At 37.9% G+C, this 72,089-nt stretch overlaps 1 protein-coding gene across 1 annotated transcript; it reads left to right on the top strand.

Annotated features, from left to right (window-relative positions):
- Positions 1–15,381: 15,381 nt before the first annotated feature.
- On the top strand, positions 15,382–61,653 carry LOC145785206 (calcineurin-binding protein cabin-1-like). The gene is made up of 45 exons (XM_082596895.1): positions 15,382–15,454; positions 16,264–16,347; positions 16,723–16,836; positions 17,119–17,271; positions 18,035–18,215; positions 18,546–18,675; positions 18,961–19,009; positions 19,910–20,011; positions 20,358–20,481; positions 20,730–20,870; positions 20,993–21,394; positions 21,538–21,649; positions 21,789–21,852; positions 22,339–22,450; positions 22,846–22,997; positions 23,457–23,563; positions 23,847–23,932; positions 24,624–24,848; positions 25,194–25,344; positions 25,760–26,009; positions 26,120–26,222; positions 26,433–26,601; positions 27,409–27,515; positions 27,704–27,773; positions 28,483–28,599; positions 28,813–28,969; positions 29,177–29,385; positions 29,969–30,059; positions 30,473–30,612; positions 31,653–31,755; positions 32,060–32,196; positions 32,582–32,730; positions 32,977–33,062; positions 34,303–34,405; positions 34,788–34,937; positions 35,538–35,713; positions 36,665–36,813; positions 37,347–37,475; positions 45,558–45,742; positions 46,039–46,073; positions 58,110–58,292; positions 58,925–59,269; positions 59,464–59,620; positions 60,279–60,479; positions 60,913–61,653. Exons 1-45 carry the CDS (start codon positions 15,452–15,454, stop codon positions 61,125–61,127), a joined length of 6,408 nt encoding a protein of 2,135 aa, XP_082453021.1. The 5' UTR covers positions 15,382–15,451; the 3' UTR covers positions 61,128–61,653.
- Positions 61,654–72,089: the final 10,436 nt, after the last annotated feature.

Raw genomic sequence — 72,089 nt, 5'->3', positions numbered from 1 at the left:
GGAATCGAATGCTTTCTGGAGGCAGACTTCCCTCGATGACCAACACGATATCGAGCAGATACTTTTGATCGCCGCTAATATCCATCACCTCATCGACTTCTGTCAGGTTGGATTTTATCTTCTCGAACTCGACGACTGCAAATTCTCCCATTTTGTACTTATCATTAGCGACGACACGGCCGATAAATCCTTTGAAGGTTTGCGGTCCTGATGATTTCCCGTCCAACTCGCCGAAGAGATGCCGAAGCGGGAGTTCGTTGAGGTGAAACTGGCAAATCGACCATTGTACCGCACTCCCGATATGTTGCTCAATGCTGGTGATGGCTCCTGTGTGCTTACCTGTATTGACGGCAGTTCCGTCGCAGCCAACGACCTGAATGCCTTTCACGTCAATTCCCTTGACTTCAAGAGCAGCCAACATCGTTTTGGCAATGTTGTTTCCAGTTGAACGCCCTTGAATGGAAACGTGGTCGATATATTCACCTCCTGGGTATTTCAGCATCACGTAGTGGTCTTCGATTGATTTTTGACGATAGCCAGTTATGCCATTCAATGTAAGGGCTTTATCCTTTCTGCCGTCAAAGTAAAGGCCTTCAACTATTGTGCCGAGCGAAATTGAAGCAAAGTGATTCATCTTTAAACGAAGCCGTTTTCGTGCACGAACGAGCTTGTTTTTATCCACTACCATCATCCGATTGAAATCATCTTTTGTGTCCAGTAATGTTGCGGTGGCGAGGGCAGCTGCTGCTCTACTCGAAATTCCATACCTTTCCGCCTCACGCGCAACTGTACGAAGATCGAAAGTACATCGCTCCTGCTCTTCTTCGATTTCTTCTCTGCCGATCGAGCACTCTGAAGGGAAGCGCCTTCTAGGAGTTTCTTCTGTATTGTCGTCATCCGAGTCTTGAGTACATTCTTCGCGTTCTTCCCGCTCTTTTTCTCGCTTCTCTCTCAAAAGCAATTGCTCCTTCCGCTCGTCCCTCTTCTTCTCAGATTTTTCCGCCTTCCAATCGACGTTTCCAATGAAACCAATGCGTGCACCGCGTTGGTCTTTAACAAAATCAACCTCGCGTGAATGCAGCGATTTGTCGTCAACGACGTCGAAAAGAGTGTCGAGGCAAAGACTGGCCTTCATTGAAGCTTTCCATTCAGCCGTCTTTCTCGCCGTGGGGATTTTATTCTTCATCTTAACCATGGCCCATTGCTTCAGAATCTTCTTGATCACTCCCTCACGCGTAATGATCGCCACTGTGGCGAAATTGTAGATGCTTGTTATCTTAGTCGCCACTGCTTCCGCCATTTCGCGCAGCCCCATTTCCTTCTTGCAATCTCCGGTGTCCTTCTTCTTCATGATTTTGTATTGTTCTTTCACTTGGGCGCAATATCGGAGAACGTAACCACTGGTGGGAAGAACCAGTTCATTCATTTCTTTGGCAAAGCCGAACACCGGATCAGCAGATCGAGTATATGCGGCCATGTTATAACTATTGCAGACCAATTAACTGCAATTAATTGGTAAACTGCCACCGGTAGCCTACTGATCACTTGTATTCAATCAATCAATGTAAAATTCGACGTAGGCTACCGCCACCACTACGAATTACTGTACTGAATACCTGTAATAAATTGCGAATTTTGTTTTAAATTTTCCTCCACTATTGTGAATAAACTTTTCACTGAAACAGAACCCAATTATACTTGCTTCAGTCAGTAGGCCAATACCCTACCTGTTTGCCTTCTCTGAGCACTAATATATACCTGATACCTGAGTACTGTGAGTAGTCCATATTACCTTGCCTTCACTTTTATATCTACCTTACCTGCAATGCTCATACCATGCCTTCACCTTTTATATAGGCTACCAAGTAGCCTACTTACTTGCATACCCTGCCATCACCTTTTATGTAGGCTACCAAGTACTTAGGCTACCGTACTTGTATACGCCTTCATCATCTTAGGCTATCGTACTTGTATACGCCTTCATCATCACCAAGTAGCCTACTTACTTGCATACCAAACCTTCACCATTTATATAGGCTACCAAGAAGCCTACTTACTTGTATACCCTGCCATAACCTTTTATATAGGCTACCAAGTACTTAGGCTACTTGTATACCCTGCCTTCACCATTTATATAGGCTACCAAGTAGCCTACTTGCATGTTTAACTGTATGATGATTGATGAATCAACCATGTTTGATGGGTGTGCGGCACACAAACTCTGAATATACGCCACTGCAATATCTAGGGTTGCCATCGACATGAACCCCAAAATAAGGACAACAGAAAAATTAAATTTTCATACAAAGTAAAACAAACGTTTTTGAACAAACCTCAGCATTTATACGAGCCATTATATATCACATGCCATATTGTTTGCCAGAAACAATGTGTTCCAGCAACTCATTGTTCGTAAAAAAATACTTTGTGCATCTCAAGACAACTCAGGTCTAGGTTTACTTTTACTGTAGTAGGGATTTGGCTGTCATTCCACTAAGTTTATTCACTAATTGTTGAAAATAAGACAAAATAAGGACTCAAGTCAAAAAGAAGGACATTTCCTAGCAATAAGGACAGTAATATTTTCTAAGATAGAGTTCTTCAAAATAAGGACAAATCTTAGAAATAAGGACGTTATGGCAACCCTGTCAATATCCCTGGAATGGGGTGATTTACCGATTAGGTCCCAGTTGTGCGCCGTCTTCCTGGCGTTCAATTAAAAAATGGTTTTCGATTTCGCCATTTACTCGACAAACCTCCTAAGAAACTCGAGTTGCTAAGCGATCTGTTTCCGACGGCCCACCCTACTGTATAAGTAGCTACTTCATCACCTTTAACAAGATGGGACTGTTCATTGCATCTGGCTTTACCTAATAATTGATTTAAAATGTTCCAGGTTTTTTTCAGGTTATTTTTGTGCTTTAACAGTAAAGTTTTAAAATAGTTTTGTTTTTTCAGCTTTAGTGACCTGGTATAAAAGTTTCTTAGAGCATTGTAGTTAGATTTGTTTTTTTCAGAAGATTTTCTAAGATATTTTTTGTATGCCAGTTGTTTCATTCTGTGAAGATCACTGAGTTCATGATCATACCAGCATTTTGTTGTTACATTTCTTACAGATTTCACTGGAAAACTGCTTTTAAATACTTCAACGTAATTATTGAAAAGCATGTTATAAGCTACATCAGTGTTGGTTTCATTCATGATGTTATTAATGTTGAGCTTAGATAATTTTTCTACAAAATGACACATGTTAATGTTGCTGTAGCATCTTTTCTCTTTGTTTAATGAAAGTTCTTCTATTAAACCTAATTGAGAGCATTGTATTACAGGCAGATGGTCAGCGATGCAGTCAACTATTATACCAGCATTTGTTTTGGCATTATAGACATTTGTCCATATGTGATCAATACATGTGGTACTGGCTGAAGTAATTCTAGTTGGTTTAGTTATCAATGGATGGAAGCTGTGTTCAAACATAGCATCAGCATAGTTGCTGGTGTGACAATTATTATGGTCCAATAAATTGTAATTAAAATCTCCCATTATGAAACATTGTGCATTTGATTTTGATATTGTTTTTATTGTAGCTTTCTAATGTGTTGTAGCTTTCTCATTTCTGCGCGGATTTGAGAAATTTTACCATCGTTGGAAAGCACGATACTGCATCTATCCGATTTAATTGGTTGCAAGTTTAAAGTAGGCATTATATTGATCTAGCGCTAACTTAAACTTTACTATTTTGTACCAATTCTCAGCAATTCAATTTTTACAATAAAAATACCAAACCAACACAAATTAAAAGAGTATGTCTTGGTTTATTCATATGTTAACTTTCACATTTATATCTAATCAACAAAACGAGCAATCGTTGTTCAAACGTAACCGCTCGACGAAGCTTTTTTCCAATGCACTTTTCAAGGCAATTCGATCGTGGTTCAGTATAAGCCGCCCACAGTTTGCTGTGATCGGTGAATACTGCCTCCACCAAATGTGTTGTAGCTTTCTCATTTCTGCTCGGATTTGAGAAATTTTACCATCGTTGGAAAGCACGATACTGCATCTATCCGAATTAATTAATTGCAAGTTTAAAATAGGCATTATATTGATCTAGCGCTAACTTAAACTTTACTATATTGCACCACTTCTCAGCAATTCAATTTTTACAATAAAAATACCAAACCAACACAAATTAAAAGAGTATGTCTTGCTTTATTAACCTAACAGCTTTCACGTTTATATGTTATCTACAAAACAAGAAATCGTTGTTCAAACGTAACCGCTCGACGAAGCTTTTTTCCAATGCTCTTTTCAAGGCGATTCGATCGTGGTTCAATATGAGCCGCCCACAGTTTGCTGTGATCGATGAATACTGCCTCCACCAAATATGCTGTAGCTTTCTCATTTCTGCTCGGATTTTAACAATTTTACCATCGTTGGAAAGCACGATACTGCATCTATCTGAATTAATTGGTTGCAAGTTTAAAGTAGGCATTATATTGATCTAGCGCTAACTTAAACTTTACTATTTTGTACCAATTCTTAGCAATTCAATTTTTACAATAAAAATACCAAACCAACACAAATTAAAAGAGTATGTCTTGGTTTATTCATATGTTAACTTTCACATTTATATCTAATCCACAAAACGAGCAATCGTTGTTCAAACGTAACCGCTCGACGAAGCTTTTTTCCAATGCACTTTTCAAGGCGATTCGATCGTGGTTCAGTATGAGCCGCCCACAGTTTGCTGTGATCGATGAATACTGCCTCCACCAAATATGCTGTAGCTTTCTCATTTCTGCTCGGATTTTAACAATTTTACCATCGTTGGAAAGCACGATACTGCATCTATCTGAATTAATTGGTTGCAAGTTTAAAGTAGGCATTATATTGATCTAGCGCTAACTTAAACTTTACTATTTTGTACCAATTCTTAGCAATTCAATTTTTACAATAAAAATACCAAACCAACACAAATTAAAAGAGTATGTCTTGGTTTATTCATATGTTAACTTTCACATTTATATCTAATCCACAAAACGAGCAATCGTTGTTCAAACGTAACCGCTCGACGAAGCTTTTTTCCAATGCACTTTTCAAGGCGATTCGATCGTGGTTCAGTATGAGCCGCCCACAGTTTGCTGTGATCGATGAATACTGCCTCCACCAAATATGCTGTAGCTTTCTCATTTCTGCTCGGATTTGAACAATTTTACTATCGTTGGATGGCATGATGCCTCATCTACCCGAATGGATTAATTGCCAGTCTAAAGTAGGCATTACATTTATGTAGCGCTAACTTAAACTTTACTATTTTGTACCAATTCTCAGCAATTCAATTTTTACAATAAAAATACCAAACCAACACAAATTAAAAGAGTATGTCTTGCTTTATTAAGCTAACAACTTTCACGTTTATATGTTATCTACAAAACGAGAAATCGTTGTTCAAACGTAGCCGCTCGATGAAGCTTTTTTGACAATTTTACCATCGTTGGAAAGCACGATACTGCATCTACCCGAGTCAATTGGTTGCATGTCCAAGGTATACAGTACATTTATCTAACGCTAATTTAAACTTTACTATTATAACATCAATTACTCCAAAAGTGATATGACATTTGGACAACACCATGAACTCCAAACAGACTTAAGCAATGATATCCATAAGCAGACAATAGGCAAAAAGTGTTTACTAATTCCCTTTAATTGAATCTTGCTTGAACATTTTTAATTATTGCAGACATGTTGGATCAATGTGCTTGGCCTACGCAGTTTTTGAAGTCAAGATTCAGTTGGTCAAGCAAAAATAGTAGGCTACACATTTAGCCAAATGCAGCAGCACCACTTTTCAAGATTGAACAATAGAAACCCTTTAATGATGCAAAAATCAGTAGTCTTAACAGCATCAAATTTTACGTCTTGAAGCAGTTTAACATCGCCTATCTTAATACAACAAGTAGAATGGGGTGACTTTGGTCCAGTTATTATACGTGAAAGTTGTTAGGTTAATAAAGCAAGACATAGGGGAGAGTGGGGAGGTTTGAGCCACTGGGAGGTTTGAACCATGGCTGTTATTGCGGATACCATAAAAGTAGAAATGACGTAACTATGTCTGTAGACAGAGGAAGTAAAGTGATTCCAAAGCATGTCTACGTTAGAGCGATAGCAGCAGCGATTTTAGCGCAAGCAGGTTAGAACTTGTTTTCCTTGCAAAAAGTAAATTTTAGGAATTTCAGTTTGTAGCTGCATGCCATCTTCGCTGTTTTACTTAGGCAATAGTTAATACTACCATGAGTAGTCCTATCTAAAAGGTGTTTAATGATGCTGGCAAATGCTCTGTAAGTGAAAGATTTAATAGCTGATTAGACAAGTTTCTTAAAATGGTGGCAACAGGGAGGTTTGAACCAGTTGATTCGGGAGGTTTGAACCGGTGGCTCAAACCTCCCAGAAGAAAATAAGTTTTAGTAGCTTCTTCTGAAATAGTTTGCGGTCTGTAGTAGTCAATGTATTGTAAGTCTAGTGCTTTAGTATGCATTTGGCTACTTATAAATAGGCTATACACTGTATACAGTCTATGTTAACTGTAGTAATATTGCGAATTGCTTACACAGGGTATTCCTATTGGCCACAGTAAATTACAAGCATTAGTTGAATTTAAGTTTTTATTTCCATCACTATGCCTCGCAAACATGTTAGAACTACAAGCCACGCATCAGCCACTCGTGAGGAGATGTTGCTTGCTTTGGAGGAAATAAAAAATGGAATGTCGATCAGAGAAGTTGCCAAAAGAAGACATATTAACAGGACCACTTTAGGTCGCTATTACAAAGAGTGCAATCGTCCTGGATCTGATAATGGTAGACTCTCAGAAAACATTGGCTATAATAGAACGAAGGTAAAAAGTCTGGTGTTTCCTTGGGAGTTGGAAAGTCTGCTCGCACAGCACATAAAAGACCTGGACGATAGATTTCACGGACTCACACGCACCAAATGCCGTGAGTTGGCTTTCAGTTTGGCTGACAAGAACAACATTCAGATGCCAAGTAACTGGGTGGTTTCTAAGATGGCAGGTTTGTTTTATTTTAAGCCTATGTTGTTTAAAAATTGAATGAGACTGTTCACCAGGCATTTAATTCAATAACATGATACGCTCTTCTGGTGTAAAATAAGCAAAACTATCACAAGGTGTTTTTAGTGATAATCTGCATTTATTTTCCGACGTTTCGTTAATCAGACACGATTAACTTGTTTATTAATTCTGTGTGGAAAATTGTGTACGGTAGCACATTGTAGATCACATTGGTTTGTTTTTTCGACATTACTCAACACACACCACCTCTCAATTCTTTCCCATAAACTTTTGCAGGAATTGACTGGTTTGAAGGTTTCAAGGAGAGACACCATCTGACATGTCGTAAACCAGAAGCGACGTCTTTAGGAAGAGCGACAGCTTTCAACAAAACAACTGTTGGGGAGTTTTTCGACAACCTTGGAAGAGTTATGGACAGGTCTCGTAACAATAGCCTAACATTGCTTTGTACTTAGCAATTCTTATGATCTGAAAAAGGCTTCATTGTATCGTTTTGTGTTTTAGGTACAACTTTGCTGCAAGTAGAATATACAACCTTGATGAAACAGGTGTCACAACCGTGCAAAGACCAAATCATATCGTGACAACGAAAGGAAAAAAACAAGTTGGTTCTGTGACATCTGCAGAGAGAGGAGAACTTGTAACAGTTGTATGTGCTGTCAGTGCTTCAGGTGTTGCCATTCCCCCCATGCTTATCTTTCCAAGAGTAAGATATAAGGAGGAATTTGTTAGACATGGACCAGCAGAATCCATTGGAGAAGGTACCAAATCTGGGTGGATTAACGAAGAAAAATTTTTGGTCTACTTGAAACATTTTGTGAAGCATAGTGGTTGTTCCCCCTCTCAACCTGTCCTCTTAATTCTCGACAACCATGAGTCTCACGTTTCTTGGGAGGCTGTGGAGTTTGCTGATAAAAGTGGCATTGAATTGCTGACTTTGCCTCCTCACACTTCTCACAAACTTCAACCGCTTGATAAATCAGTGTTTGGGCCATTTAAAGGCTATTACAACCAGGCTGTAGATGGATGGATGCGAACCTACAACAACAAAACTTTTCGGATTTATGACATTCCACAATGCGTTAAGGAGGCTTTTTTAAACGCTATGACGCCAAGGAACATCACTTCTGGCTTTGCCTCTACAGGAATATATCCTTTTAACAAAAGTATATTCACAAACACAGATTTTGCCCCATCACTTCTGAGTGATAGACCAAATCCCCAAACAAGTACCTCCCATCAACCTGAAGTGAATGAAGCTAATGTTATGGCCGCAGTTCCCAACACTATTGCTAACCGATCAACTGATAATGCTTATTTCTTTGAAGGTGCGACACATTTACCCGTATCTTCATTGCAAGATCTCGAGGAATATCACGCCTCAGAAAGCTTCATACCACCCAACGAAGTTATTCCATTACCATCAAGCAAAACCCCAAGAGTTCAACGCAAAAGGAAACGAGTAAAAAGTCGGGTTCTCACAGAGACTCCAGAAAAACAGGCAATAAAAATTCAGCACGAAGAAAGACGTGCAAAGCAGGAAAAATTGCTCAAAAGAAAACAAAAAATTATTAGACCAAAGCCAAAGAAACCCCCCACAAAACGTGTGCTAGCTCTTAATGAAAGCTCAAGTTCTGATGAGGATGATGCAGTTCCTTTGGACGATATGTCAGACACAGCATCAGAGAGTGGAAGTAGTGTAAATGAAGAGCAAAATCCCAAAGAACTTGCTGTAGGAGATTTTGTTGTTGTTAAATTTAATACCAAAGAGAACACACGTCATTACATTGGCAAGATAGATGACGTGGGCACAATCGACGAGGAGCCTGAAGCTCGCTTCTTGCAAAAGGTTCCATCTACAAATAAGAGTGGAAAGCCATCATTTACATTCAAAGAAAATGATGAAGGGTCTTTTCCACGAAGCGACATAGTAAAAGTTTTACCCAATCCACAAAAAGCGGGAGGAACTGCAAGAAGGGAGAGCCATTTTATATTCAATTGTTGCCTGAAAGAGTTCAATTTGGAATGATAACATATTGATGTTGACAATGCTTAATTACTCTTACGAGACAGTTGATTGACAGTTACTGGTCGTTGTTTGTGTTGCATGTTTTTTATTATTTTTGTACTTATACCGCTGTAAATGTTTGAGACATCTTTTTCATTGATTATTTGTGAAACAATGTGTATTTATCCAACTTTGAAAAGGTGGGTTAAATTACCCCAGTGTGGTTCAAATCACCCTTTTGAGTGGTTCAAATCACCCCAACCCAAGGGTGATTTGAACCACTTGAGAACTTTCTGAAAATACTTTATATTTTTCGTTGTAATAAATTTCATTTGCAAATTCACTTTGGGCTTGCTCAAGTACATCCTAGACTTGGATGTCATGCAAAAAAATTGCTGAAAAATTGAATCCTGAAGCAGACATTAGGAATATTGAGAAAAGTGGTTCAAACCACCCCACCCTAACCCTAACCCTACTCTTTTAATTTGTGTTGGTTTGGTATTTTTATTTAAAAAATTGAATTGCTGAGAATTGGTGCAATATAGTAAAGTTTAAGTTAGCGCTACATAAATATAGTGCCTACTTTAGATTGGTAATTAATCCATTTGAGTAGATGAAGCATAATGCCATCCAACGATAGTAAAATTGCTCAAATCCGAGCAGAAATGAGAAAGCTACAGCATATTTGGTGGAGGCAGTATTCATCGATCACAGCAAACTGTGGGCGGCTTATACTGAACCACGATCGAATCGCCTTGAAAAATGGATTGGAAAAAAGCTTCGTCGAGCGGTTACGTTTGAACAACGATTGCTCGTTTTGTGGATTAGATATAAATGTGAAAGTTAACATATGAATAAACTAAGACATAGTCTTTTAATTTGTGTTGGTTTAGTATTTTTATTGTAAAAAATGAATTGCTAAGAATTGGTACAAAATAGTAAAGTTTAAGGTAACGCTACATAAATATAATGCCTACTTTAGATTGGCAATTAATCCATTCGGGTAGATGAAGCATAATGCCATCCAACGATAGTACAATTGTTAGAATCCGAGCAGAAATGAGAAAGCTACAGCATACTTGGTGGAGGCAGTATTCATCGATCACAGCAAACTGTGGGCGGCTTATACTGAACCACGATCGAATCGCCTTGAAAAATGCATTGGAAAAAAGCTTCGTCGAGCGGTTACGTTTGAACAACGATTTCTCGTTTTGTGGATTAGATATAAATGTGAAAGTTAACATATAATTAAACCAAGACATACTCTTTTAATTTGTGTTGGTTTGGTATTTTTATTGTAAAAATTGAATTGCTAAGAATTGGTACAAAATAGTAAAGTTTAAGTTAACGCTACATAAATATAATGCTTACTTTAGATTGGTGATTAATCTATTTGAGTAGATGAAGCATAATGCCATCCAACGATAGTAAAATTGCTAAAATCCGAGCAGAAATGAGAAAGCTACAGCATATTTGGTGGAGGCAGTATTCATCGATCACAGCAAACTGTGGGCGGCTTATACTGAACCACGATCGAATCCCCTTGAAAAATGGATTGGAAAAAAGCTTCGTCGAGCGGTTACGTTTGAACAACGATTTCTCGTTTTGTAGGTAACATATAAACGTGAAAGTTGTTAGATTAATAAAACAAGACATACACTTTTAATTTGTGTTGGTTTGTTATTTTTATTGTAAAAATTGAATTGCTGAGAATTGGTACAAAATAGTAAAGTTTAAGTTAGCGCTAGATCAATATAATGCCTACTTTAAACTTGCAACCAATTAAATCGGATAGATGCAGTATCGTGCTTTCCAACGATGGTAAAATTGTTCAAATCCGCGCAGAAATGAGAAAGCTACAACATATTTGGTGGAGGCAGTATTCATCGATCACAGCAAACTGTGGGCGGCTTATACTGAACCACGATCGAATCGCCTTGAAAAATGCATTGGAAAAAAGCTTCGTCGAGCGGTTACGTTTGAACAACGATTGCTCGTTTTGTTGATTAGATATAAATGTGAAAGTTAACATATGAATAAACCAAGACATACTCTTTTAATTTGTGTTGGTTTGATATTTTTATTTTAAAAATTGAATTGCTAAGAATTGGTACAAAATAGTAAAGTTTAAGTTAGCGCTACATAAATGTAATGCCTACTTTAGACTGGCAATTAATCCATTCGGGTAGATGAGGCATCATGCTTTCCAACGATAGGAAAATTGTTAAAATCCGAGCAGAAATGAGAAAGCTAGGAGGAACTATTCACTACAAATATTTAAAAATCAATAGCCTTTCCGCTTTTACTTCTATTCCGCGTTTTTGCACCCTTCCTAAAAGTAGTTGCGTTTTTTTGCATGACGTCACACATTTAAATGACGTCACTGACCAAAGCGGCCGATGCTTAACCAGCACCCTAATCCTAATATACTTAAAAAGTGTAGGCTAATGTGAATTGATTTTGTTTCGTCAGAGATTAATACGGGCACCCATTATAATATATACCAGTAGGCTATATACCATGTATTTACAGCAACAGAATTGTTTGATACCTTTAAATACCCATTGTCAAGCATTTTCGGGCATTGTCAGGTATGCCAATTGGACCAGTTTTATGGATTACGGTTTGGGTTATGATCGGAGTATAGAGTTAAGATTATAGTCAGAAACACTTTAAACACTTGTGTGTTGCCTTCAATAACACATTTAGAATTATTCACAATTTGCCCAAACAATATAGTGTTCATGAAAATCAAGTCTTATGTAACATTGTTACATTTGATGCATTAGAAAAGATATATATATGTTTTTTCTTTTCTTGGAAGATGCGAATCATCGTCTAACTTTATTGTTGCTTCCCTGATGAGGTTTCACTGCTATCATAAATCGAACTACTGTCTTCATTACAATAAGACTATGCATGCTGCATTGCTGCTATTTAGCCATGATGGCTATTATGGTACAAAGATAACAACAGTCATTGTTTGCTAACGTTAAAGCTTACTGGTTGATTATTTGAACAAAATAAGCTTGTAATTTCACTTCAATTACTTTTGCACCATAGCTGCGTTCCAATCAACCTGCGGGTTATGATATTCTTCATAACTCCAGATTTCATTGTAATTTTCTTGGTGGCCATTTTTTTACCCTATATGTTCTTTGTTGAATTGACTATCCAGTAGCTTAAAGGCAGTGGCTATTTGACCGGCGCCGGTCTTTGAATCTGAAACACTATTTGACCGGTCATGACGTCACTATACAGTCACTTTTTTCTTTTTCTCTTTCAAAGCAAAAGACGAGAAGCGTATATAAGTTCTAAATCCAACCATCTCACTCAACTCGTAACGTGGCGCATGCAATACGTCGCCGCCTCCGACTCTAGAGGGACTGAGTTCGATACAACCCGGAAGCGTTCTTTTTTTTTATTTATTTTTTTTAACTAAATTTTGACACGAAGTGCATTTTTGTAGTCAGTTTTTAATTATTTTTTATGTCTTTTCAAATGTGAGTAATAAAGTTGGAGTTTTTTTAATTTGCTGGAATTTGAGAATTTCTCTGGGTAATTTTCCGATTGTGGCCGTGCTAACTACTGATACGGTATATAGCCTACATAATTTTTCAATTCAGGCACGTTTTAAACTTTTCAAGGTTTTGCCACGTCTTCCCGTTCATTAACGTGCTGGGAGGTCTATATGTATCGATTTTTGTAGTTAGTATCTTTTTCGTCCCGGACGCGTTAATGACGAAAAATAAAATGATTAATTGATGTGACCGTGTTTGCCGAACGAAGCAATACATTTTTGCTCTCAACAAAATGCACTTTGGGTCAAAATTTAGTTAAAAAAAAAGAACGCTTCTGGGTGGTATCGAACTCAGTCCCTCTAGAATAGGAAGCGGCGACGTACCACACGCGCCACATAACGAGTTGAATAAATGGTTGGATTCAGAACTTATATGCGCGCTTCTCATCTTTTGCTTTGAAAGAGAAAAAGAAAAAAAGTGACTGGACAATGACGTAATGACGGTCAAATAGTGTTCCAGATTCAAAGACCGGCGCCGGTCAAATAGCCACTGCCTAGCTTAAAAAGCAAGGATACTTGGTGTGACCTTCTTGTTGTCCCAATAAAAATTCACCATTCTAAGATCCACGCAGATCAATGATTGGTGATTGCAGTATGTATGTTAATCTTTCCAGCACAACCTTAATGTTTGCATGATTCTTTTTCATGAAGACAGAGTGTCCTATAAGTAGGCATCCATACTTGTTTCTATTATGGCCTTTTGGATGGAAGTACTTTCTCAACTTGGCCTCTTCGTCCTGATAAAATAAAGCATTTGTAACAGTTTTGAGAAGATGTTTCTCCTGTAGCTTGGAAACCTTTGAAGCTTCTTTTGTGCATGATTGTGTGGTGTCAAACTCGTGAGTGAATGAGCAGCTTTTATGTAATTCATCAATAAGGAACATGCATGATTGCATGTTGCTAAAAAGCATGATGTGATAGAGGAAATCTGAGCTCAGATTGGGATTCAGCACCCCAAAATAAACTAAATCAGTTATCAAAGTCCATGCAAGAAAAAAAAAATTTTGTTGACCTATGTTATGATATAGTTTCAAACTAACTTTGATAACGTCGGCTGCATATCCGAGTGATGAGAGCCCTGGAACAGCAATCGAAAGGGCGCTGGTTTGACACCGCTCACGAGCATGCGGCTGTGTCTTTGGCAGGACACTTAAAGGCATGCCTGAAGGTGGATATGAAGATTGGCTTCCTTGCCTTCCCGCCACTTAATCTAAATCAGCGGTTCTCAAACTTTTTCAAAAAATTTGTTGAACGGTCTCCTTGTGTTTTTTTCAACGACTCACGGTCTTTCAAAACTTAAGGCAAATTAGCGCAAAAATGGTAAATAATTAATAGTTTATTTGTTATATGCAATTAAAAATGCACACGTCAATAAAATGGTTGCACCTGCTTGGGTGTTATCAGTTCTATGTTAAATTCCGTTTGGTTCAATATGATCTTGATGTGTTACCAAATGTCTTTTCAGCTTGCTAGGTTCTAGAGCAGAACTTGCTAAAACTTTACAGCACAGCACGCACTGCGGCTTTTTTTTCTCCTCCAAAATGTATCGCAGTGAAACCAAATTGAATATAGGAATCATTGCATCTTAATTTTTTTCGAGGCTGAGCCATTTTCACTTTTTGTACTCAAATTTAACTTAAAAATTCAATTAGTAAAGTAAAAAAGTTCTTAATTTTAGGTTAATTTGAGTTTGACTGAGGCTAAAAAAGCTTAAAGTTCAGAAAACTATTCAATTCAAAACTTAAATCAGTAAAAATAACCAGCCTTAATCAACTTCGCCTAACCCCTTTTTAGTCAAGTATATTTTGTAATTCTGTTCTTGATCTGGTAAACACGAGTGTTGTAGGAGAATTACTCACCACTATGCACTCCTTGATGTCACAAAGTCGATAGAAACGAAACAAAGGCTATCACAATCAAACGAAAGGCCGGGCTTAAAAAACTGTGTGGAGGCCTGGAGGGATGGCAAACCAGCTTACTAAAATATATCTGTTAAGTTTGGTTTGGAAAATAATTTGCCTGAAAATTTTTACTCTCCACAATTTTTTTCTTCGGGATTGTGTTAATTTTGTTGGAAGGTGCTTCGCGATCACAGAAAATTGTCTCACGGACCCCAAAAGGACCGCGGACCCCAGTTTGAGAACCACTGATCTAAATCTTCAACTACCAGGTGTAAGCCTGGATATGATAAACAAACAAATAGTTTCAAAACAGATTTCTCACTCTGAGGATGAAGGTTTCCATATTCAGTGATTTCAATTGCTGGAAGCTTTTAACTTGACGTCACCAAGTAGAATTATCATTGTTTTATATTGTCTGGATCTAGAAACTGTTTTGTTTCTACTTTATCAATTAAAAAATGTTCTTGGGGCTTTTTAATCACAAATGCATGCAATCGTTACTGTACAGTGTACAGCTGCTTGTTCTATACCATAGTTTACTCAGTCAAATTTGTTTTTGGGTAGTTTTTTTCACTAGACCTAGTCAATTTCGTGATAATGACTGATGGTACGGTACTCATTACGTTTTCATTGTATAATATGTATTTGAGTTGTTATGATGTCTGTACAAACTAATGATGCTGATTTTTAAAGAAAGCCTTTTCAATCAATGTTTATCAAAATATTTTCATATATGACTACCCAAATATGTACTATATAGTAAGTTACTGTATAATGTATATATATGATTTATATTCTCAGATATTTAAACATTTTGTATAACTTGAATCAATGTGACAGTTCTGTATCTTCAATAGTGTAAAGAGAACATGGTATGTATAAAATTCATGTTATTCTGTAGTTCACTGTTAGTTCATTTTTAGAAATATGTTGTTTTTATCATGGCACTGTATTTGGTGTAGTATATTTTGAGAAAGTGAACTCAGGAGAGTCTTTCATATTTTTCTGTGTACCCAAGTTGCTTGTACTCCCAACTACGGGTTTGCTACTATTCGGCTAGTCCGATTTGACTGGTCCGATTCGGCTAGTCCGATTCGGCTGCTGTCTTTTTCGGCTGGTTTGTTAGATTTACGAAAGGATTTTGTTAGGTTACAGAAGGATTATGATTGGATTTTCAAAAATTTGGCAAATAGGGACCTAGCCGAGAAAGACTGTACTGGTACCCGAATAGGAAACTAGCCGAATCGGACTAGCTGAAACGGGCCATTCTGCCAAACTACAGTAGTTAAATGGGTTTTAAAAAGTCATATTCATTCTAGAAATTCAGGAAGCGCTGTTAATCGAGTGCCACAATTCAAATTTAAACAAACAGTTACATACGGAGGCCCATTGATTTTCCTCAACATTTATATATTAAATGTTTCACATTATCCATAAAAGTTTCCAACTTTCGATTATGTGATTAACAAGTTACAATGTATGGAAATTATTTGCTGCTGTATAATCACATTACTTTTGAATTGGCCTGTACTATAATAATTCTGCATTAATGTGTTACTATGGGGCATTGGGGCATAGATACTAGATAGCTTATAGTATAGCCTACTTCTAAGTACTTATAGTTGGCATTTATTTCACTATCTGATGATAGATGCATTATTTGTGCTTTCTGCTGTTTCAGTTTCGCCTCGCAGCATTGAATGAAGGGACAAGTGATGGACCAGGTAGTGAAAATCAAACACCCAGAGGAACAAAAGAAGCACAGGTAAAAATCAGATTCAGATAGGTTCATGCATTCAGTTTTTATTGTTCATCACCACCACTGAAAAAAGCTTTCTCCAAAATGACACTTTTCCTAATCGGCTTCCCCGAATCGAATTCTCCAAGTAGTAGCAGACTGGTTTTTAACCCATGAACTTTTTCTTTCATTTATCATTTTTTAATTTGAATATTCTGAAGAGCACAATAAGTTTATCATGTTTTGAAAATAGATTGCTAAACTGTAAGTAACCTAAATCACTTCTTATAAAGTTAGCATTTTTTAGCTAATCATGTGTTTATTTTAGGCACTAGAAAATGAGTCGATTTTTATTTTACTGTAAAATGTATTTTGCTTAATTTTTTTGATTGTTTTATTTAGGAAGCACAAGCATTTGACTTATACAACTACGCCCTTCAACTTCAGCAAGATCAAAACCACAATGATGCCATCAGGGTCTATGGAGATCTATTGGAGACATCGTTAGTCACTCGAGTGTGTGGAATTTCAAATTGTTTTTACTTTAATGAGAGTAGCTAGTGTGGCAGAACGAATGTGATGCTGTCAAGACTACTGACTAGTACTAGTCGCTAGCGTGATGGTTAAAACATGGTGTCTCTTGCCATACACATTTTGACTGCCAACCTCATATCTTATACTGCATCTTGTCAGCCTACTTGTGTCATTGAATACACCTGCAATAGTTTCCTGCTCTTACTATACTTTCAATATGACTGCACTGAAACTACTGTATATACACACTATCTTCATGCTCAGGCGGCAACAACTTTGGTTGATGAAAATGGTGAAGCCATGGAACATCCATTGAAGGATCCGGGATTAATATTGAAATACTCCACACACAAGAACATGGCAAGCATGTTAGCTGAAAGAGGTGATATCAATGCAGCAATGGAACACTATTTACAGGTATTTTATGCAATGAAGGCTAACTATGCCCTAATTAAGTAGCCTAAGGGAATCCCACTTGAGTAAGAAATTTTGTGAAAATCCCACCAACAGTGAAACAAACTGTTAAAATGTGGTAGAAAGCAGTAACTTCATTTGCTTCTAATCTACAATTTACATATATATTTGCATATGTCATGATATCCATATTTTTTGATTGTTTTACTTTCCAATCATGGCGATCTATACTACTGGCCTTCCCAACGTCGCAACAGCCAAACAATGTGGGGGCCTATTAAGTTTTTGCAACTAACAGGTATTAGGCGTAAAAAAGGCGTTTTTGCATGAATTATTACTGAAAACAATTACTTCTGAATTAGAAAACAAATTTTTTAACATACTGAGTGTTTTGGAAGTTGGGTCACTCTTGATTTCGTGTACCTTGATTCTGTTGATATCTTGATTCTCATGGTATGCTTAATATGTAGCTATTGTCCTGCTTTCTTGCCACTTATTTAATAATATTACATCTTAATTACGTTTTGGCACTGTATTTACAATTTTTAGGCTAAAAAACATTACTTGAACAATGAAAATTGCTGATTTCATGTTGTAACACTTATCTCAGTCGGTAAATTGAAATTTTGTATAGGCCCCCACATTATTTGGCTGTTGCCACGTTGGGATGGCCAGTAGTATAGATCGCCATGTTTCCAATCAATTTCCCTTCGATGCAAAATGTACTGGTTTATTGCTTTGTGTTATCGCTAGTTTTTCAAATAAGGCCGTCATGCTGGATACAACCGATGTGACGCTGTGGCTGTGTATCGGCACTCATGCTATAACACTCGGAAGACTGGCTCTGGCTCGCCATGCTTTTACAAGCGGGCTGAAGTGCAATGAAAACCATTGGCCGTGTTTGGATTGGGCAGTCACCGTCTTGTACGCACTTTTAGATTATGAAAGTAAGTACAACAACTGAATCTTTTTCAATACTAAGGTATTTGCAGACACTACAATAGGCTAAATTTGAATTACTTTCATATTTAAGTGCTTCAAGTAATTTTTTTTGTTTAGAAAATAGAAATGTTACGAAACTTTTGACGGACGTTACGTTCTTGAATTTTTTATTGCGGTTTTAATAGTTTCTTTTTGGCTCTTTGAAAATGGTTTTTGTTGCTATTATTTTGACAACAGTTGGTGAGTCTGTTAAAAAACTCAAGCAGCTTAGTTCCACGGTTTGCAATCTAAACGAAACTTTGTGACAATTCCTAATGCACACATGGTATCAACAGGCTGTCTGTACTGGATTGCACAGGCGTTGGAGAAAGATCCAGAATACACAAAAGGACTGGTCTTGCGTGAGAAAATGTTCTCAGAATGCCCTCATTTAAGGAGAGACAGCAGCGACCTCTTTAGACATTGGTATGTAAGATTGTATTTTATCTGCTGTTAATCGTTTATTGTTATATTAATTACTTATAAAAAAGTTTCATGTGCTGTATTACCGGTACTTACTGCATTTCGTCTTGGTATATGAATAGAATGCCTTTTAAGGAAATTTTATTCTGACGTAGACCCGTACTTGAGCGAGTGTCCTATTTCCTAAAATTATTGCAGTATAATCATCATAACCAATGCACTTGCGAAAAGGTGAATGGTACTGTTTAACCAATGTTGTAACCTTGTAAGTCTTGTTTTGTTTTCCAGTTCATTTTCAATATATGATGCTGAATTGGATCAAACCGAGTCTGAGGAGGTACAGTACTAATAGTATGCTTTAATATAGCACTGTAACCATCGCAGATATGCTTTGCTCTCAGCGCTTTACAGAGCAGTTTTAGCACAGCGAAATAGAGACTCAGCTGAGTGCGTAAGTTACATATATCAAGGTATAGAAGTTTTAACTTTGTAGTTTAATTTATTTTTTAGCTATAATGTCGTCACAATGGTAACTATTTCATGTTTATTCTGATGAATTTAGACTTGGATAGTTTGTCCTACTAGCGAAGATATTTAACTTTTCTAATTTGGACAAATTGTGAGAAATTGAAAGGTAGAAAAAAAAAATTAAGGGAAGTGTGCCTGAGAGCTCAGACAACCGGACCCCTGAGCTTTGCAAGAAGAGTCTGGTAGACAATTAAGATTATTTGCACTTTACAACTGAGGAAATTTTCCAAATACAGTTTGCACATTGTGAAAACAAATTAGCATACGTAGGTTTAGGCGGAATGGCCTGTTTCGGTGAGTCCGATTCGGTGAGTTCCCTATTTGGTGAGAGCCTTTTTTCGGTGAGAGCCCTATTCGGTGATTTTTTTTTAAATTATCGAGTACCGTAGCCTAATTATCATTGCCGTTTTAGGGTTAGGAGTTAAGGGGTAGGGGTTAGGGTCTTATTTCAACGTTTAGCGACGTTAAAACGATGTAAAAGCGGCAATGATAATTAGGCTACGGTACCCGATAATTTTCCAAAAAAATTTAAAAAATCACTGAATAGGGAACTCTCCGAAAAAGGCTCTCACCGAATAGTAGCAGACCCAGGTTTAGGCGTAGCATATGAGAAGTATTTTACCTTTCAAACATTTCTGCTACAATTCGCCTATAGCTGAACTGAAGTATGAGATCCCATCAACCAGTGACGCCTGTTTTGTGTTTTCAGATTATTTCTGAAGCGTTACGTCTCCGAGCGCATCACAAAAGACTTTGTCAGCCCAAGCAGCCGCAAGAACTCGCTTTAACTCCTTTATCAACCCTGACCTGGGTATGTCTCAACTCGTGCCTTCTTCCATTTTAGTTGTTGGAGCATATGGTGATACTTGGTCATATGCAGGCAATGTCGATTAATGTTGCAACACTGCGCAAAGTATGACACTGAGACTCGGTTAGTATGTTTTCGTTGAAAGTGAAAGTCATCATTGCAGTTGCAGGATGATTACATATGTTGTCTTTGAAGTGAGTATGCAATAGAACGTCCTATCCAGATACGGTGAGATTAGGTCGCTGTAAACTTCGTGTAAGTGTAGCCACTTGTTTAAGCAATTGCTTGGTTATCTACTATTGATTTAGGTTTTTGCAGCAAAGATCAAAATATTTTTTTATTGTCTCAGATTGGCGTCGGCGAAAGAATTCTCACCGGCTATGACGTCATTATGAAAAATAAAAAATATTCTCTGGCTTCACCTATCCGGTTTGGAGATTATAAGAATTTAAAAACGACGAATGCAGAAAAAGGTGCTTGCTACAACATGAAACGAAAGTTTACTCTTTTTCCAACAAACGTTTCACAGTTTCTAGCACTAGTTGCAACGTTGCAATTAGTGCTAGAAACGATAGTTGTCCTGATGAACACCCAAGCTTTTCAGTAAACATTTCATAGTCTAAACGTCTGGTTCACAATGCGCAATTTCACTTAAAACTTACTGCTTCTGTGATGAAAGCGATAGAAATGCAATACTTTAACACTGTATATGTATCAACAGAACTGAAGCAAACTCAAATTATTGACGTTGAAGAAATTGTTGAAAACGAAGATAAAGTTATTGATAAAACAGCAACCGTGTTTCCAACGAAGGACGTCGCTGTGGCGAAAGAAAGCATCGCAGCAGAATTGCCAGATCCAGGTAGGAAAATTGTCATAACAAAATAATTCGTTTATTGATAAAAGCAATGTTTTGCATTATTTAGTCCAACGACCTTAAGACAATGATGAAACTTGATGGTATTCTTTGTAATAATATTTCAGATGAGTCTTCGGCAGCAAGCCAGTCTGCGCCGGACGATTTCTTCTCCGAGGACTCTGTCACTTCAGTAGGAAGATTGCCTTGCACGCCTGGTCAAGGTTTTGTCAGTTCCTTGATGGTTTCCCAAGAAATCGCCACAAGTCAAGCGTCTTCTGATAGTGACGATGACGCTGTTCGTGACGTCATGGACACCGTGCTGCAGCGCGTGACGTCACAAAGCGATGACACCGACGCCACCGTTTCAAAAATTGTCGAAGAACTGGTGGCCATAGCGACAAAAGATTGCAACACTGTTGACGAAATTGTTCAAGATCTTGTTTGTGAAATGTTGGACAAAATAAATGAAGCGGAGATGGCACTGTGTTCAGAAGACGACGTATGGACTAATGATGAAAAGCAGCAAAGTATGTATGGAAATCTTTTCAGTTATTTCTTGTTGTTTCAATTCGTTTCTATGTGACCTCTTCATTTTGTAATCAACTTTTTTGCAATGTAAGCTCTGTTTGGTATTTTGTTTAGGGCTTAAATATTCACATTTTACTTGCAGCGTTACACCGCGATACTGTTCACGATTCAACGGAACCAACCAGTGAAAACCTTGACGAGGAAAAGATTAAGAAAGTCGCAAAACGAAAAAAGCTGTCTTTGGATAGAGCTACGTGAGATGTTGTATCGTTGTGTCTTGTATGTGTTTTTGCTATCATAGACTTAAAAATACTTTCGGATGCCACATTGTGATGCATGTAATGGTGATCACCTCTTGGATGGTAAATGTACAACTTCTTTCTCATTTAACAGAGAGGAGCAACTAAAGAGGCGATCTAATAGAGTCCGAGTCTCATCCAAACGACGACAACATAATGTACGTGATAGGTTCAGTCATGGCTACCTAGAGATACGGTCTGATTTGTAACATTCTGCAAACATGTCCAGATTGTGCCACCTTTTGGAAACTGACTAAGATTTTCTGAAACTGTGATTATAACAACTCCTTTACTGTGTTTCTCTGGTGACAAATTTGGTTTTAACATTGCTAGGCTTTGAAAAACAAAGACAATTTGTTTCAGAAAATTGAACGTTTTCAAATTCACTTTTTCTCATTTTTTGCTGCTTCCCCAAGGCAACAAAAAGCATTACGAGTCAGCAAAAAGCGAAAAGTCTTCGCAAAATTTCAGTCAGACAGCAGCAGTAACGATAGTCAAAATGTGACTAATCAGGCTGTACATCCAGGTGGCCATGGCTTAGTTGAGTTTTATTTTTCTGTCATCTCAACAAGACACAGTATTAACGTTGTTGAACTGGCATGTCATCAAGTAATGTGTTCAGTTACTTTGACATATCATTTCAGGAGAAATTGGTTCCTCCTCCGGTATCCAAGACAACCGACTACCAAGAGAGGATCCTGGAATTGCTGCCAGCTCATTTGCGAGAATTTTCGTCTTTCGAGGAAATACATGAAAGTGAGGAAGAATGTAAATGCTCAACAAAACCTTTGTGAACGATTCGGTTTGGTACATATGTTTAATTTCACTCAGCCAGGAACAAATATACGTTCCCTCGTTTATTTGTTTTCAACGTCCCTAGATCTCGAACGATGGAAAACGATTTTCGCTGCCGGGAAAAGTGGTATTTTTTTCTTTTTAAATACATAAAAGTATAAATACAAAATCGCTGTTTGTCATCCCCAGTGGAGATTCCTCCACGGGTGGGGTTTAGATGATTATAATGAAATTTGAGAAAATTGTTTTTGAACATTTTTTCACTCAAAGCTAAGACCCAAATTTTTTGGTTGTCACAACACAAAGACATAAAAATCAGTCTTCTGCTGCTCTGAGACTAAAGTTGCTGTTTATAGACGAGAGCCGCGTGCATTCTGTGACTGCCCAGAGACCATCAGTGGCCACATATCATTGCGAGAAAGAAGACGTTTCATCCTTTATTGAAAAGAACGACTCAAACTTTTTGACGACAATTATGCAAAATTATTGCTACGCACTTTCTGAAAGAGTGAGTCGTGTTTATTTCTCGAAAACAGCAGCAATATGTCACTGATCCGTTATCAGATAATATAAAAACATTGTGTTTGTTACTGCATAGGGCAGAAGCATGCTTTACCTTGTTTCTTTACCCATGTTTCGCATCCGGTTAATGACCCACCCCTACTGCGTTATGTGGTACAAACGTCATTGCGCATGATGTTTATTTCAGTTTAAGGGCAGATACTCTTACGATGATTGGTTTTGAGTGTCTTTGGTTTTGAAAAAGTGAGCTGTTACGAAATTGACGACCATAACTAGTGGACCAGCTTATAGAAATGCAATTACCTTTCATCGGTATTTGTCAAATACAAGCAGCATCCAAAATCAAAACGCATCAGCACGTCTCCTGGCATGGAAAGCAACTATTCAAAGACACATTGACCAAAATTTTCTTTAAATAATGAAATAGTTTACAATCTTTGTGTAGATCAACTTACCATGGGAAGAAGGTACTTGTAGTGAATTTATCAGAATCTTCTTCAAAAGCCGTTCACACATTTCCTTGCCGAACCTATCCGATGAAATGGATCGTTTGTAAGTTGCGTTTTTTGACTTGTGAAGAAAGGGGCGTTCTTCCCGGCTATCAGCACAAGGCTGAGCACTCACTAGTACAGCGAGCAGTTGCGATTCGCTAACCATAACGGTGTAGCTTCCACGCTAGCCATTCAGACCATCCAATCAACTATGTGTTTCTTGGCTGCCGAGAAACATTGCGTTTTTAGACATTAAAAAACTTCTTTTTGTAAGATATTGTCAGGTTTAGTGACGTATAAAATTTGACTAGAGCGACAACTGGCAACTGCCCTTTGTTTTTCAGATCTTGGAAGAAACTGTTGTTTACCATGCTAGCGTATGTTGAATGTTTGGTGGATGCCAATATGAAGAACACCTCTTCAATGCACGGTATAATTCAATCTCATGTAAATTGAATTTCTTCAAAGCTTTTTTTCAATAGTTTAAATGTTGGTATACGTGGAAAGCTCCCAAAAGCCCATTTTAAGCGGCTGAGTTAAATTGAAAGATTCCAAACATGATTAGGATTTTTCGTATTATCAACCTACTGTCATATAAAAAAGGTGTGAAAATATTTAAAAAATAAACTCCGGAGGAAATTGGTTGGCGATTTGAGTAAAAACGCAGCCAAAAAGCTAACATGTTCTGTTTAAGCTTTTTGGGTATAAGTTTAATTTGTAAGAATGTTTAACTTAATCACCTCAGACGTCCCTTTCCCATTTGACAATGTTCTAATCTGTCTATGTCTAATGCATCGGATATTCAGCCGGAATAACTTTATTTTCCATTACGCGACAGGATATTTCCATGTCTAGACATAGAACGATTTTGTGGCTCAAGAACGTGCTTTTTGTGCAATTGGGGCAAACCGTTAATTTGCGATTATAGACCTCAACTCCAAGTGAATTGTTTTTTAGCAAGTATTGAAGTTTTCTGTAGAGATTTAAACGAATGGTAAAACTAGCGTCGATGCAAGCATGTTGGAATTCGCACAAATTCTATAAAAAGAATTGGTTAGCGTGTCTTTTGCTGTGTCAGAAGTGAAGAATGTAAAAGAATAATTTCGTGCTTTCACTTGTAGGAGAGAAACAGCATGACCTGGAAGTCTGCTTGTCTTACCTCGCGTCCGCATCCACACATTGCCATTTGTTCAAAGTCACCGACTCGAAACACGAAATCCATGACGACAAATCACTCAACCGTGACTGGAAGGCGTTTGCTTTAAGATTTTTATGGACCAGATCAAAGCATCACTTGACTTTGAATAAAAATGAAGCTGCCATTTCCGACTTGGAAACATGCAGTGGTATGAACAGTAACGTCGAAATGTGCACAATTTCCACTTTGTGGCTCCTCAAGCAGCGAACCGAAATTAATTCCTTTAATTATCATTAACTTGATGGTTGATGCTTTCATAACTTCATTACGCACATGTATATTGTATATTCTACACAGGCAGACAGTGCACATCGTTTCGACCTTCCGGTCTCCTCAGTGCAGTAGTTACACTGGAATGGCCATGGAGATATATATATATATGCTTATAATGGGCCTTCGCTTAACATGGACTGCACTACAGTGATCCATGAAGCGTTCTGTACAAAAAAATCAAATTACTCCCAAATGTTGAAGCGTATTGTTTTGCTTCTAGAAATCTTGAACAAAATGAGAACCAACCCGTTGTCAGACGACCCCTACGTCATGGACGCCCCGCATAGCTACAAGATTGTGCTCCCCAACATGAAACATCAACCTGTCATATCTATCAATGCCATCGAAGAAAGATTAAACCTGCTTGAGCAGTACGAAAGCGCTTGGATGTGTTGAATATTGCTTTAATAAATGTTACTTCATTTTCACAACGGCCATATGACAGTCGTTTAATTTACATTCACTGATTTCAGATTAAAACACGATTTAGCTTCTCGAGCAAGATGTAGTTGGGAACTCATCATTTTTGTTTAAATCAAGGCTACGAATTTATACATCATTAGAATTCATCCATTGGATAAAATTATTTTTTACACCAGTTGTTTTGCCTTTCTTGAAAACAGCTTTATCGCTTTGGTCTCAAGTCAAGTGGCTAACTTGTGCAAAATCAAGCAATCACTCGAATTAGGTTTTGAAACATGGTGATTGCACTTAGCATACTGTTTCGTGTTTAGAGATTAAATTTTATATTGAAGCCAATTATTACGACATGAAATTCCTGTTCAGAACGAGAATTCTTGAAAGCGCCAATCACTTCTTTAAGCAAGAAAAATACAAGAAAGTTATCGAAGTTTTAAAACCAACCGTTCGGAAACAAATCGCTCTGTGTGATCTTTCTGGCACCAACAGGCCTCAGCAAATCCGTCAGTTCCTTCTCTCCTGTCAACACTTATCGGCCTTCCAAATCATTTTTACTTCTTCCGCTCGTTTGCTGAATGAAGTTACGGTCAGGCTCACCAGGATGACCAAGCAAAAGGTAGACATACAGTAATTACTAAGTTTGTTCTCACTTTTTTCCCAGCTATATCAGGAGAAAATTCACCTTTTTTGTACGATGTCGTTCATTGAAGACATTTTATTTTTCAGTTCACGAAAAAGGACGGCATGTCAAGTGCAAGTGAAGTTATCGACAAAGCAACTGCTCAATCCATCAAACGCTGGAAGGAAACTCTACATATTTTATTACAAGGTACAAAAAGTCAAAACACAGTTAACGGCTTTTTTTAACACTAATTCAGTAATATTTTATATATTTCTTTTTTTCATTTAACTCACCGTCAAACGAACTGGTAATCACAAACAAGACAGCCTCAAAAATTTAGAGTAGGCTATATCTCGACATTCAGCACAGAAACTGTTTATTTAATAAACAGAAACATTGATTTTCATATCTTTTCAGTGCTTGATCGAGCTCTCAGTAAGAACAGCGACATATTTTTGGAATTAGACTTAAACGACCGAAGCAGCCTGACCCACAGCGTCATCAGGGTGATATACTTTCTTATGGTCCGGCTGGGTCAAGGTTACAATTTTGTAGATATGACATTGTCCTGGACAATTATGTACAAGTAAGGGTAATGTATATCGTATTTATTATCATCATTATGTTAAATTATACAATAAATATTAGCAATCATAAACAAAATGTCAGCCAGCTTAAGCAAATCTAGTAAGGAAATTTTAATAGCCTGTTGCACTCTTTTCAGCTTTGTTGAATTTTTCTTATTTGGTTATATTCTGCAAAAAGTTGTACTGTATTTATTTAACGTGCGGAGTAAGATACGCGGTATCAGCTAGCCGATGTTCGTTATGGTAAAAGGTGGTTTTCATACTTGACACCAAGCGTTCGGGGATGAGAAGATAAGGTGTAGGCTATATTTAGTGAACAGTTTCATGCACTAGAGGTAGGATGGGGTAAAAAATAAGGCGCTCACTTTCCGATCATGCGATCCCGGTTCGACACAGCTTTATCTGGTTGTTGAAAAAGCAAGGCTTACTTCTATCCAGGGTTTAATAAATTGGGTGGGCGTAGTTGGTGAAGGAAAAGTGGCTGAAAGAAAGATACTTTCATTATACTGAGTTTTCGGCACTGACTAGAGTAGGGTGCCAGTTTTTTTCTTTCGGCCACCTTTCCTTCAGCAACTACGCCCACCCAATTTATTAAACGCTGGATAGAGTTAAGCCTTGCTTTTTCAACAGCCAGCTAAAGCCGGGAGTCGATCCAGTATGATTGGAAAGAGAGCTCCTTATCTTTTTCCCCATCCTACCTCTAGTGCATGATACTGTTTGCTAAATATAGCCTGCACCAAGGCTACCTGATTTAGTTTATTAAGCTAATCTTGTGAAATTGTCTTTGACCTTCAATGTTTTAATAGAATTTTAGCTGCTGAAGAGAAAAGTGACGTCAGTTTGTTGACCAATCAGGAGGCTCCGTCTTCGTTCTGTCTACTTTCAACTGCTCATGAGTGGATGGGTGAAAAAAGTCAGTTGAAAAATTTGCGTTATTTTTTACAAACTTTTAACTTTGCTTAAACCTTTATTAATTTAGTTTTGTTAATTTCCGTGGATTTTTATGGTTAGAACTGTTGATGTGGAACTCGAATAACTTTGTAGAATTTTGCACAGTCTGTAAGCAACTAGATAATACCAGTTTATACTGGATCGTTTCAGGCTTCTGCTGTTCTGCTGGAGGAATCTTATTGAAGTTTATCGTTGCTGAAATCGAAAAGAGGTTCAGCAAGTAAGATACTTTGGTTCAACATTGTTGTTAAGTCTTTTTTGTTCTTTTGCATAAGAGATGTCTTATTTCGAACCACAGAGCGAATGGTGGCAAGCCAGGTCAAAGAAGCTCATCCATTGCATAAGCTAGATCAGGGTTTCCCAACCTGGGGACCATGGCCCCCTAGTCGGCCATGAGCCTTTTTCAAGGGGACCATGGGAAAATTTGAAAAATAATAATTTTTTAATTTATCATCTCTAAGTCCACTCCAACATTATATAACAAAAGAAATAAACTAAAATTTAATAAAAATATTAGTTCGTATTAATAAAAATACTGCAAAAACAAGCTCAACCATCACATTAACTGCATATGTAATAACTAATTAATGTACTATCATGTTTATTGTGTGTTGTATTAATATCATTTTATCATTCTAACTACCGGTTACTGTATAAACAAGTTTTTTAATTAAAATGACGTTTTTTAATTTTTTTCAAAAGGTTGAAAAAATAGGGGGTCATTGATTTTTCAAAATTTTCAAAGGGGGCCACGATGTAAAAAAAGGTTGGGAACCCCTGCGCAAGATCATGCATCGTTGGAATGCACACTTGTAGGCGAGATATTTCATGATGTCACGCTGTGCAGCTTGGTGCTTTTCTCCACAACCGCAATCCACCGATGCAGGCGATCCCAGTCGAGATATGATACGTTGTTTTTGTTTTTGCAGTGTTAAGAACTCTCCGTTTAAAGCTGAAGTTAATAACTGCGTGGAGCAGTGCCTTTTTTGTCTCTATGCTTATCCCAGTAAGACTAAACCAAGAAGAATTCAAGATCACAGCGCCAAGTGAGTTTTGTCAGTCTTAAACCTGTTATATGCGGCATAAACCTGTTTTGCAGTCACAATATCAGAGAATTTTTTTTGGTAATTGCCATTCCTTCAAATGCAATCTTATATTGAGCTTGTTTAACAATGCGACTGCATAGTTTGGCGTACCGTACGTATCTCAGACCTAACGACGTTTTTCTTGTCGAATTATTGAAGTTATTTCTTTTTTAGGCAAGTAGAACTCACTTGGAGAGATTGCATTCTTTTGTTTCGACACTTCCGACCGGCAACACTGCCGGAATTCGACAGTTTCAAAACAATTACGGTTTCCATGGAGCTTTCTCAGATGCTTCTCAAGGCAATCGCTTTGGTTCCAAACAATGTTCTTGTGAGTACCAGTCGCCATTATCATACGGTTTTGTTTAATTACGCTTTTTCAACGTTACTTTCCGTCACATTTTTATCACGTTTTTAACTTCTACTCTACCCCAGACAGCAAAATCCGTCATTTTTACATTGATTCAGCCGTTCAATCAATATACAAATGGTAGATTTTGCTGTCCAGGATATTATCTAATAGATTTTCTTGTTTTAGCTTCAAATCTCCAACACTGAAGCTGATATATCAACGTTCATTGAAAATGGATGTGACGACAACGTGACCTTTAACCCTCCTCCTGATAGTACTGACCTTTTGAACCTTGGCGACATGTATTATTTGTTGGCCGATTACTATTTCAAGAATAAAGAAATGACAAAAGCAGTGAAGTATTATCTACTGGACGTTAGAATCAACCCTGAAAGGTAATTCCAAGCCAGTTAAATTGGCTGTAATAAACTGACTTACCGTATGGTGTATTAGCTTCATGTATCTTCTTCGTGTACCATGCCTGTTCCAGTCTTAGGCGTTTCATGCACAGTTCTTTCCATTTATCTCGGTATTAGACTGTATTACAAATTGTTGTCCTTGCAAAGGTGATCCTTCGGATTATTGCAACAAGTGAGATGCTGTTTTCCACGTGTTTTTTTGTCTTTCCACTAAAGCAATGTGTTGTAACTGTTCCTTTCTCATAACGTGACCAGAAAAACTGTCGCTTGATGATGATGTTCTTTAAGAGAGTTATGTTTATGTTTATTCTATTTTAAAAGTAATTTTAATTAAGTTTGAGGCAGTATATTGTTTGTTTTCTATTAACCACGCACGACTATATTTCGTTTTTGTATGTTACAATGTTATTAAAAGCTCAGTTGTTTTATCATGCTTTATCTTGAGCCGCACTACCTTTTGGAAAGAAATCAAATCATCAACCTCTTACCTTGGTTTTCACTTTTTATTACGTCAATCGTCCACTCCCTATGCTAACTGTGAGCATTGTATTTTGAACAGGTTTGACTCCTGGGCGGGCATGGCACTAGCTAGGTCCAGTCAAACAGACGACAGGTTACGACTGTGCGAGACCAAGAAATCCCAACACAAGGTATTTTTATGGTGTATGATAAATCTTACCTTTACTGGTCGAATTTATGTCAGTCTGTGCAACAGAAGTTAACTTAACCCGGGTGGCACGCAAAAAATGCGATAAGTATCCGAACTAAAATACGAAGTACTTTTATCCGCTTGAAATCACTGCAACAACTGAGGCAAGATGGTGCAGCGGATAGGGCGCCACTTTTCAGTCATGCGATCAAGGTTCGATTCCAAGCTTAAACTGGTTGTTGAAAAACACCGCTCTCCTCCACTCAGGGTGTAATAAACTGGGTGAGCGTCGTTACTGAACGAAAGAACTGGCAACCCTACTCTCGTTAGTGCTGAAGCATGGTCTGATGAGAATCTTGTCTTCTCATTGTTATCGATTTTTATTACTGATTTTATCATATTTACCTTGGCTAGGTCAAAGACAGCGGAACTGAAAGGCGCGGATTGGCTGCATTGGCATGCTTTAAACGAGCGCTAAGTTTCGACTCGAAAAGCGTTAAATTGTGGATCGAGTATGGCTCGCTTGCATACTGGATGCACTCTTTGTATTCTCGGTAGGTTGTTTGTTTTGTTTGAGCTAAGCGACTTGTATACGGGTAGCAATGTTCTAAAAACTAATGAGCTATGTTTTGATTATTGTTGAGTAATTTTTCATGGTTTGTACCACGCAAAACCACTTCTTCATTTCGGTGGTTCTTAAGAGTTTTTTTTTCATACTTTTCCTTTACAAAGCCAAATAGTGTCGATTCCTCCTCAGAGCACAGTAAATGGACATCATGTCAAGTGTGTTTTGAAGATTTATCTCAGGGATAAGTTACAACATAACAAATAACGATTTTACAAAAGAACGATTGAAAAACGTTTTACCAAATAAATGTACAAACACATTGTGATTCATCGTTAGTAACAACAACCGTGAGTCTTATGGCGAAAAGCCAACAAAGAAAATCTTGAAAGATTCGCTCAAAGATTTCTATGCTTGCAAATTTGTCGAGTTTTCTCTTTTTTTGGTCATTTATCTGTAGCAGAAGTGTTTGCTCTGACAGCGTAGCTTGTTCAGACCTGTACTTAGCACAGACTTGCGGATCCTACCACGTTAACAGCGTTTTAGATGCATGGATGGGTTCATGCTTTCATTATTTTTTAACTTCACTTCCAAATCTCAAAATAGGAGCCAAACCGTTTTTTTTATCTGCCCAACGAGATAAAAAAGTCCCAGATTTCTCCAATTTAAAAACGAAATGTAATTATCGGCTTCTGGCAACACTGTTGTTGCGCATAGTGGACGTTTTCACCGAAGCCCACCTTGTTGTGCAGTTTTTATGAGTTGAATAAACGAATAATGAAAACTAATGGTTGTTTTCCTTCACAACTTTTTCTTCCCGATATTTTCCTAGAACAATTTTTTTCTCGTAAACTAAAAATTCCTCCATGAATGTGCCAAGCGGCCCCCGTTTGAGAACCACTGGTTTAACCGAATTCCAGAATTGCGCAAGAAAAACTTAGCGAAATCTACGTAATTTTACAAACTTTTGTAAAATTATGACAACGTTAAATGACCAAACACCGTTTTTCACGTATTGAACTCATGCAGAAAAAAGAAGATGCAAAACAGACCTTCTGAAGATATGACGTCACATATGAAGAAAATGCTCAAATTGTCACGCCTGAGCTTCGAGAATGTTCTGGATATTGAGGTGCTGGTTTGTATGTTGTGTTGGTGCCATTCGCGTAGCTAAGCTGCCTGTCCTCAAATCAGTTATCGTTCTACTGTAAACATTTGACCGAAATTTCAATATAAATTTGCTAGTTATTCTACCAGAAACATTACCTAAGCCATATCACAAGATTCAACCTCATTTGAAAGTTAAGGTAAACACTGTTGTGTTTTTTATTTTATTATATTTGTGACAACAAAGCACCATCATCATCAATGGTTTATGGAATATAATGTACATGGAACTCTTCGCAACAGTTTAAAGCTTAATCGTTTGTTTCCAGAGCGAGGATATTAACGAAGAGGAATGGTTGGTATATTATATGCTGGGGAAGATCAGCGAGAAAGAAGGAAAGCCTTTAAAAATTTTCATCAAATTCTACCAAACTGCTGCTGGACTACTTCACAGAAGACATGCAAAGTACTGTTTTATTTTAATCGTATTTTTCTTTTTCATACGGGTGACAAAAATATTAATTAGTCACACCTAATAAGAAGCTGCGACTTTTTTGATATAGCGATAGGTTTTTCCGGTCACGACCAGTCCTGAAAGATTACAGTAGGCTACCTGTCTTACCTCTGCATGTCAATTGTAGCGTTTTTATCGTTTTTGACAAAACCATGCAGAAGTAGACACCCCCTTCTTCCAGTAAGCAATGCCTCAAAAAATTGTATGTAAAATCTCAATGCAACACTTACTGTATGCAAGAACGATTCGATGCGTTTTTGTTTCATTTCTGTTGCCAATCAAAGTCGTATGGGCAGCCTCTTACCTCAAAAGAACACAACATTTACATTGCGTTTAGATACCCGAAGAGAATACAGGCGAGATATGGCTACGCCAACGACCTTGCAATCGAAGCTTTGGAAATGCATTTCCGCATCCATGCTTCTCTGCTCAAGTACACCCTGTCCAACCCTAATATGCCTCAGGAAGATCTCGTCTTTATAAAAGGTTTGTGGCGTTACAATAGCTCAGCGATGACTCGGAGGTCTTGCTCCCAATAAATGTTACAGTTCGAAAACTGGCCATTTTTAGACGCTATACTCGCCAGTATTCGAGCATTACTGTTTCACAATTTAACCTTTTCAACTTTAAGTTTTTGATGCACTGTTGTGTGACCTTGACGAAAAAAACAGCATACCAGGAGTCTTATTTTATGAAGTTAAAATCACCTTTGGGTTTTTGTTCATTGTGCAGATGTCGTCGATGAAATGGCGAATGCGCCGTTTGTGAAGCGGCAAGAATTGAAATCCATAATCAGCTCGTCACAAGAATCCGAAAAAGTAAGAATGCTTTGAGTTTTGACCATACACAAGTCTTTACTTCGTTCCGGCGGTGGGATGGCGCAACGGATAAGGCGTTGGCTTTCCAATTATGCAAACCTGGTTCGACTCCCAGCTTCAGCTGGTTGTTGAAAAACACCGCTCACCTCTACCCAGGGTGTAATACATTGGGTGGGCGTAGTTGCTGATGTAAAGGCGGCCGAGAGAAAGGAACTGGCCACCCTACTCTCCTTAGTGCCGAAGGCTTAGTATAATGAGAACCTTATCTTCTCATTCCCCAAAGCTCAGTGTCTGAGTATGGGACCTTTACTTTACTTCGTTCCATCAAGGCATAAAACCACTTGTGTAAAATAACTTTGTCCAAGTTATCACCACAGCGAAACTTTACTGACTTTAAGCTGTGCTGTCTCCCAGACTTTCGTAAAGTTATAAAATCTGCAGCGCGTGACATCTGGCTCGTACTGAGGCTCTTCTGCAGTATCTATGATGAGCAAATGATACAAGTCGTGAGCAACATCAGTTTAAATCACACCTCTGCACTCAAGACAAATGATGGTCAATGTAACCGTGCATGTCGCCTAGAAATGGTATTCCATGATGCTCAATCTTTGACGCTCTTTTTAGTATTTATATAAGCGATATCCCCTCCCCCGCAGCTAATTTTTTCCCACGAACTTTCTGTCTCATTTGCATATTTCTGTAAGTGTAGCCATTATCTGGTTACCACGCGGCGCTCGTAACTGTTTTTACCGATTCATTTTTTTCGCCCGGTTTTCAAAGTCAGCAGCTAATTTTCGCCCTCCAGATCCAAATCTAAACATAGAACTTGCAAAAAAACGTAGCCTGGAGACACACCTAGTCTAGTCAAGTTTTTGTGCACCGCAAAATAAATTTAAAGAAAAAAAAAACTTCGATGGGCGTCGAACCGTTGTCCTCACGAACATAAAGCACAAGATAAAACCACTGAACTAAACACGCCAACGAAAAAGTGTTGCATTTACACGGTATTAACACAAACTCTATGCGAAGTAATAAAAAGTTCTTGGGAAAAATTTTCGCCCCCCGGCAACCCCATCATTGCCAACCTCTTGCCAACCCAACATGGCAAACCTCTTGTCCTGCATTATATTAGCATAACTTTTTGTCTTTTGCCTGTTACGTCACAATGGCATGACAAAGACTATAAGCACGCTCTCTCCACCATAATTTGCATGTTTCAAGTTCTGCCTTTTTCACCCAGGCTTCGAAACTGACCATGACTTCCACGTCATCAGACCTGACTATGGGCTCCTTGCTACCTGACAGCATTCTTCAGGCACTCAACATCGAAAACGTCAAAGCAGGTATATGGGTATTCTTCATTCAGAGAAGAATCGTTGTTGCGGAATAGGGACCAATTCAAATGTTGGAGTCATTTGCGACTTTGTATGATGATATCTCTGGTAAACATGACTGTGAATAGGAATTTGGTGGCACTGCCCAGACAGCAGATCAGTGGATTTTTACATTGAATCAATGTAAAAACGACTAATTTGCTGTTTGGGTGGAAAATTGATCTTAGATCGCTGTAGCTTGTCAACGTAAACGACACATTAGCTTCTCAAATTAGAATTTGATGTTTGCAAGATTGTCTCGAGTAACCCTTGTGCACAGCGTTACAATTTCGCGAGCAATAGCTTGCTTGTGCATCACACATTTATAGAGTTGCTTTTTGCGAATGTTTAGATGAAGAAAATGACACCGAATTGTCATCTTCCTCTATAATGCAACCTAGTGGCGAGCAATCGCAAGAGGCCGTGGTCACTGGAGGACACTCAAGTAGCAATCCTTCTGCAGCAATACCTGTTCTGCAGCCAACCGATATATCACACAGAGGTACGGAAAATATCTATGTTAAATGTAAATTTGCAGACGTCATTAAATTTTTCAACAAATTGTTTTTCGTGGACGAAGCTGGCAATAGAGTAAGCAAAGATATTTCCAATGCGCATGATTACCATAATTTTTAGTTGAAATCGCAAATTCTTATTCATTCGAGTTTTGACATACACTTATGCAAAAACGTTTTGTGTGGAAAAATATCAAAATAAAAGATTTTTTGGTATCTCTTTTTTATTACTTTCACTACCATTGTTTAACGAGTGGGATGGGATGACGCAGCAGTTTGCTTTCTAATAATGCGAGCGTGGTTCGACACCCGGCTTAGGCTGGTTGGTGAACACCGCTCACCTCTACCCAGGGTGTAAAAAATTGGGTGGGCGTAGTTGCTGAAGTAAAGGCGGCCGAGAGAATAGAACTCGCCATTCTATTCTCGTTAGTGCTAAAGTCCCAGTGTGCTGAGAACCTTATTTTCTCCTTCCCCAAAACTCAGTAACTACGTATAGGACTACCTCAACGAGGTGCTAGTTTTTCAAGCTTTCTGCTGACGTCAGATTTTCGCTGTCGCCAGTCTAATCTGTTAAACTTCTATTGCAGGTGGCCTCGGTGCAAGCGTGGCCGTTGAAATAAGCGAGGAATCTCGCAAAGCGGATCGTGACTACGCCATCGACGCTTGCGAGACTGCGTTTCGACTCTGTGTGCGCCGGTTCCAACATCACAACAAAGCGATATATCGATTAGCGCATCTCTACGCCAAGTGTGAAGCGAGAAAGGTATATTGATTGCCGACCTAACGACCTAGCCCCCAAAATTTTACATCGTTTTTACGTCTAGTGACGTTGAAACGTTGTCAAAACTGAAACGTTTCAGACTAGGAGAGCTATCGAGTTTCATTTCATTTTCTATGCACTTTTGTTTTTTATGGAGGAGTAACATTATTACTAACATTGAATAAATCACTACTTTAATTTGTTTAAAATCAACCAAATTGTTTTGCTTGTACTAATGTACTTGCTTAAAACTCTTATCTCTAGTCCATATTGCACTTGAGTCTTGCTGTTTGACAGAATAAAAAAATTTTTGTTGTTTGTTTGGATCAGTGACTTGAGTGATTGCCGCATGAACATATTTTAATTGTGCTCTTTATCATCTTTTGCTTAGCCTGAAACGTATTGCTTGGTTCAAAGTACCTTGCAACCGCTCCAAGCAAGTTAGCGCTTACTGGTATTTCTTACACTTCCTTTTTGGTCCTTCATACACTTTAATTTTATCAAAATGCATTACACATCCCATGCAAAGAAGTACGGTATGAGGGTCATTTATCGAAATTACATTGCAAGCAAATTGTCTGGGTTGATGCATGCTGAAAGTAAAGGTAATGATATGTACAGTTTTTGATAAGAGCAGGGATTGTTTTTGTTTTTTTCAATTTTGCATTGCTGTTTATCATAAGACTCTGAAAAACAACTTTGTTTGCCGCGTTTGTTTTGACTTCAATCAAACAAAATTTGAATTAATCTTGAATATGCAACTGCGCTTCTATATCACGCAAATATTTTGAAGCTGATCTCTAGGATGCGGAAGTATGTTTTGAAATGCAATAATTGCAATATCCTTTTGTCGTACGTTTTCACACAAAGCCGCCGGTGGTCTGTTTAGTATAGTTCATTCATAATATAACGCATCAACCGCGCTAATTGTTCGCATTTTTTTGCACTTTGTAGCATTTGACTTGGTCACGTGACCTTCTGTACGGATCTCCGTCTCCATGGCAACAGTTACGACACATGCCTGCACCTGGCTTGCTGGCAGATCGGAACAAAACGAATCTTTTCAATGGGGTTTGGAGGTTGCCAATGGATGACATTGATAGGTGAGTTATGTGAGCAAATTCAGATCACTAATAAACCATATCAAGCGTAGTAAAATGCAAGGCTGTGGAGTCCGAGAGATTTTGGCGTGTTCGGAATCGGAGTCATTAAAAAAAAACTCCGACTCTGATACAAAACGATGAACAAAAACTTTTTGTGTGTACTCTTTTCGAAATATTGTTTCTTGTTCTCCATATTGCTTTCTAAAACTTTACCGGTAAATAGAAAGTGTTTGTTCTTGTCAGTTTTTGTGAAAGTCGCGTTTCAATTTTCAACTTAGTGATATTAACATTTAAAAATATGAAAAAGAACAACAATTACAAAAAAATCTGGCAACACTAAAGTCGGAGTCGGCCATTTATAAATCGAGGACTTGGAGTCGTATATTTTTCGCTCGACTACAGCCCTGGTAAAATGACAACCCTGTAAAACAGCTGAGATTTATTCTGCTGTCCTTCCATTCTGTTCCAGTCCAGTTACATCAGAGCATCAAATCTCTGCTTCACAGTCATTTTCATCTGCCCTTTTTTCACAGACCTGGGAGTTTCGCTGCTCACCTCTACCGTTGTATAGCTCTTCTTCTGGATGTCTTGCGAGCGTTGAAAGATAGCGACACACTGCTTCACATCCACAACTTGCTTCATCGCACTCCAGAGCATGGAAAGTATGTACAAGGAGTGTTGTCAGCTGCTTTTTCTAAGAATTGTTTTAGTTTGTTTGGAGTTTGGAGCTGTAATCGAACATAGAGTTTGTTTGCTAGATATCGGATACTTTTCTGATAAGAAGGTGCTGGCGGATTTGAAATTGGGAGTTAGTCATGAAAATTTGATCAGATCGTATTGTTTTTCTCTTGTTTTTTTTTTCAATTAAAATTGTTCAAGCATTTTGTTACTTGGAACGTGTGAAAAACATTTACATCAAGTTGCCTGGATATGCGACTCCCATCACTGACAACAAAATTTGGCGTTCTTACGTCTGCAGACATTGAGGCAATGCAAAAAGATTTGACTTTATTTGCTTGGCATGCTAGCACTTGCTTGAAGTAAAGAGAACTAGACCACGAACAGTTGCGACGCTACAGTTTCCTCCACCAAGGTTATTATATCGTTTATTTTAGTAAACCTTTCTTCACGTTAATGGCGTCTTTGCATGGTCTGTCTTAGCACTCAAAAAACAGTACTGAGTTTTGAAAAATAGTCTAAAGAATATCCCAGACAACAAAATCCGTCATTTCTAAATTGATTTGTAAATTACATTGACGTCTGCAGATGTTGAATCTGGCTGAGGTTGTACTTCCAATGCGTTTCAGTTTTATCAATTCTCTACTTCACAGCTCTTTGGCATTTATAGCACATTCAACGTCTGTAGACGTTGAATCAATGTAAGAATGACAAGTTTTGCTGTCTGGGCTTTTGATGACATGCCGCAAGTGACTATTACACTTATGGTTATTTTCGTGATGTATTGATGCCAGAATTCGTACGAAAAAGAAAGAAAAGCGAATTTGTTCGTGGTTTCATCATGGTTTGATGTTTGCATTGTCGTTTGTATTTGTTGGTTTGTAGGGATGATGGTTGAGATAAAATTAATTGAGTTGTTGGTTCGTTTTTGGAAAACTCTGTTTGGGCATAAATTATTACTTAAAACTTCATTAAAAAGTGCTGTTTAATTTTCGCATCGTGGCAACTATTTTAGGAATCGATTTTGTGCCTATTTTGATCATCAACACAAGAAAAAACAATCTTGTGTCATCAAAACGCTGATTTGACAATGGCTCTTGCTTCACACTGTATTTTATCCTGTTGTGATGTCACAATGCAAACGTGTCATAACTATTTTGATGCCTGATTGGTAGCTTTAGTTCACGTGATGCAGAATCTAGATGTTTTTGCGCAACACATCTAGTTTAATGTTGTATTGAACTTATTTCAGGCAGATTGCTGTGCATTATGGCTTGTTATGTCTAGTCTACTGTAGGTAAGCACATATATATGTGGTTACATTAATAACTTTAGCTTACGCAGTAAGGACAAATATAATCTTTATTCGCAGAGGTGATGTTGTTGTGTTTCACCATCCTATATAGATTGGTGTTTCCTGTGAAAGATATTTAACGTAATTCGTTTTCGTGCCTTAGTTTTAACGATACTTGTAGATCAATTGTGAAATGGTTAGTTTTGTTGCCAGATTTGGCAACAAATGCAAAGAAAAATATGATTTTAATTATTTGCATGTAATATGTGATTTGGAACTAGAATGTTACCTCTTGAATGTTAATCGCGCTTTTTGTCAATCCCAGCCAGCAAATCGGTTCTTTACATTAGTTCTAAGTCTGCAAACAATGAATCGATGTAAAAATAGAACTGATGTACTGCCTGTTTTTCTTTGTTTCATTTTCAATCCGTTCGTTGAAATTATGCCAGACGATTAGGTTATATAATTTTGTTTGGGGTTTGCTTCTGAAGTATTAGCGTTTTGGAGCAAAATGGTTTGAAGGCCTGGTCGATTTAATCAAACAATATAGCGTCCAAAATGGAGCTACTAAGCTTATGTTCAGCAAATGCTTCAAAAAATAAACTGTTTTCATCTTCAATGCGAGTAAAATTAGTTTTATTATTATTATTATTATTATTTTATTTGTGCATGGGCGAACAGGGCAAGCCGATTTTGAGTGCCATTGTGCCATAAAAACAAACCTCTATGTAGTAATCTAGACAAAATAAGCGCCATGCACTGGCACTGCCAACACCGAAATGTGGTGCTCCGCATGTTCACGTACCTAACAGTAACGATACAAGTCCCCAGACAACAAAATTCGTCATTTTTACATTGATTCGAACGTCTGCAGACGTTGAATCAATGTAAAAATGACGGATTTTGCCGTCTGGGTCAGAATCTGAAAGCTACGATTGAGCTTCAAGCTTTTTCATTGTGTTTGGAGTTTACTTCAGTCGTGACCAATCTTTTTTAAATTTAGCTGTCTGGTAGTTTACATTGAGCCTGCGGCATGACCGCACTGCGGTGCTAGTCTAAGCCACCGTACTTCTAAACTTGTTTTTCTTACTGTCAGACTTGTTGTGATAGAGACAGGTTTATAATGACAAGACGTTGAAATGGTTCAGATGCACTTTATATGTGACCACCAGCTGCCTAGTTGAGGGTCACGTCTATGGCGTGCTTCAAAACGACCTGTTTGATCAATTGATGCTAGAGTTTAAGTCGCTAAGACGAGATTGCGGCTTAATTTCTTATTCATACTGCTGCAAATGTTGTGTTAATTTATGCTTTTGGACGTCCGATTACGGTTAGGTTTTTGAAGTTCAATTTTTGCTGTTTGAAGACCACAATTTCGTTTTTGTTTGGACAATCAATGCAATTGTAGCTCGAAAACTTCTCGGTACAACTCTGCATCTTCTGAGAGTCGTCAGATGCAGACCAAGAGATAATTGCATTGGGAAAATAAATTATTCATGCATCAGGAAGGCCGCTGTTGAAAACTGCTGTTCCTTACTTCAAGGCAGCACGAGTGGGAATAAACACACTGTCTGATGAGGAAAGTTTGCTTGACTGAACAGCACAGATATCTACTTTGTTTTCTATCGTCTGTAATTTTAGAACATGCCATTGTAATTTCAGTCGTTTTGAAAGCCACGTTTTCGTTTCAAGATGTAAATGGTTCAGTCTATCTTTTGTTCACTTAAGCTTCTCGCTGTTGTTTGTAATACATTCTGGTCTCCTGAAAATTGACTATTTTTCTTGCCCGTTATCTAGTGCTCAATTCATCGACAAGGTGTTGAAGAACATTTGCGCTAAGTAGCAGTTAAAACTTCACTTCAAACGCTAGCGTTCGCACTGGATTTTGTGCTGTTCACTATACGGAGATTTGCTACTTTTGTCAAAGTAAATTTGAATAGTTCTCATTTGTGGTCGAAAAATGTTTTTAAAAGGCAGTGCAAAACAGTTGAAATGCAAAAATAGCGAGGTGAGCAATATAACGAAAAAGAACAACTGCAAAATAAGTCAACTACGAAACCACTACAAAGCAGTCAAGTTTGCTCAAATCTGGAATAGAGAGAATTTGTATTTTCTGCTCACAATATCTTTTCCCGGAGTTGAAAACCGTACTAAACTGCTCATGCTGGAAACTATTCAGTTTCAGAAATCAAGTCTAGAATCATTCTAATCTGTCTAGAATCAAGGTTAACTTTTCTCCTGAGCCAAGAATTGATTGAGCAAAAGGCATATCGCCTTCAGAGTGTGTTGTAAGTTTTAGAAATAGCAGTTCAATCTTGGCCAAGTTTATTGAGTTTAAAAAAGCTTTAAAATGAAAATAAAAATTGCTTAAGACGATAAGATTTCGGTATGTTGACTAGTTTTGCCTTCACTCCGCATGGTAGCCTACAGCTTGGGGCAAACACAGCTTACCGCGTTCAGGCTTGTAGACCGAAAGCTTAGAATAGATTCACTACCTTTGCAGAATGTAAACAGCATAGCCGCACCTTCTGGGTTATGCTTCTGTCATTTGAAGTTTTTTGACCTGATCAGCACGCTTAATTGAAGAGGAAAGCACCTTTTTTACCTCGTTTTTCCAACTGTTCTTAGGGAACAAAGTAAGTTATGCTGGTATCTGCGGTGTAAGTTTTATTAAATCACTCCCAAGTAGGTTCAGTTTTAAGACGTATTTTAGTATTTGTAAGCAGGTGTATGACTTCTGCGGCTTAGTGAAGATATCCTTCCTTGTGCGAAAGCTTCAAATTCAATATATTATGAATGGACTGATTAAAAAAATATAGAAAATAGAATAGTCCACGAGGTGTTTGAACAAGTGTAGCTGCTTTTTGTTGGTTGCAGCAACCTGTCATGTATGGTATCACATGACAAAGTTTCTCTATGGAGTAGTATCATAGTAGTGAGTTTTTATTAAAATGCTTGCTTGTGTAGCCTATAAGTGGGCCTGGTGAATGGTAATTTGTTTCATTGTGAATCGTAATGTGAGAAGTATATAATCTTGATACGATATTGTGTTCAATGAACCGTAGACTGATGTGTTAAGTGGATTGCTTTACAGTCAATTAGTGTTTTGCGCTTATTTTTAGTGCCCAATGCGGTAGTGGCTTTTTTGGAAGTGTTTAGTTTTAGCCATACTTAGCTTTCAATGATTTAGAATTTAGATGATGACTTTATCTAAAAAGCAAACGCCTTAAGGATTTGAAGTAATATCACTTTTACTATGAATTTTTAGAAATAAAATTAAACTGAAATGACTTCGATGTAGAACAAACAACCACCAGTTAAATATGCATTGTATGTGCATTATTATATAGTAGTGCGACTTACTTGTGAGATAGTTAGTCAGACTACAGCATGCTGCCAACGTTTTACTTCCTGATTACAACCAGGTATATTATGATGTACGGTTCTTACCCTTAGGTCCGTTACTAAGGCTATACGTTCCGACTTTCCTATTAACCCTAGGAAACCTGTCTTCATGGTAAATGGGTGTGCAATTTTTCAGACTAATTTAAGCTCTTTTGTCTTGTAAAACTATACAAATACAAGGCTCAACCAAGAATACATATTGGGAATGTACAGCATGGAAGTGTTGTTTCCCAGACAGCAAATCAGAGTTATTTTTACATTGATTTAATGTCTACAGACGGTGAATCAATGTAAAAACGGTTGATTTGTTGTCTGTGTTGTAGGTTTAAGACAAATGGCCGCCTTCTAAATTAATGGTTTCAACTTTTGTCATAAAACGTCAAATATTGTGTTGCTGGATTACACCGAACTTGCTTTTGTTCTGTGCAATGAATCATTACCGGTTTGAGCCGGTTTGCACCCGCGCACTACTATCGCGTGTAAAAGGAGTGACTGCCTATTTCCGTTCCTTTACGGTCAAAGGGACAGTGCTGTTGATTTTATTGTCTGTCCGATTTTTATAAGCTTTACATCATCCTGTTTAAATTTGCTTTATACACTGCTAGACATTATTATTGCTTTTTCACGCTTGAAATTTTAGTCATTTCAATTCTACATACCGTATGAAATATTTTCAGTTTGACAAAGCAAAGACTGATGTTTATGACATATGGTGAATGGACATTGGACAGTGTGGGCGTAGTTTTTTAATTTTTATGATCATTTTCATTGTGTTGTATATTCCTAAGTTTTTCAGTGTTTAAAGAATTGCTGTTTGACAGTGTGGATTGAATGTTTTTAAGAAAGTTTTACCTAAATTTGGATAAAAATGGTCGCTTCAATTTCGTTCCATATCTAAAACTGAACGTACCTGGCGTAAGGAAAAGCTGTGGTCGGTACGAATGCAGGATTTATAGTTACTTGTTATTGCAGTAGTAAGACAGCATATAACTTTGAACAATAATTATTATTGAGACATTATTAAACGACGAATGGCTAAAAACCAACACAATTGGATTTGATCATCAGATTTTCCTATTGTTGAGATTTGGAGGCAATGAAGCTCCAAGTTTTTCTGTTGTAAGGTTTTTCAATGGCATTTTTTTTACAATTGGATTTAATCGAAAATTTTTTAATAAAAACAAAGTTTTTAGCTACTGTAAGTTTTAAATTAAGCGCGACACCTCACAATAGAAATACGTGATTTTCCTGTGATCCTGTTAAAAATGTTTTCGATGACAGTCGCACGTGACTTTGCAAGCCCTTTCCGAGCTTGCAAAATTCGTCTTTTTTACATTCAACGTCAGACGTTAAATCACTGCAAAAAAAAATTGCCAGCTGGGTAACGTATTATAATCTAAATAGCGGTTTACTTTCTGCGGAAAATTTTTACATCTTCCGCGTAATTCATTCGTGTGAAAAAACGGAAATCACAAGTTAAACATGGCCAAATTAGAATGTGAATTGACATTTTTTGTAGACCCGAAAGCCTGAACTAACTTCAACTCTAAACTGTGATAGTCGCTAGCGAGCTAGTCAATACCCAGCAACAGATATATTTGAGAAATGAAATGCAGTTTTCAATTTAACTTTTTGAGCCTTGAGGGGAATTGCCTCAGAAAATCTTCCCTTTTGTATTTGATTGATCCACTGGCATTTTATATATGAAGTAGATTTATTTCGAACATATTGTTCATTAATGTTTGCAGTTATGGAGACGGTTGGAATAACCCAAACTGGACAGAGACAGTTCTCATGTATTTGCTAATATAAGTTGATTAGCAAGTGAAGAGGAAATGCTTTCAAATCGCCTTTTTAGGCGCCTGCTGAGTGAATACTAATTAAATGTACAAGAAACTTCCGCGTGCCATTACCCTTCTGTAGTATGAACTTTAATGGTGTTATATATTTGGGAAACGATTGACCTTTTAGGTAAAGTAAGGATTGATGACTTGAAGAAAAAATGGAGTGGAAACTGGCATCTGCCATCTTGGCAAGCCTTGTGAGCACAGTTAGGAAACATACTGCGCAATAAAAATAGAACTAACGTTTCTGTGCAATCGGTCTTTGTCACATTGTTACAAATTGCGAAATGCCAGATTAGATTGTGCGTCAGCTTATGAGTAGGTTCTGTAGTATTGTTATAACGGGATTTTACGCAAGCTTATGTATACAGATTTTTACAACGCAAGACACGCAGTTTTTTCTAACTGTACTCTTATTGCTGTTGCACTAATTAGTAGGTTTCTGTCAACATTTGTAAGAAAGAAATCAGTAGACAGACTAAAAAGGTAGAACTTGTACAAAAAGTACTTGAAAATATCGGGTTCAACGTTTCAAAATTAAAAAGAAAGTTTCTCATAGGTTTTTAGTAGCGTGGCCTGAAGTTTTGAATGCCTGTCACTGTGAGCGTGTTGTATCTTCCGCAGTGTTTGTGTTGTGGTTACTGCTCGAACACTTTGCAGTTTCGAGCTGATAAATTGGTACTATCAAATCTTGTAAAGTGTCTTTGCATCTTGTGTTTATGGCAGCATTACAATAAAAGTTATTTAAAATATTTGCTACTTATGAAAGACATTCTTCCGATACATACTGTTTTTTTTTTTTTTTGCAAGCAAGTGATACATTTGTCTGGTTATCTGATACTTTAATAGGCTTCAGTGACAGTTATCGTTTTGGCTTTAATAGAATTGAGTTCAATACCCTGTCAGGTCACATAAAAAATTGTGTAAAATGGCATTGATTTTATTTCTGTACACCATTTAGTATTCAGGGGAAACTAGCTTATACTTGCTTGCTCTTAAAGCTTAACCATACTAGAACCTGCTGTATGAGTAGTTTAGTTTCAAAGCAAGCTGATCCACTGTTCCTGGTCGCATCGCCATTTATTATTAGAGTTCAGCAGTTCTATTTTTCTCCACTTTTGTCTTTTTTTTTCGTCTGGCTGTTAGTACCAGCTGCTTGTTCCTCGCTTGCTGATGTAACCAGATCTTGTTTGTTTTGTTGCGACGTTCACAACAAAAATATCGGGAATTGAATAGCTTTCCATCACAAACAAGGTTGGATTTGTGTCTAAACAACTGGCTCAACTTCCTGTTTATGACTTCTAGGAAGTTGGCTGCATGCTTTAGATTTGTCGCTCAAAGTTGATTGAGAACTGAGACCAATTAGGAAACACAGGCAACAGCAGGGATTGCACGAGTGCAAAATGATGCACTCGCTTCGCTACCGAATCAGCGGCACTTAGGGCTTCAGAACAACCCTGACCTGTGTAGTATTAATATAAAGATACATCTTCAATATACCGTAATCAATTATTTTTGTGCAGGAAATATCTTCGTGAAGAAGACAGAGTGTGTCTTGCTAGGCGAGCGGTAGTTTTTTGTAGAGGAATTTTAAATCGACGGCTACAATCCCTCACCAAACAGACTTCTATCAGTGACACCTCAGCTTATCACAGCAACATCCATCAAACACCGAAACTTCAAAGCTTTCGATTCAACGTAGAGCCAGGTTAGTGTTGTGCCGTAATAAATATCATTACTTTAAGTCAGGGGCGGATCCCGAAAGTAGCTTGATGGGGTACGATTTCAACAAAACACAATAATGTGTAGGTCTACATTTACCCGACCTTGTGATTGCTTCCCTACCCTCCTGGATTGGCCATTGTTTTGAGTTTTCAAAATGCAGTCAACACAAACTTGTGTATGTAACAAAATGATTTTTTTAATATTTAATTTATCAATGTATTTGTGTCGCGAATGTTTGTAAGGAATTGCTTTCTACAGATCATTTTCTGCACATTTCAGGTTTTCATCATAAAAGCTACCAAGACCTTCATCAGGTAAGAGCACATCTAGCACTGTGATTGTCGGACATTTTCGTCCCACTGGTTCGCGGAGGTTCATGAATATTTCATTAGTCGTGAAAGCGAAGCGTACATTGCTGGACAAAAATCCTTTTGTCTTTTACAAATTCGTTAATTATTGAAAGCTACCCTAGACAGCAAAATGATAGATTTTACTGTCCTGACAGCTGGCACAGTACAATACAAATGTTGAGTAAGTGAAAAGGAGTTCACTCTTTCCAACGAATTTATCAACTCTTTATCATTCTTGAAGTCTGAGCAACTAACATGAAGAATCAGAAAGAGTTGGTAAATTGTGATGACTTAAAGAAGATTGTTGACCCTTTGCATATTGTTTTTGCTTTGATCATTTTAATCTTCATATGCTCTTATGACGTAAATTTGCTCACATTTACCTTCGTGTTAAAATAATTGACGGAGTGTTGGCCTGTTAAGAGTGAAGGTAGGACGTTCGAAAGGGAGTCGGTTCGACACCTGTCGGTAGCAGGTCCCTATATTTTTAGTAAGGCACCTCAAGACATGCTTGAATGTGGGCAGGGAGATCGGCTTCCTTGCTTTCCCGGCCACTTAATGAATCTTCAACAATCGGGCATTAGCCTGGGTACACCAAAAACAGTAATTAATTTTGAATTATGTCACAAGCTTATCTCGCTCTTCAAAAATCCCCACTCATTGTGCATTATCAAACTACGAAATGTTCTTACCGATCCATCCTTTATATTCGGAATGGCCCGATTCGGTGAGTCCGATTCGGTGAGTCCGGTTCGGTGAGAGCCTTTTTCGGTGAGAGCCTTTTTCGGTGAGAGCCCTATTCGGTGAGTTTTTTTTTTTAAATTATTGCGCGCCGTAGCCTAATTATCATTGCCGTTATAGGGTTAGGGGATAGGGGATAGGGGTTAAGGGATAGGGGTTGGGGGTTTTTGGGGTTAGGGGGTATGGGGGTTTGGGGGTTTTTGGGGTTGTGGTTTTTTGGGGTTGGGGGTTTGGGGTTGAGGGTTTTTGGGGTTGGGGTTTTTTGGGGGTTGGGGTTTGCGGTTTTGGGGTTAGAGGGTTTTGGGGGTTGGGGTTTTTGGGGTTTTTGAGGTTTTGGGGTTTTTTGGGGGTTTGCGGTTTTGGGGTTTTTGGGTTTGGGGGTTTTGGTTTTTTTTGGGGGTTTGGGGTTTTTTGGGGGTTTGGGTTTTTTTGGGGGTTTGAGGTTTTTTTGGGGTTTGGGGTTTTTTGGGGGTTTGGGTTTTTGGGTTAGGGGTTAGGGGGTTTGGGGTTAAGGGTTTTAATTAGGCTACGGTACCCGATAATTTTCAAAAAAAAATTCAAAAAAATCACCGAATAGGGCTCTCACCGAAAAAGGCTCTCACCGAATCGGACTCACCGAATCGGACTCACCGAATAGTAGCAGACCCCTTTATATTATACTGTCGCGTGTTATGTCTGATCTTTTTTGAAACTTACAAAAGTTTTGTTTACAAGTTTTTTTTATTGAAGTATTGTTGTGAGTGATTAATTTCAAGGTTTAGTCGAAACCTAAACTTTAGACTCTAAACTTTAGAAAAGAACTATTGATTTGTTTTCTTATACCCGGTTACAACAAAACACCACTCAGCTGTGTCATTTGCTCTGTTAGCTGTCTAAAGATTTGAACGTCTAAAATACATCAAAGGTGAAATCGTGCTGTACTTAACATGTTCTGCTTCTCGGCTCCGTTTTCCACCATTTGCTCTATCGTGTCTGCTTTGTTAAGCATCCAACCTTTGTATGTGTCGATATTACATAAGTAGAAAAATTGAAAGTGCTCACCTGCTTTTACGTTATGTAAGACGTGCAACTGCTAATTACAATCAAAACCTTGCACGCTTTTACCGGTCGTCAGACCACTCGGCATGCGACAACTCAGCAAGTGCTTCAACTCGGCAAGTACATTTCAGCAGCTATAATAAGTCAGCAAATGAGATTTACTTGCTCAATGCGGACTTTGTCATCCCTTGCTAAACTGAATTTGCTGACTTTTGATATGCCAAGTTTCGACTTGCTCAGTTTCATTATTTGCCAAATTTAGCCACTTGCTGAAATGTTGTTAGCTCAGTTATCACTTGCTCAACTGCCATTTGCTCAGTTTACAACCGCTGACTTGTAGGAGACTCGCTTTTACCCACCACTACCTTTCTTTTTTGTTGCCTTTACATTGTACGTCAGTGGTTGGACATAGATGAAAATATGCACAGGACATGTATATCAAGTAAAGGACATGTTTGCGCATGTGAAACGAAACGAATATCGCTTGAGCCCCGAAACTACGATTTAAAATGTTAAATGACGTCATATGGCCACGAATTAAAGGATAAGTTGGCTGGGTCCTCTGTGGGTTGAACCGACTCAGAAATTTTACTATCTTTAGAATGCTATAAATTCCTATTTGCCTCCAATCAGCCATGGTCCGAACTAAATGCACTGCGATATATTTTCGTCTCCAACAATGCTGCGTGTAGACTGAATGTGTTTATCAGCCCTTCATTTATCGCTAATAAATAACTTCTTGACGTTACAACCAACGTAAATTTAGCAGAACTTTCAATGGATTCAAAAATAATATTGTTTCGCTGCTCACGCGATGATATTTTGGGGCTTTATGAAGTTGTTGCGTGCCAGATGTAGGCTGTTATATTGGTTTGAATATAAGTTTTTCACAAACGATTCGACAGACGTCTGAGCTTCACTTTGCTGTTTCAAGACTGCTTATTGTTTATAGAACTTAATTTATCGCAGAAACGCGTAGAATTACAGTTTTTACCAGCAAACTACAGACTATTTGTTTGGGAGAGTCTGTGTAGCTAAATTCTTCTTTCATGTGTCATGCCTGTGCCAGTGATAGACTCATGTGTTTTGTTATAGTATCGTAACCCGTCTTTGTATCCGTTGATCACGCGATTTCACTATTCTGAAGACTTTTTCGGTTACAGGATGAAAATGACTTTTGATGTATAAAAAGCTCAGTCCGTTATCTTTCTTGCACACGTTTTTTTTGTTTTTTTGTTTTCTTACAAAATGCTATTTTTTCATTTTTTCTTTTGTAATGCTTCCAAAAAATATTTTGCTTGTCTTTTAAAATGTTTGTAAATAATTCCTAAATTGACCAGTTGTTTTGTTAAATTTCTTTGTTAGGCTACTTTGATGCAATTGATGCGAGACCTTTTGCATTTTGCGAAGAAACCCCTTTTCTGCTGCATCCAGGTTGCGTTCGGACTCTTTGCTCATCGTCCAACTTTTACAGCCCTGCTTGAAAGCCGGGAGAACATAACATATCAGAACTTCGTTTCCTTGTTTAATAGATTTGTTTTTGAAAAAGTATTATAAATCATTGAAGGTCTGGTTTGCTTCTGCGATTACTCTGAAATTGCAACAAGTCAACACTTTTCTCTATGGGTTAGTCCTCTGTAGTTGACTTGATTTGCATTCATACCCATTTTAATACGCTTTTGAATAAAGTACAATGTTTTAACCAGTGGCGGCTGGTGCTGTTTGTGAGCAGTAGGGCTGCAATAAATAGTCCGGGGAGCGAAGGCCGTCACTGAATTCGCCGAAGGCGAACGACTTGGCGGGGGGTTTAGAGGGTCACCCCCCAGAAATATTTGAAAAGTCGTATTAAATTTGGTGCGTTCTGAGCATGTTTTAACCCCAAATTTTGAAAAAAATGCATTCAAACTTTGTTGAAAAATTGATGTATTCCTAAGCTGTATTTCAAAAAAACTAGCAGTATTGCTTTGGAGATAAACTTTACTAGTGTTGAGCTTAGTCTTGACTAGCCTAGCCGTTGCACACAAGGTTCAAGTGATTTTCAGATGCCCTAGGCTGGACTAGCACTTCCTATAACCTGTTGAATACCCTAACTCTACAGCTAACACTTCTACATTCATGGCTCGTCGCTACTTTGCAAAACAAAAACTAACTTTAAAAAGTCTGTAAAGTTATTCAGTTAGGCGGGGCTGTTTTCCACGCAGCCCCAACAGATTCAAAAATTGCTGTAAAATACCAAAAGAGGTGGAGCTTCAAGGATAATTTTTAGCCAATCAGAGCGCTTGAAATCCAGAATCTCGGGCTGCAAAGCAGTTTGCCCAAAGTCGGTGTTGCCAAACGAAACTTTAATATTTTAATTTTCGATCCGCAATTCTTAAGTGAAAAAAGTAACCGGGTCGGACAAACACAGAGGAAAACATATTTTCCTCTTCTCTTTCTTTCAGGTGGGGCTGCAGCCCCATGGCACGAGCCGCCACTGGTTTTAACAACTATACGGTCAAAACAGTAAACACAAGCTGTCTTTGGTTTATCTTACATCTTTTCAACGTTTGCAGATGTTACAAAAACAACTCACGTGTCTCCTTAACGTAGAATTTTTAATTACAGATATTAAAACCCAAGCCGGCATGCAGTCGTTTGCTATGGTTTATCTTAAATAATATTGGCAGCCAAGACTTCGTCTATTTTACACGCACCAGATGACGGCAAATGGGAATTTTGAAAATTGCATCTGATGATTCTGATGTGTATATTCTGTTTCAAGTTTATATTTTTAATGTTTAAACTGACTACGTTTAAAAACTGTACTTCACTTAACTTCAAGATTGTTTCGATGGAAGGCAGAATTTAAGCTGCAAACACCTGGATGTGTTAAAAATTTGCTTACAAAACGATGGTTCATAATTAATGAAGTTTCACGATACAAACAGGAACCAAAGCTATGCTTTTTTATTTAATTTACAACAAAATATTTAAAATACATTGGACAGAACTATTTGAAGCATATCGGATTTGATGATTTACAACCCGGAATTCAATCTTCCATGAAAACACATTTTTCCTCGACCAGTTACTAATTAATTGTCTTGAATCTGTTGACTTAATACTGCTGCAATGGTCAAGTTTTTCAGAAATTTCGTTTGCGACAACCAGTCTCTTTGACATGTTAATTTGTCGTACCAGAAAAGAACAGGTTAGAGGCTACTTATATTTTACAGACAGAAAAGTAGCCAAAAAGTTCTGAGGTTAGTTGCAGTAAAAAGAAACCTAATAGCAACCAGGGATATGGAATCGGAATGATTTTGCATGTCCAGACGGAATCGTTAAAAAAGCCAATTCCAACTCCGGCTTGATACAAAATGATGAACAATAAAGTTTTTCGTTTGTCACTCCGTTTTACTAATGTATGACTCAATTCCCTTGATAATTTACATAATATTGTCACTACTTCTCGCAGACTAAATTTATTTGTTTCTTAGCAACCGAAAAGCACTATTGTTGATTTCTTTCTAAACTTAACTGCTGCATTCTAAAACTGACCTACTGAAGATTTTACAATGCCTGTTACAAAGTTGTGCTGAAGAGAATTTAATATTCGAAATCGTGATACACAACAAGATAACTTGACATCAATTGGACTCGTCGTACATTTTTCTTGAATTAATGCAATTTTGGTTTGCATTTGTTTTTTCAAAATATTATTTCTTATTCTCTGTATTGCGCTCTTCCACTTTACCAAAAAATAGAAGTTAGCCAGCTTTTTAAAAAGTCACCGTTTCAATTTCGATCGCAATTTGAGTAAAATTAAATAAAAAAGGACAAAAACTTGAAAAAAAAATGGCAACACTGAAGTCGGAGTCGATCAGTTACAAATCGAAGAATTGAAGTCGTTTAATTTTCACCCGACTCTACAGTCATGGGGACCTGAAAAAGATATCACTATTGGGCAAGATACTAGTAAAACCAAGCAGAAGTCGAGAAATATGAACATACTTGAACAGCCCGAATAAGTGGGCCGCAAGTACAACTGTGAATACAAAATGCCGCTATGCGCTTGTCAAATGACAGAAAGGCTTGGAAGGCCATCCCAGACAGCAAAATCCGTCATTTTTACATTGATTTAACGTCTGCATACGTTGAATCAGTGTAAAAGTAGCGGATTCTGCTTTCTGGGATGATTGCCAATGTATACCAGATCAAACGCCTGCATGATCATCATCATACTATTGTTTACCAGACAAGTGGATAAAATCGGTTCTACCGTCTTGATAAAGTCAGTCGTGTAGATTGACGGTCTGTCGAAAGTAAAACTGGTTACACGTCTTAACCCTTTGAGGACCAATGGTACACGGATGTACCTAGAATTTCATGGTACACCCATGTACCATTGGTCCTCAAAGGGTTGACATTTTATGATCGCCGCCCAATCACAGTCCAACGCATAGTCACCAGAAGAACTGCTAAACTTCGACTATTGTTGCATTTTGCTGTTGCCCGATCTCGAATTGTCACTTCGCGAGGTCTGCTGTATCTCCTTTTAAGGATGCCACCCGCATCGCGTGAAACCGAAACGATGTTTCAGAAATATTATTCTATTCTGAAAATCTGTTTCACATCTCTTACGGGTGAATTCCAATGTCCAAGACCTTCTAGTCAATAATAATGTGACAGCTTGTGTAAATATGTCTATATCGTCAGCAGAGCTCTGTCTTAAAATAGTTATTTTCTAAAGAGAATGGAACACTTCTCCTACGAGTGAAATTGAAACCATTTTATCGATTTTCTTTACATTAACGTTAGATAAACGTAACAATGAGATTATACTTTCTTGGTCAGAGTTAGACCATCTGTACACCGACGCATGAACATTAACAACCCAACGCACAATTTGCAGATGTTCTCCATACCCAGACAAAAAAACAGTTTTTTTTCTGTCTGCATTCGACTTTAATTCAAATTTTTGTTTTGGTTAGAAAAAAAACTTAGTTTCTTGACATTGATCTGTTGCATTGCCGTTTTTATCAGATCAAATTTCTATTGGTATCAAAAGGGACCAACTATAATAATTATTACTGTAAATATAATTTTAAATTTGCAATGAAACTTACAGTTCGCAAAGAACAAATCAGACTAAGTATCAAGAGCTTCTTCAGTGAGATACTGAAATGCAATTTAACATGTTTTTAGACGTGTTGTTTTTTTGTTGAAATTACGTTGATCTCCGGTGTGTGGTAATTTGACATAGACACAGAGCGTCCCCTTTTAAGAAAATTCCAATATTTAGTCAACTTTGTCTTTTATTGTTCTCTTTAATTTTTATCTGTAAATGTGATTTATTTTCATTAGACCCCACATCAATGTGGATTTTTTGTATTGATTTTGATTCCCGTTCATTGGTTTCACACCCACGCCACATTAGATCGAGCACTCGTATATTAAATGCTTTTCAATCGCCATATTTTGAGATGCTAAAAATAGCTTCCCATTTCCGACCATTTGCCCCTGTGCAAAATGCTCACGTGCACACACACTGACGAACGCGAGCTAACTCCTGTATTCAGTCTTTTTTATAACGCGCTTTATTTACAACAGTGAAATGACTGACAATCGGTGTTTTCGTAGAAAAAAACGTTAGCTACGTTGTGTGCTTTTGTTGAAAAGTTGGTTAATATTTTGTAGGGAGCAGTACAGTGCGATCATGAAATTTATAGCAACAGTCAATTTATGATTTTGTAGTATCGCACAACCACTCAACGAAGAACAGGAAAGCAGATTTGGCGTTTAGAAACCAGTGTAAGTGGCCTACTCAGTGAGTAGTACTCACCTATTCAAAAAGATATGTCTATTGACAAGTTTATAAGTATTAAGTTGACTTTTTTTTTGCCGAACTTGTCAGCCTTTTCAAAATATCTAACGATCGCAACGATTTAAAAATTATCTGTTTTATAAATTTGACCAACTATAAAGTCGCTGCCTTGCAAGCATTGTTATTCACAAGCCAGTCAATCGGTGTTGTAGTGTCAGGCATTTCTTTTTTTGCTAATTAATTTGTCATGCGCAAGCGCTGTCAATTGAGATTAATGTTTTGCCCTACTATTCAAAGTAATTTGACAGACACATGCATGAGATGAAGTGGCAAAGAGTGCATGTTTGTACAGTATAATCAGCCGATTTTGTATGATCGTGTGTAAAAAGAACTATTGTGGTTGCTCAGCTAGTCTTATCAGTTTGTAAATTTGAGCTGGAACAGTGCTTTGCCTGCAGCAAATCATTGCTCCATCTGACAGAGGAGCTGACTTGCCGCATATCACGGTTGATTGCATGAGTGTTAGATTAGCACAGAGCTTGCATGCAAAGTGGGAAAGGGTGCAACTAGCCGTTGTGTTTTCTTTACATATACTGTAGTTTGATCAGGATCAGGAACCTAGTGTATCAATAGGCTGTATGGTTTGACAACAGTCACTGACTTTTTAGTTTTGTTAGATGCATGTTGATGTCAAACGTTCTTCTAAAACCTTGTGGGTTTGGACTTCAGTTAGCAAAGTTACATTTTTCGCAGTGAAAGTTGAGTGTTTTTTGTTGGGTTCGCAGTTTTGTGAATCGTAATAAACAAAAAAGAACTAAGCCCAAAATGCAGTACCTACGCTCATGCTCCGCAAACGTTTAAAAAACCATACTGTTTTTATTATGCTAAAATGTTAAATCTAATCGATACTTTTTGTACTCTGCATTCATTCTTCAAGTTGCTGAAGCATTTTAACCACTTTACAAATACAACGTTTTGTCCATAACGCATCACAGAATTGCTACAGTTTCAAGCTGTTTTCATAAATGAATTTATTATTCGTTCATATCGCTTTGGGCAACTACATGCTGTACGGTACGAAAACAAATATATATTACTTCAATGACAAACAATGCGCTCAAACAAATTTCCTACTAGGGTAGGGTATAAATATTTGCACTTGCAACCAGTTTTCAAGCTGGCATGCAATCAACAGAAAGGAACACAAGTATTCTCGAGTGACCGTAGAAATAACTTGAAAAATTGCTTCTTTATTTCAATTGGTCTCATTGAAACGTGTTCTTGTCGAGCAACATTTTTGCCGGTTTGTGAGGTGTTTATGTGTTACTGGGAGTTTCCATCTCGAAAATAGAAAAGGTGGTTTATGATTCACCATGTTTTGATCACCAACGAATCTGAACCATAGTGCAAGACTGCGTAGGGTATTTTATTTAGCACAATACTGTTTTTGAAGAAAAGTTTATTCTTTTGTTACGGACGACAGCCGGTCGTGCTTCAGCTGAGTGTGCGTTCACTGAGTTCATGCCACAGAGCTCGTGTAATATCGAGCTCAATTCACATAACTGGTGACATGAAATAATCCGTCTTTCAGCAGTGGTGCTTATTGTCAGGAAGATAGTGTTTTTACGACACATGTAAATACGTGAGGTTGATGCTTGAAAAAGTAAGTGAGCGATGTCACACAAAAATTCTTAACTTTCATGTTTACATGGGGTTATACTTTAATATTATCGTTTTAGAGCAATCTTACTACCGACGATGCCAGATTACTACCGACGATGCTGACACTGTATTTCAGTTAGTTGAAGCAGTAAGTTTCCTTTTTAAAACTGAGTGTTGAATTTTTTTTTCTAAAACGTCGGGATGGAAAACTGTATTTTTTACGAAAAGTACTTGGTTTGTAATCACTAATCAGCGCCTCGTTTCACTTTCTTTAGGACGTGGGTGTTGTAATGATCAAACCCTGTGTTGCGATCTACCTTTTAGATAAAAAGTCCTTGCAAGAAGAAACTGATTTCGTTGGAAGGTCGTGTATAGACTCGCGTCTTTTGACTTTCGTGACTTCTACGTGAAGTAAATTTTATCCGCAGTTGAGCACATTCAGTCAAGATTTCACTGGAAGTGTCTGTTGCCGGAAGTAATTTTTCCCACACACTGTCATGTGATTATTAACTTTTTTCCAGTTAGAAAACCAGTTATTTTTTACATTGATTCAACAACTACAGGCGTTCAATCAGTATAAAATGACTTACTTGCCGGCTGGGCTGAGACCTCAACTGGTTTCTGTGAAATGATGCAGTCAAAAACCCACTTTCTCTGACAAGAGTAAGTTGTGCAAGAATTAGGAAGCGATGACGATCACCAACATATTACAGACACTTTTATTTATTAGTGCAAATAAAGCTTCACGCCTGCTCACATGCACATCACTTACATCGATACTAGATTATTCAACGTTGAATCGACCTTAAAATCGTGTATTTGTAAAAGCAAACTTCCAGGCAACGCGCGGGAGTAGCGCTCTGCGATCACGAGGTTATTTATATCTGGAAGAATATTGTGTTCACTCTTTTCGTTCAGGGTCTAAAATTAGACCTGTATCAATGTTGAGCAAAACAATGCTGAACAACCTTTATCAATCATACACAGTCAAACGGACCTAGATATTATCCATGACTCAGATCTTCTTTTAGCGTGTTTTTGTCTCGACTTGTATTTCATGGGCATGGCAAGCTTTGCATGACTGGTATTATTGATTTTCTAACTCCTTATCAGTGAAGGTCTTCTGGTTATTGATTCTACGCTGCGAGGCTCATACGTACAGGTTAATATTGAGCTTTGCTAGTTAAAAATTCACAGCAAGTCTAAAGCATTTTTGACGGCATGTTATGCAATTTAGTATTTGCATGGTGAGTTGAACTCAATAAATTTTTACATAACAGATTGCTTAAGTCTATTAGATCATTCTGATGTTATAAGGCAAAATGTAAGTCGTGTTAAAACTCGAAAGCAAGTTTCTTCTTCTTTCAAAATGCTCTTTCTAAGCTGCAAGGGCTCGTTGTGCACACATTACTGTGCTTTGTCATATTGTATCTTTAATTGATCGTTACGTTTTTCATTTGAGAGTTGTAATCTGATGAAACATCGTTGTTCATAGAACGGCTTGTTTCCTATTTTCTCTGCTTAACCGCCGACATGTTCATGAACTGGCCAGTGGTTGGGTATACATAAATTCAGCCAGGAAGCAGGATGTGAGACTTACAACCTCAACTCTGGCAGCTTATAGCTTGTTTTATCCTTCTGACATTATTTATTCTAAAATGCAACAAAAATCATTAAATATAAGTTGTTTGATAATGTTGTTTCTATGCGTTTATTCGCTAAATATTGTATTGAACATCCCGTGGAACAATGTGAGTTACCATCTTGTAACTTAGAATAAAAATTGGCGCGTACACGAAATGTCAAGAAAACCGCAAAAGCACAAGAATCTGCGAACTTAGAAAGCACCTACCGTTGTAAAAGTGTACAATAAAATATCTTGCCTCTTGCGAGCCTTTTTTTGTGTGGAGAATTGACGAATATTTAGGCTATCGTCAAAACAAATCGATTTTGATTCTTCAAATAATTTTCTCATGCAGAATTTCATTTAAAAACTTCGATTCGGACCGTCCCAGTTAAAACAACACGTTTTATTCATAAGATACTCGATTGTCCCGACTCACAACGTATAAAGTGAATATTTATTCAATAAAGAGCTGACCTTTTTAGCGCGTACGAATATATAGTCGTGATTTAGCGTTTTTATATACTCTTAAGAATTTGAGACAGTCTCTTGCTTTAGCGTTTGTAGGCATTCTGAAGCTAAATAAGGTTTTTTGAAAAAACGATCTCGTTCGCTTAAAAAGTGCTTGCTAAAAATTGAATAATGCCTCCCAGCGCGAGTAAGCATATTTTGCACATAGACGTGACTGAGAGATAGCAAGCTGCTTTTGTCTGGTCACGTTTTGTTTTCATTCGTTTTACCAATTGATAGACAGTGAAACAAAATTCATCAACCCAACCTGGCATCTGCGGAGTCAAAATCTGTGCTGTGTAATTCACTGTCCGATGCAGCTAGCCTGTGAAGTGATTGACTTGGTTGGAGGCTTATTAATACAAAGTATCATGTGTGCTGAGTCGAGAGTCGGGTTACAACCTGAAAACACAAATTCCAACTTTGCTTACCAGACGTCAGAACTGACTAAAAAATACTTATATGCCACCACGTATTATTTGGGTTTCTGAAAAGCGAAACTAAATTAATATGATCAACTGAGTAGTTTTTACTTAAGCTTATTCAAATAGAATCGAGCTTTCTCGCTCAATCAGTTTAAAAGGCTATCAACCAACTTTGACGTTTCCATTTTTCTTTTTAGAACATAGGTAAGATGCAGTCTGTTGAAGACAGTTTATCGCTGTTGATGGACGCCTACAAAGTCTACCAGGACACCAATAAACACAGCGACGCCACAACGAACGCAGACCCCGAAACAGAACCCCATGACGTCACGCAACAACGCCTTTTAACCGACGCCTTCCATAAATATACTTGTCTTACAGTGAGTAGACTTGCCTGCTTTTTGCACATTTGAAAGGGAAGTTTTCAGTGTTTGAATCGAACTATAAGTCTGAAAAATTCTTTGTGCAGTACCAAATGCAGTAGCCAGATATCAAATTAGTCGCTTTTTACATTGATTCAACGTCTGCAGACGTTGAATCAATGTAAAAAACGGCTGATTTGCTGTCTGGGAGGTCAGTCGAAGTAACACATCATTGTTTTAAGGTGCTCAAAGTGCAATGGATTGACTTGCCATAAACAGTTAGTTGAAATTAATCCGCTGCTCTCTTCATTGTGTTAAGTACATTAATTAAATACTTCTTATGTCTGGCGAATATTGCTCAATGCTGTTGCTTACCACAACGCTTTCTAATAATGGTTTTGCAAAGCTTGCAGAAAGATCGGTGTTATTTCCATCATCCGATTATGTCGATAAATTTATATTACGCTCACTTGGCACCAGTCAGCAAATCCATTGTTTTTACGTTAATCTAACATCTGCAGACGTTAAATTAGTATCGAAAAGGACCGATTTGCTATCCGGGCAGATTCTGCCGGTTGGCTGCGATCATTGTCTCTTGTGATTGTTGCATCAGCAAATTTTCAATAAACTTTTCGGAAATGTTTTTCCAGCTCAACAATACCACCAGTCAAAGCACTTCTCCTTCAAACCAGAATATTCTCGAAGAAGCGATCAGGTTTTGTCAACAGCAAAGCGGCTTTAAAAAAACGCCACACGCAACTTCTACTGCCAAATCGGTACCGATGAAACACACTGGTCAGATCGGTATCGTTAAGCCGATCCCACGTACCACGTCACCCGGTTATCACCGTCGTCATCATAACTTGGAATCGTTGAAGGAAGTTAAAGAACTAAACGTTGATGACGAAGTGAGCGAAAACATGGGCGAGAACGGAGTCGCAGAAATCTGTTCCAATTCCTTTTGTCCAGTTGCTGATAAATCTCCACAAGGAAAGGTAGGCATATCAATGAACAGCGAAAACCCATGTTCAATGTTTTCTTGAGATAACGGCAGATGCGTGTATTCGGTGCTGTATATTATAATATAAGAGTGTATTGTTGTAGTTCTTACATATTTATTGCAGTTTTTGAATTGAAATTTGAAACCTTTAATTTGCAGTGGTCATGAGATATTTTTTAATTCAAACAGGTAATCATGGTAGAAAAGGAAGGTAAAAAGTACACGAGAATAGGCGTCCCCAGAGCCTTTGCGCCATCTCCCGACAGTGCTTTCAGATTAACCGCTCCGCAAGGTGGCCTTGAAGGAAAGCGCTTTAGAATGGATCCTGGTTTAAGACATTTACAAGGTGAAAAACGATTGACAATAATAATAATGTTAGTTTTTATATAGCGCTGTATCCATCGCAGAATGCGTTGCTCCACAGCGCTTTACAAAGCAGACAGTGTCAATGCAGCCGTATAGAGGCGCAACTGAGTACATTATTACCCGAATCCACTCCATGGCTCAGTGCCAAGCAGAAATTAGATTCAGTACCATTTTTAAAAAGTCTTTATTTTGACCCGACAAGGTATCGAACCCATGCCTACCGCTTCAGAGGCGGGCGCACTTACACTAAGCCACCGAGCTGGTATTTGGTGGAACGGTTGTCTGCAATGTTTAAGAAAATTTTTTCAAAACTGCATAACAAGAAGCCGCTTTCACGTGTACTGCTAAGCAACATGAAAGTCAACTACCGCGTGGTGTCGTCATGGCAGCAAACTGATACCACAGAACCGTGTTTACAAGTTGACACAAACATGTGCTTGGAATCGGCTTGTTTAAACATTTTTCGTCTCATCAGTGTTAGCTTATTGTAGAAACTGTTAAGGCGGATTGCTGGTAGGAAAAAGTTGTTTGGCTTCTTGCTTTTGTTTAGTTGCCGCCTGCACATAATTCACTTTTCTGTGTTTGTTCATCATGGAAGTATCATTTTAGCCGAGTTTTTAAAAACATGGATTTTTTAGGTGCAGATGCGAAGAAGAACCGTTTGATCCGTTCCACCTCCGTTCCGGTGACGTATCCAGATGGAGAAGAGAACACTCCTCCTCATCATCGACCTCTTTACAGGACTGGATCATTTGTTTCCGACTCAACAAAGTTGAAGTTGAAGAGTGCCATCCTTGCGAAGACCTCAGCTGCTCTTGTTAGAAAACCAAGTATCACAGGTAAAGAGATAGCACAAGTTGAAAACGTATGTTCAATATACAACCACAATAATAGACAAATTTTATTTGGTGCATTCTTGGTGCGGTTTGTGACGTGGTTTGTGACGGTTTGTGGCGCTTTCCTTGCGTTAAAACTTCTGTAAGGGACGTTAAATCATAGAACGCCATTTTTTTCATTCCTAAATACGTGTGGAAATCTGCATACCGCGTTGTGCTAACGCTCCCCCAAGACCTCACATAATGTTTGGGTAACTCGGAGGCATTATTGATATTTGTTTTGCAATGTGCTTTATTGATTGACGTTTGTTTATATTTTGTAGTGACTAGAAACTTTTGTCATAATCAGAAAGATAAACATGACTGCCAAAGTCCTAAATGTACGTTGTGCAAGAGAATATATGTCTCGTCGTTAAATAATGTTATTTGTTGACAGATTTTGAAATGATGCAAATCCAAACCGATCCCGATGTTGATTCTGACTCGTCGCAGAGTGAAGATGAGGATGAAGAGATGCAAGATTCCTTTACCAATGTTCGCAAGCGAAAGCTTTCTGACGATGAAGCCACTCCCTCCGCATCGACCAATGAGCATTCGCCAATAATGTCACCTCACCAATCAACCGTCATCACTACGGCTGGGTCTACTTGAGTACCGCATTCGGCCTCACGTCTTTTTCATTTTTGGTATCGCATTGCTGCTTTCTGGTCCACTTTTGCAGTATGCACTGACGATTGTGATGGACTGATGGGATACGAGAAAAACTGCCATTCCTTCTGCTGCTAGAAGCATTCCGAAATTAATTACTTGTGGACCAAATTCTTTCGTTATTTATGTGTCTTTATGTAGCCTAATCCCACACGGAAGCGACAACTTCAAAATCACCTGAATAGATTAATGAGATTTGCTGAAAGTGGTTTTTGAAGAGTTTGCTCTTTTTGTTCTTTACCGAACCAATGATACTTACTTTACTTAGCATTTGGTTTTGATATTAACATGACTTCTCATCAATGAGAAAGAAGGTTTTGCAGACACTTGCAGATGCCACTAATTTTGTGAGCTTACTTTTTGAAACAATGCTAGTATCTTAATTAGGCTGCCACAAAACGAGTACAATTCGTCAGATTGTTCAATGTTTATTGTTGTTTATAAATAAAATTGAATTTTGTTGACTTGATTACGCCTGACAAAAATTTCCTGGTCAAATGTCAAGGCGTAGGAAAAAGTCGGTTGTTATGATATCGAAGAGCCATGTGTTCAGAAGGTTAGTAAAAACTGGGTGAACAACTGAACAATGTCATGCTTTTTGAAGCACGGAGTAACAGAGAAGAGGATAACAGCTAAACTAGACGTGCTGTGAAGGTAAGTATGTCTAACATTGGGTTGGAGGTGGAAAAAATAGATGCAGAGTAGGGGAAGGTGGTGTTAGTTGAGTCAGTGGGTTAGTTGAGTCACCATTGTTTTCTGACTAACCAAGCATGACTTCGTGAAGATTAATTGCTAAAAACAATAAGCATTATGGGTAACTGTGTCCATCTTGCTTTTGCAGCCGTGCAAGTTATACAGGTTATACAGTCAGCAAAATGCCATTTTTGGACTAAAAAGTAAATATTTTCAGCTCAAAGTTGATTGGGATGCTGAAGCTATGCTAGGCGTAAGCGAAGATAGCGTCAAAGTTTCATATAGTTTATAGCTATCTTAAGCATCGTACATTTGTGTAAGACCGATAAAGCTTTACGTATCGATAATATGTTCAATAATTGTCACGAGGAAGGATTGGGGTTGGTTGAGTCAATAGCTGCAGGGCTAGTTGAGGCGGTGACTCAACTAACCCTACCTCAAGTTGCAGGCTGCTGAAATCTTACTTCTGAATTTGAATTGCTAAACGTGCGTTATTAAATCAGTTACTTGGACAAAATGAGCTATAAAAAAAGCTATTATTTGATTAAAATTATCCATTAGGCCTACTTTTCTGTTTAGTTTTACACCCTCACACATCTCATTAATTACAGCCTTTGGACAGGGCTGTGTATGGCCCGTTTAAGGCCTACTACAACAGAGCATTGAGTTCCTGGCAAATAAATAATCCTGGAAAGGTTTGTAGTATATATGATGTGGCTGGCATTACAAACCAAGCCTATGAAAATGCTTTTTCCCACAAAAATATTGCTGCCGGTTTTGAAACAACAGGGATATATCCTGTGTACAGAGACATTTTCACTGACATAGATTTTGCTCCATCAGAAATGACCAACCGACCTTTAGAGTTACAGGTTGGGATTCAAGCTGAAAACTGTGCTTCAAAAATCAATGAACACACGGATCAGTTGTCCGCAACCTTCGAAACACCCAACATTAGTGCTGCACATCAAGCTTGTTCCAGCATAACTCCTGCTCGGAATTCAGCTAGTTCTAAGACCACTTATGTGTCTCCAATGGAAATACTTCCAATTTTGTCAAATTTGGTTCGCGAAGCAATACAAAGTGGCCCGCAGGAAAAGCATGAAAAATATTAGATTTCACGTCACTAATTTCGATAGAATGTGTGAAATTTGGGTCTAGGCGGTATGAAGACTTTTTTTAGAGAAATGGCATGAAGTAGGGCGAAATCGAGAGAAATTAGGGCCTGGTTGCGGTAAAGACCTATTTCTATTTTCTTAGAGAAACGACATAAAGTAGGGTAAAATAACCGAGGAAATTTTAAGTCTGGTTGCAGTGAAGACTCTTTTTTCAGGGAAAGACTGTGGAAACGGGCGCATTTGGGGCCATGTAGCCTGCCTGGTATTGTTAATAAATTTTGTGGCCCACAGTACAAAGTAGGTTATTCCCCACTCCTGAATACAATAAACGTTCATTGATGGTATAGATCAGAGGTGCCAGATGGGGGCGGTGCCCAATATAGACCCAAAAAGTTATGCATCTCATGAATGCCATTGCGCCTCAACTAACCCCACCCACTGACTCAACCAACCCTGCCTGCGGGGTTGGTTGAGTCAAACGGTGCTCTATGATTGAGGTAATAAAAATGGCAATTAAACATGAGATAGCATTTTGATAAATGGGTAGTAGCAAGCATACTTCATTACCTTTGTTTCACTTAGAGTTTCATAGGTGTATCTACAATAGGTAAAAAAATATAAGGAAAAATCTGAAACATGACTCAACTAACCCCACCTTCCCCTACTGCCATTGATATGGAGGTGATTTGAAGCAACAGTCGTCTGAGGAAAAAACATTCTAATGTTTTGATTATGAGTGGACTCGGGACGTTCTTATTTTCGTAAGACCCTGTCACTAATTTGCAGCTCGTAAAATATACAGTAGATCAAACACGTCACGGTATAGAACAGTTTTTTATTCCGTAGCACAGGTAAAGGTGAGTGCCATACTTGATCCAAGCATCGGGGGATGAGAAGATAAGGTTCTCATTATACGTAGCACAGGACTCCACCCAGTGGCGTATTTAGAAAGTTTGTTAGGGGGGGGGGGCAAGAGATTGTGTCAGTCAGCCGCATAGCGGCTGACTCAGCGGCTGGAGGCCAATAGGGGTAGTCTCAATGGTAGTACATGGAAAACTCAAATTTGGTGAAAATGGTTGTTAATTGTTTCAAATTTTTTCAACTTGGGTAAAAATTAGACTTGTTTGCTCGTTTAAATAGGGGGAGTAGGCTATACCAAAATGTCATATGATGCGTCAGAATGGGGGGAGAGGGTTAGTTGAAGCCGTCAGATAGGAGGGGAGGGGGTCCAAAATCAAGAGCGAATCCGTAGAAGTAAGTTACTGTTCCAATCAATGAACCAACAAAAGATATCAAACACTTCAGAACATAAACAATAAGTTAGTCCTTCCGACCTCGAATAGCCTACCTTTTGAACATTCTCGGCGATTCGCAATGACAATTTACAGTTTAATGCGATGGCTGCGCTTGGCAAATATATCAATGACTGCATCATACTCGAGTATAATATCCTTGTTTAAATACATCTGAGCTAGTAGACCATCCAAACGTGGCTCGGTCATGGTCGTGCGGTAATAATTTTGCAGGTAGGCTACTTTAGTGAACTGAAACATCGCTCATTGGAGGCAGTTGTAACTGGAAGCGTAGCAAAGATTCGAAGTAATTTATGGATAATTGCCGAGTTATTCAACAGCTTGACACGCATCCACAAAAGTCGCATGTCTTTTATCCACAGAAACTGCAAGCCAATTCGCTCTTAGTAATTTAATAGTAGCTGCAAAGCAATTGCTTGGTTCAACATCCAGCATTTCATGGTAGGCATGGTAGAATCGAAAATCTTGTCGATCGGGCAGTCCTCATCTTCATGAATCAATGAAGGCAGATATATTATGTGCTGACTTTAAAAGCTAGCGAGCAGTGCTCATTGGATCTCTCGTGAATTTGTGCCATGCAGTTGCCAAGAAAAGGAAGAAAAACTGTTTGTTTGAAATAGATCTCCGCGGTTTCAGCTGGAATGTTAGGTCAATGTTGTTGTCTAGGTGCTCTCCGCGGCATTCGGATTTCTTCGCCAAAAACTGAGCAAGTCTTGCCAAAAAGTTGGTGAAAAAGCCTATTATCGCCCCTTAGGTCTTGTGACACAGTTGCGCAGGATGAATCACCCAAGAAATTATGTCTTGCGCTACAACTTTTTTTTGCAAAATTTATGATTTTTTTTACTTGATCATTAGGGGGAGGCCATCGCCCCTTATCCTCCCCCCTAAATACGCTACTGACTCCACCCGTAAATACATTTCAAAAGCATTGATCATAAAGTTTTGTACATTTCACTTTGTTTAATTAAGTAGCCAAAAATGCTGGACAAACTATGAGGCGGTGGATTTTGCAGCTGAGAGTGTAGGATTAAGCGGTTAACAGGGCCTTGCGCCAAGTGAGCCATTGAACATCGAGCTTCTGTAGCAGTAGGCTACTTTTTTTTATTTCAAATAGCCAAACAACTTTAGGCTAATACCCCACAAGCTTGCCCGTAGACGGCGTGCCCACCAGAAAAAAATGCTCAGATGTCCCACTAAACAGATAGAAGGTTAATAAAGTGTGTCGGAGTTTGTTATTTCAAAAATTCTTTCTTACTGATAGTTTTTTCCTGTTCAGCAAGATTTTTCAAGAAAAAAAAATACACTGTGTGGTAGGCTGTAGCCTAACGGAGGGTTAAACAACACTGTGTTCATTAGCGGAAGTAAAGAAAAAATAGAAGAAAGTTTATACTTTTCGTTGTTTTGCCACGAGCTGTTTCGCACAGGAATGTTATTCTTGTTTGTTTTATCTTCAACCTATTCTGCTTCCTGTCAAAGGCTTATTCGTGACATAACATAATTAAGGGCCATTTATTCTGTCCAGTTCCTGCAGCGAGCCTTAACCACAACAGCTTTTCCGTACAAGATTTTTTACTGATCCCACGATTAGCGGTTAAGATTTAATGCTTTGTAGGCTACGACGTGAAAACTCATGATTAAAATCTGTTTTAAGAAAGACAGCATAGAAATCCCGAAGAAGGTTAGAAAATCATGATATGCACAGCGTTTGTTTAGATAAACAACATGCAACCATAACATTTAGCTTTAAACAAACTTATGTTTACAATTATTTTTGTGGTCAAAGAGAAAAAAAAATTTCAAGTTGGATGAGAACTTGTTTCAATGATTTATATTTCATAATAATTCAGAAATGAGAATAATAAACATCTTTAAAGTTATGTAGAGTAGACTACTTTTCAAAAATCTTTGTATGCAAAATAGGGCACTTAAAGTCTTCTGTATGACCCGACTTGGAATCGAACTTAGACATACCAGCAATAGAGATGAAAGCGATAAAGACCCGGCCAAAGAGATTTTGCAAAGAGTGAGTTTTGTTTTTAGCAGTGCCTAATAACTACACACCTGCCTTCTGAAGGCGCTCCGCATGTTGCCTGGAAGCAATTGATGTGTGATGCCAGAGCTATCACACTTCCTGCTTATAGGTAGCATTTCAAAGCTCATGATCAGCAACACAAAAAAGCAGTGGTAGCTTCAACAAGAATTAAATCGTGGGGCAATCAATTTCATTTAACAGTCCTTAGTCCACAGAGCAAATAATTCTGTTGCCAACAATCCACAGAAAGGTTGGGCTTGTAAAGCGCTTTGTAGGGCTCTGAAGTCAGAGTGTTGAAATCAGACAATCACAAGTCCACAGTTTATTCAAATACTTGGATTCAATGTCATAATTTTCGTTTGAAGCAAACATAAGACTCAGAAGTCATAATGCTTGCTTCAAACAGAAATTGTTAACAGTGATTTAAAAATATCGTAGGCAACAGAAAGAAACTGGATAGCTACGACGAACATTGACAGGAAAACTTGTAATGGTATGAGGAAAGAACGTGGTTCCCAATAGGGCAAAGGCAGGTTAGTTGATACAATTTTCACATTTAGTGAGATTTTACTAAAACTGTTGAATATAGAAACACCATTTATGGTGCTAAAGAAACTTCGTTTGTTGGGCTAACTTTCCCCCAAGTTTAGTCTGTTTGATGTCACTGGTTATCAGTTCAGACTCAAGGTTAGTTGATAAGAAGGGGATATGAAGGCTCACAGCGATTGCCTTATTCTTATGACACTACCAGGGCGGTATTTTGCAACGCGTTAAACAAGCAGTTCTTCTCAAAATTGCAGAAAGTTTTATAGTGTAGCTGGTACATTCAGCTACAGAAGACAGTTAGTAAACGTTACATAGAGCATATTCAAAGAATACTTCTTTAAAAATACGGTTGAAAAGTTACCAGTAAACCGTTTTTCTTAACAAAACCTTTGCAGTAGGCTAGATGTAAAGCAAGTATACGGGTAGTTGAATTAACAAGTAACCATGAGCATGCAATTAGTATCAATGGCTGATGCTAATAGCGCAATGCAGATTACCATAACAAGATTTATTAAACTACTATCAGTACCTATTGTCATTTTACGGTAAACAGAGATTATTTACGATAAACAGTAGCCCTTCTATTGTCAGACGTATTAAAAGCCTTCATATTCCCTTCTCTAGATATCCCTGCTATGAGGTTAGTTGATACATGGAACTTTTAGTTGATGCGATCAAAATACGCCTCAATTATACTGAGAATATAATATACTTTATAGGCTAGTTTTGAAATTTATACTCAAACTACTGTAGTGTAGATAGTAGAACCATATTGCCAGATCAGGGTTAACCAAAATCCATGACAGTGCTGCAGTCTTATAGTGTTATCTAGTGTAAAATGTGATAAAGATATTTTAGATCCGGATGTTCTTCCTAACGCCAACCTGTTATACAGATTTGGAAATTGACATAATTGTCAATTCTTATGACGGCCAGGGTTTACGTACAACGTACAGTAAGAGAGCCTTCAGTTGATCTGTAGCATCCATTGGCGTAGCCAAGGGGGGGGGGAGGTTTGGGGGGTTAAAACCCCCTTTGGCACTCGTGTGACGTCACGATATTGAGAATGATGCTTTCAGTCTCTATGTCTCTAAAACAAAGTTTGCCTAATTTTAAACTAAACTGCATCAAAAGAGCGAGTTTTGCCAATACCAAACATTCAAATATCTCAGCCAGGAATTAACAAGAAAACATAGAGACAGCTTTAATTACCAAAAAATGCCCAAGAAAACATAATCTTATCTTTTTGCTATGCCACCGGACAGCACCATTTTACAGGAATATTTATACCCACATCTTTGTTGAAAATGCTCTCAAAATGCACCAAATTCAAAGTAATTTTTTCAAATTTTCTGGGGGGGGGCCCACCAGACCCCCGCCGCTGGGTGTCGCCGTCAAAACCCTCAAGCCGTCAAAACCCTCTCTTTTCAAAATTCCTGGCTACGCCACTGCATCGATCAGTTTTTCTTTTATAAAACTGGGGCATGTTGTCAAAGAGGCCTTGTTAATTCTGTGATGTTGTCAAGTTCACAGGTTCTGCAGCTTCATTTACACACAGCTCAAAAGTTCAACAATTAATTTCAAACCAATTTACAGAGTTTCACATGTAGGCCTATTTTACCAGAAAATATGGTTGAAATATTGCAGGCCTACTGAATGTTGAATGCAGGTTAGTTGATACAGTGTATTAACTAGCCTGGGCTAAAATGTATCAACTAACCTTTTCCTTACTTTTATCAAAAATGTGTCTGCCATCAATCTAACTAAGTCGGTTAAAAATGATTTGATTTATGCAATGATACTATACACCTATATACTGCCTGTCGCCAATAAGTTAATCCTTTACCGTTTTTCAAACACTCAAGAATTAACTGAATTGTAAATTTAAAAAAATTTGCAAAAAAACTCAATTTTTGAACATTTTGCATTATTGTACAAACTTGAAATTGGATAACAGCGAAATCATCATGTCACCACTTAATCATTATTCTTCACCAGTTGGTGGCTTTATTTGTACAAAATCCGTTTTTAGTGGTGTATCAACTAACCTGCCTTTGCCCTAAACTGTTAACACGAGACAACGGAAGGAAATTGACGGGATGCTAACTTCTGCTGGCTAACAACAGAGGAAAAGCACGGTTGGATGTTATCCTAACTATCTGAATATATAGACCAGGCACTAAGGTTGCTTCTCAAAAGGATTTCTTTATTGATTACCCAGCATACATGTCGATGTACCTAGATTGCCAAGACAAACACACGCACGCAGTGCTTCCACTTCTGACAATTGATAAATCCTCTTCAGTTTCCTTTTTTGTCCTGAAAAATCCCTTTTTTCTCAATCGGAAATCCTACAAAATTTCCTTAATAGGTGAGGTTATTTTTGACGTTATTGAAGTTTAAAAAAAGGTGCCAATACAACTTTAAAGTTATTGTACTCTCAATTAAAGTTATTTTAATCTCGATTTTTTTTCAGTAGCACCGGTATGTCAAAGCAACCAGCTAAAAAACTGCTTGTCAGATGGTCGGTTCTAGGACATTTACCACCTGAAATCCTGGACATTATTTATACCAATTACCACTCTCATCTTTCCCACCCGGACTCCTAACCTATCCCTAACACCGAAAATGTGCATGTGGTAAATGTCCAGTAACGAATTATCCATCGATTAGCTAATTTATTTTTGTGTTTAGTTCGGTTTTCCTTGATGCGCTAACTTGTGCAACTCTATCTATATAGGCTGGGCTATGTTTTTTTTCTCCTTGTCAGTAACGTCTTCACAATCATTTGAGACTGATGAAAAACTTTAGGATAGGGGAGGGTGGGGTAAGATGAGCACCTTTTTGCTTAAGTCGCTTTTACAAAAGAACGGTTTGTTTTGGAAAATTTTAAAAGGGTGAACTTGAAGCACTAGTGAATCAGCTACATTTTAGATTGAGTTTTATCACCTTGCGATTTTTATATTTTTTTATATTGATGCTTATTTGCGTGTTGCTCAACTTACCCCGGTATAAATTGTATGGGGTAAATTGAGCAATGACCTGGGGTAAGTTGAGCAATTCGATTAAGTTGAAGCATTCCCCTGTCAGTTTGTTTGTATAATTGCGAAGCATTATGCTTTAAACACAGCACTGTTTTTTTATCCAATAAGAACCTAAAAAGACACAAATTCAACAGTTCAAACATTAAATAAGCTAAGGCTATTTCTTTTGGGGTAAGTTGAGCAACTGCTCCAAGATACTTCAACTAGCATTGCACATTTTACCCCATCCTGATTTTTGTGACAAAATTACAAATATTTAAAAAACTACAAGACTAATCAACCTGAACGTTTTATTGAATATCCTCACACTTTATACTTACCAATACAAAAAAACAGATTTGATTTACATAGTGTAACAATAAAGTTATTCAGTTTTTGGCAAAAAAATTTTTTTTTCGAATTTTCGACATAAACAATATAATTGCGTGCCATTGTAAAATGCAATTCTCAGTGGACACATGTCCACCTGGAGATGCGGCCTGATTTGTCACATTTTGCAGATTTTGATTACAGCTACTGCTAGTGCTTGACTGACATTTTTTGAGATGTTTTTACTTTTTGCGGTTTCCTAATGACAAAATTTTTTTTTGTTGTCTTAGGGAAGCAGTAGCAAATGAGAAAAAGTAAGTTGAAAAACGCAAAATCAGACTGTTATTGAAAATTAACAGTCTGACTAAAATCTTCGAAATCAAATTTTCTTTGTTTTTCAACATGTGAGGATGTTAAAACCTATTGTGTCATCTGGGCAAAAGAATAAAGAAAGCGTAAAAATCTAATTTTTAGAAAAATTTATTTAAACGTTCGCCCAAAGTTAGAAAAACCTGGAAATTTCTGCAAAATGTGACATATCAGGCCGTATCTTTAGGTGGCCATGGTGGACATAACAAATACATTGAATGAAGTGGCATTATGAGTGATATATCCGGAATAAAAATAAAAAAATTCCGCCGACTCGTTTTACCAAAAACAGGGGTTGCTCATCTTACCCTATTGCACACTTTACCCCAGTCTCCCCTAATAGGCTTATTTATGATACTGACTCACTCTGACTGTGTACGCTATACATGTTGTATTCATACTGAACAGCCTAGCTTGCTCTATTAATATTATGATGACACCATACCGTAAAAGGTTAGCATAGGCTGTAACTAACTTTTCTAAACCGGAAGGATACCATTAGCCTAAGCTTATCATACCTAACTGTACGTCGACGCTCAGTGAACTTTGTCATTGCTACTCAAGTTCAACCATAAGTCAACGGATTACCTAATTTTAACTAAAAGAATTGAGAACTAACTCACTCACTGCAGTCTGCACTCACGTCCAATTCCCAAAATGGCGAGAATAGAAATCAAGCGACGGAAACGCGAGAATGGGAAAGAGAGTAAGTGGGGGGTTCCGGATGGCGAGTGCTGGCGACGGAAACCAGCTGATCATCGTTTTTCCATTCGTTTTTAGAACTTTTCAAAGAGAATATTAATGAAATTCTCTTTAAAATTGCTAAAAACAACAATTCCCTTTTTAAGACAAAATTTCCTTGTAAAATTGCTAAAAATCCCTAAAAAATCCTTCCGATCTTCATTTCCTTTTTTTATCCTTCGAAGCGTTGAAAAATCCCGATTTCGGGATAAAATCCTTCAAAGTGGAAGCACTGCACGCACGCCAGGTTGTGTCAATTTGAAAAGGAATGTCATTGCTACGCGACTCTATTTATACACGAATAAGTATCATTCTACGAGTGCTGCCAGGTGCAATGCTAATAAATTAAAACTTGAAAGTAGGCTAAACAGTTGAATTATGAGAACGCTGGACTGCACTGCAGAATATGCCGCTGGTGCACGAATGTGAGACAGCCGTCGGTACAATACGTTGGCCCCAGTCAAAGCAACTTTGAAACGCAGGGGAAACGTCGTGAATGACGAATATTATGTAAGTTATGATTTAGGGTTTGAAATGGAATGCTGGGGGGGCAACTGTGGAATCCACAATGTTAGTAAAAAAATAAAAGGGTAGTAGAAAAATTAAGTACACAAATAGGTAAGCGTCCATGCCCCGCCTCCGAAGAGATGGGACTTAACACCCATGGAAGCAAACCAGAGAAGTAAAAGGTACATAGCCTAGCGGTGCGCGCGCGCGGTTGTACAAGACAATCTTATTAG

Source organism: Aplidium turbinatum, chromosome 16 (genome assembly GCF_918807975.1).
Source record: "Aplidium turbinatum chromosome 16, kaAplTurb1.1, whole genome shotgun sequence".
NCBI classification, from domain to species: Eukaryota; Metazoa; Chordata; class Ascidiacea; order Aplousobranchia; family Polyclinidae; genus Aplidium; species Aplidium turbinatum.
This window is presented reverse-complemented; position numbering and strand designations above follow the sequence as displayed.

Bases quoted from the DNA above. Each gene is read 5' to 3' on its own strand.
- LOC145785206 (XM_082596895.1), top strand. The intron at 21,395-21,537 runs GTATGTATGGAA...TTTTACTTGCAG, and splicing joins TAATGATGAAAAGCAGCAAA to CGTTACACCGCGATACTGTT. The intron at 28,970-29,176 runs GTGAGTACCAGT...TTCTTGTTTTAG, and splicing joins TGGTTCCAAACAATGTTCTT to CTTCAAATCTCCAACACTGA.